This window comes from Pseudophryne corroboree, chromosome 8 (genome assembly GCF_028390025.1).
Source record: "Pseudophryne corroboree isolate aPseCor3 chromosome 8, aPseCor3.hap2, whole genome shotgun sequence".
Classification (NCBI taxonomy): Eukaryota; Metazoa; Chordata; class Amphibia; order Anura; family Myobatrachidae; genus Pseudophryne; species Pseudophryne corroboree.
In genome coordinates, this window is record NC_086451.1 from 486,776,945 (window position 1) to 486,847,931 (window position 70,987).

Sequence of the window (70,987 nt, forward strand, 5' to 3'; positions counted from 1 at the left end):
GATTAGTGCCACCCTGGGGGGACAGGGAGAGCCAGCTCCCTGGAACCCCAGAGGCAGAAAAGCAGGCTGGAGGATGGGGGAAGCCAGCCCCATACCTCCAGCACACAGAGAGCCCTCGCAGCCAGGCTGCAGGGCTAGGGAAGGCACTGCAGTGCCTGAGTATGTAGAGCCTGTGCAGGGCACAGGCTCAGTGTATATTTAACAAAGGGAAATGTACAGTGTGATTCAAAAATGTAATGTATTTCAAGATAAAATGCACTTACTTGATTGTGTGTCCCAGGAGGGGAGAATCCATAGCTGTGCAGGCTGATGGATTCTCCCAGACCTTTTCCCTAAAAACGGAATGCATTCCCATCCAGCCTCACAGTTCCAATAGGGACAGGGAGAAAGAGAAGCAGCTCAGCTATAGAACAAGCTGAGGGGTTTCTTGGAGCTCCATGGAGATCAGCCGTAGTGAACCAGAGACCTGGGCCGGGGAGCCAGGCTGCCCAGCTCTGGAGCCCAAATCCAGGCTGCAGGCAGTGAGAGGGGTCCCGGGCAGGTTTCTGGAAGTCAGTTTAGGAGGGAAAAACTTCCCCCCAGCCAGACTGAACGGCACCGTGGGAGTAGCCTGCTCTCCCAGATGGGAGAGACAAAGGAGACCGGCCACTCCCCACTGTCCATTGGGAACAATGTTGTGTGTGCATGAGACCAGAGCATGCACAGCTCATGGGTAAACATTGATTGGTTGTACACCACAGGGCGGGCTTACCCCCTGTGGTAAGGGGTCTTGGAGAGGGATAAAAGGAGGGCAGTTGGCCCATAGGATTGTGTATTGTAACATCTTCTTCTGCTGAAACATCTTATTTGTATGCTGTTGCCCCTAGCAATAGGGAGGAGCCTTTTTCAAGGTTTTTGAGCAATAAAACACCTTTGCCTCAAGAAGACTGCTTCATCTTGTGACCAACAGGGGTAGGCCAAACCTAGCCCCGTTCTCCGGCTGTCCAGGGAAGCACCTGACGTCTCCAAGCTCCGCCTTCCGCCAGCTACCGGTAGAGGCCTAGCAAGTGGCTAGTGGGGATTCGTCGACACCACACAGGTGTGGTAAAGCAGTGCGTCGGCACATACAGAGCAGAACCGTGGTTCCAAACGCCACGGCAGGTTAGGAGTTTGGTGGTGGCAGCAAGAACCCGCCCACAACGCAGTGGGTGGAGTCAGTAACAGGCGGTTACTGACGGTAAGCAGGGAATCCCCTATGTGGTCAGGCCTCGTGCGGCTTGACCTTCCATTCTGTGCGCAGTCAACGGGACGCGGAAGCTGCGAGTGCTTCCGTACGGTATCGTCCTGTCACAGAAATTGGTGGCATAGAGGTGGGATAATCCCAGGCGGCTTTTCATCACCTGATTGGAGAAGCCGAGTTACTCAGGAGAGGAGTAACTGCAGCGCAGGAGAACGCACAAGATGGCGGAATTCAGCGGAATGTCCAAGGAGGATCTGGAGATCGTATGCCAGGGGAAGGGTGTGGAAATCCCTTCCAACGCGTCCAGGAGCGTCATGCAGGCGGCGCTCAGGAGCTGGGAGGAGTCTCATCGGGCGGAGGTGGAAAGCACTGACGGCGTCAGCATCGCAGAGGACGGCCCAACAGTGGACCTTCGTAAGGAACCGGTGAGAACCACAAGCCCCGCCCTCTCTCACAGCAGCAATGTTTCCCAGCAATCCCTAGCAGGGCCAGGATCCCAACGTCCCAGGGGGGGCGGCCCGGATAGCCTAGCAGATCGGCTAGCGGAATTGGGGGAAAGGGCAACGGAGCAAGAGCGCTTGATCATCATCCAGATGTGGCGTGATGAGCGGGCACCACAGGCCGTGGTACCCCGGGAGCCGTTGTCAGCTGTTGTACACAGATCAGGACGTATACAGTTTGCCAAGTTTGCAGACAGTGATGGGGACATTGATGGACATTTGCAAGTTTTTGAAAGGACTTGTAAACTACACGATCTACCCAAGTCAGAGTGGGTGAGACACCTTGTGCCCACTCTGCATGGAGAGGCCTTGGAGGCCTATCGAGGAGTGGCGACGGAGGACTGTGGGAACTACGATGAAGTCGAGAAGGCCCTCCTCCAGCGATTCTTCATCACTCCCGAGTCTTACAGGAAGAAATTCAGAGACTTGCCTAAGAATCCTAGCAGCACCCATGAGCAGTTCGCCACCCAGCTGCGGCAGTACGTGGTGAAGTGGGTGAAGGATTCGGAAGCCACTACATGGGACGCACTGATCGACCTGATCTGCAGGGAGCAGTTCTACCGCAGGTGCGCCCAAGAAGTGAAGGAGTGGGTGCTAGATCGGGAGCCACCCAGCTTAAAAATGGCTGCCCAATTAGCCGACAAATATGTGGCAATTCGGCCACGGGGCCAGAAGCGCCCAGCGAGCAGCCAGCTCCAACAGACTGTACCACCAAGGGGACCACCCTCTTCAGCTCATCAACCCCAAAGACAAGCATCTTCCAACCCGGGTGCTCTTGGCCAGCAACCGCACCGCAGAGTCCCTGCAACTGATCAGAGATCATCGGTGCCACGACTGGAGAAGAAGTGCTACGGCTGTGGGAAAATCGGACATCTGAGGATGAACTGTCCTGCATCCCAAGCACCCCAGACTCGTGCCCCAAATCCGAGTGCTGGAGCCCGGATCGCTTGTTTGACGAGAGGAGATGAGCCTACAGAGACTGTTCCCCCTCCAGTCAGTCCGCTGGAGTGTGGCGAGAGACAGGTGCACTCTGCGGAGAGAGTCACCTGCATGGCCAAACAGCCCCTACACAACATGTGGAGGCACCTGCAGCCAGTCCACGTGGGACCCCTGCAGGGAGAAGGCCTAAGAGACTCTGGGGCCTCAATCACTGTGGTGAGCCCCCACCTTATAGATCCTGCTGCAGTATTGCAGGGTCGCACTGCCACGATCACCCTGGCAGAAGGAACAGAAAAAGCGGTTCCCATGGCAAGAGTCTACCTGGACTGGGGAGCTGGACCAGAGTTGCGAGAAGTTGCCGTCATGGATGGTCTCCCAACTGATGTGGTCCTAGGAAATGATCTGGGTGGTGGGATCGTCACTATGTTTGTTGGCGCCATTCCCCGGAGTCAAGTTCCAAAACCACCGTTGACATCAGCTACTCCAGCACAGCCCAGCCCAGAGGAAAAGACTACAGCTGCTAGACAACTGCCAGCACAGCCAACCACAGCATCAACCAGCCCAGAGGAAAAGATCACAGCGGCTAGATCAGTACATCGACCCCGCATGCCTTTTGCCTCTGGTATGCCTACGTCCCCTAGCTACGCAGAGGATGTCGGTTCCAGCTCGTGTGATCCTGTGGGGGTGCCCAATGATGCTCCTGACCCAAGTGGTTTGCCAACTCCGGCGGTGAGTATGAGAAACCACTCTGACTTTTCCATGACTGACCCCTACCAGACTGACCCCAGTAGTCCCCACCTAGATCCCCCTGTAGTGTGTCCCAATTTAGGAGAGATTGAGGGCCACAGGCAGGAGTTTAGGGAGGCTCAACTCTCTGACCCATCCCCGAAAGGCATGAGGCGCCACTCTGGCAGCGGCCTTGACAGGGTTGGGGCGGGGAGGTTGACCTGGCGGGAAGGGTTAAGGTACAGGGTAGCCAGGAAAGTGGGAGGGGATAGACCAGATAGGGAATGTGTCCAACTGGTCCCCTCAGGGAACGTTCCTGCGCAACCGATGTCGGTTGCCAGCGAAACCCCTTTGGACAGCAACCCGGAGACAGACCGTACCCTGAAGTGCCTGACACAGAGCTTACCCTGGTCTGGAATGTCGGATGACGCCCAGACCAAATGTAAGGCTGGTGCCATGCGTTGGCAGCCGGGGCACTCCAGCGGTTGTGTTGTCTCTGGGCCTCTGCCCATAGGAGAACCCTTGCAGCAAGTTGCTGTGGACATAGCAGGTCCCCTGCCTGTGCGCAGTAGATCGGGGAAGACACGCAGCCTCCCTGTAGTGGATGCCACACAGGATCCAGAGGCTGGTGGTCTGGCCGCCATCACTGTGGCACAGGTAGCGGACGAGGAGGGAAGAGTAGGCCTAGGTGACAGGGTAGGTTTCCCGAGTCATAGGTCGACGGAGGAGGATTGGAGGGCAGGTCTGACAGTAAGGGCAGACAGTTGCCAGATAGGTATGACGGAGGTGCAGTGCCTGGGGCACCATGTGGGAGGAGACAGGGGTAGGCCCAACCCAGAGGGGGTGGAGGCGACCAGAGGCTGTCCCCGACCCACATCACCCAGACCGGTACTGACCTTAGAACCTGTAAGGCCCTACGGACATGTTGTCATTGACTTTAGTCCTGTAGTGAACCCCTTGACAGAGATGGCTAGGAAGGGCATTCCCAAGTCAGTGGACTTTGCACCCGCTTGCGAGTTGGCATTCCAGTCATTGAAGGAGGCTCGGGTACCCGCTCCCGTGCTGATGGCGCACATTCTTGACCAGGACTGTGTGTTACGAACTATTGCGCCACTGCACGGACTGGGAGCTGTACCGAGCCAGAAAGAGCCATATGGGCAGGAGCACCCTGTGGCCTGTTTGAGCAGTATACTGCTATTGTGGGAGGTGGGGTATGCCACAGTTGGGACACCGTGGGTGGCACTTGTTTGTAACCGGCCCCCCACCGTGGTGACTTACCACCTACCTGTTAGGTGGCTGCAACCTACCTTGGGGGAATTGGACAGACTTTTGTGGTGGAGCCTTGAACTTGGACTTCAGGTGGACTATTTGAACATTGTGCACCCACGAAGAGAGGCCCACTACACTATGGATGAACTGTCTAGGCCAGAGCCTACACCCCCCAGGTAGCGTCCCCTTCACCCCAACGGACTGCGGGACCAGGACCCAAATCGTTGGGACATGGGTCCCTGGTTGACCCGCTTGAATGGGGGGGGGAGGAGTGTGGCCGGAGAGCCCCCAGCCACGAGGCAAATGGCCGCCCTGGCACTGAAGGGGTTAATCCCTAGTGCCCGGCGCCATTTGCCAAGAACAAAGGGCGCTTGGCGCCAAATTTAAAATGTGTTTCAAATGTATAAAAATGTATTTTGGTTTAAAACTGTGCCGTGGTCCCGGACCCCTCCGGAGACCACGGCAAGGAGGACAGCCCCTGGCGCGCTCAGCAGAGTGTGCGCGCCGGGGGAGAGGGCAGCCGCTGACCGCCGACGTCCGGGAGCTCCGCTCCCGGCAGCGGTCGGTGCACCCACGGGCGCACTGGAGTGTGCGCGCCGGGGGAGACGAGGACTGCTGCATGCGGGAGATCAGCTCCCGCTGCAGCCTTCAGATGGGCACCGCCGGAGTCCGGGAGCTCCGCTCCCGGCAGCGGTGAGCACAGCCCCCCGGCACACTGAGCTGTGTGTGCGCCGGGGGGGGGAGAAGGGTGAGCCGCTGCGGCTGGGAGCTCAGCTCCCGCTGCAGCGCGCTCTGGGTCTGCCTGTGCTGGGGACGGGAGCTCCGCTCCCGGCGCCTCAGCACACTGGAGGCGGCCAGCCGCGGCAGCCGGGACGAACGTCCCGGGCTGCCGGTCAGCAAGGGGGGTGCGCTGCAGCCCGGCTCCCCGCCGGACGCTGCAGCGAGGCCACAAATCAGCACCGCTGATGGGGGACCGGGCTAGCCGGCTCCCTAGCGGCGTGGGCACATTAGGCGGGCGAGCAGGCTGATGAGCACTGGGGTCCGGGAGCTACGCTCCCGGCGCCCCAGCGCCACAACAAAGCCAGGGTCACGGCGGCCGGGACAAGTGTCCCGGTCCGCCGGACTTCGGTACAGGGGGGTGCGCCGCTGCGTGCGGCGAGGCCACTGATTAGTGCCACCCTGGGGGGACAGGGAGAGCCAGCTCCCTGGAACCCCAGAGGCAGAAAAGCAGGCTGGAGGATGGGGGAAGCCAGCCCCATACCTCCAGCACACAGAGAGCCCTCGCAGCCAGGCTGCAGGGCTAGGGAAGGCACTGCAGTGCCTGAGTATGTAGAGCCTGTGCAGGGCACAGGCTCAGTGTATATTTAACAAAGGGAAATGTACAGTGTGATTCAAAAATGTAATGTATTTCAAGATAAAATGCACTTACTTGATTGTGTGTCCCAGGAGGGGGGAATCCATAGCTGTGCAGGCTGATGGATTCTCCCAGACCTTTTCCCTAAAAACGGAATGCATTCCCATCCAGCCTCACAGTTCCAATAGGGACAGGGAGAAAGAGAAGCAGCTCAGCTATAGAACAAGCTGAGGGGTTTCTTGGAGCTCCATGGAGATCAGCCGTAGTGAACCAGAGACCTGGGCCGGGGAGCCAGGCTGCCCAGCTCTGGAGCCCAAATCCAGGCTGCAGGCAGTGAGAGGGGTCCCGGGCAGGTTTCTGGAAGTCAGTTTAGGAGGGAAAAACTTCCCCCCAGCCAGACTGAACGGCACCGTGGGAGTAGCCTGCTCTCCCAGATGGGAGAGACAAAGGAGACCGGCCACTCCCCACTGTCCATTGGGAACAATGTTGTGTGTGCATGAGACCAGAGCATGCACAGCTCATGGGTAAACATTGATTGGTTGTACACCACAGGGCGGGCTTACCCCCTGTGGTAAGGGGTCTTGGAGAGGGATAAAAGGAGGGCAGTTGGCCCATAGGATTGTGTATTGTAACATCTTCTTCTGCTGAAACATCTTATTTGTATGCTGTTGCCCCTAGCAATAGGGAGGAGCCTTTTTCAAGGTTTTTGAGCAATAAAACACCTTTGCCTCAAGAAGACTGCTTCATCTTGTGACCAACAGGGGTAGGCCAAACCTAGCCCCGTTCTCCGGCTGTCCAGGGAAGCACCTGACGTCTCCAAGCTCCGCCTTCCGCCAGCTACCGGTAGAGGCCTAGCAAGTGGCTAGTGGGGATTCGTCGACACCACACAGGTGTGGTAAAGCAGTGCGTCGGCACATACAGAGCAGAACCGTGGTTCCAAACGCCACGGCAGGTTAGGAGTTTGGTGGTGGCAGCAAGAACCCGCCCACAACGCAGTGGGTGGAGTCAGTAACAGGCGGTTACTGACGGTAAGCAGGGAATCCCCTATGTGGTCAGGCCTCGTGCGGCTTGACCTTCCATTCTGTGCGCAGTCAACGGGACGCGGAAGCTGCGAGTGCTTCCGTACGGTATCGTCCTGTCACAGGGTGATTACAGGCACTGTGCTAGTTCCTGGCTCTGGGCAGTGGATGATTACAGGCACTGTGCTAGTTCCTGGCTCTGGGCAGTGGGTGATTACAGGCAGTGTGCTAGTTCCTGGCTCTGGGCAGTGGGTGATTACAGTCACTGTGCTAGTTCCTGGCTCTGGGCAGTGGGTGATTACAGGCTCTGTGCTAGTCCCTGGCTCTGGGCAGTGGGTGATTACAGGCGCTGTGCTAGTTCCTGGCTCTGGGCAGTGGGTGATTACAGGCGCTGTGCTAGTTCCTGGCTCTGGGCAGTGGGTGATTACAGGCACTGTGCTAGTTCCTGGCTCTGGGCAGTGGGTGATTACAGGCACTGTGCTAGTTCCTGGCTCTGGGCAGTGGGTGATTACAGGCAGTGTGCTAGTTCCTGGCTCTATGCAGTGGGTGATTACAGGCGCTGTGCTAGTTCCTAGCTCTGGGCAGTGGGTGATTACAGGTGCTGTGCTAGTTCCTGGCTCTGGGCAGTGGGTGATTACAGGCACTGTGCTAGTTCCTGGCTCTGGGCAGTGAGTGATTACAGGCACTGTGCTAGTTCCTGGCTCTGGGCAGTGGGTGATTACAGGCCCTGTGCTAGTTCCTGGCTCTGGGCAGTGGGTGATTACAGGCCCTGTGCTAGTTCCTGGCTCTGGGCAGTGGGTGAGAGGCACTGTGCTAGTTCCTGGCTCTGGGCAGTGGGTGATTACAGGCGCTGTGCTAGTTCCTGGCTCTGGGCAGGTGGTGATTACAGGCGCTGTGCTAGTTCCTGGCTCTGGGCAGTGGGTGATTACAGGCGCTGTGCTAGTTCCTGGCTCTGGGCAGTGGGTGATTACAGGCACTGTGCTAGTTCCTGGCTCTGGGCAGTGGGTGATTACAGGCACTGTGCTAGTTCCTGGCTCTGGGCAGTGGGTGATTACAGGCACTGTGCTAGTTCCTGGCTCTGGGCAGTGGGTGATTACAGGCACTGTGCTAGTTCCTGGCTCTGGGCAGTGGGTGATTACAGGCGCTGTGCTAGTTCCTGGCTCTGGGCAGTGGGTGAGAGGCACTGTGCTAGTTCCTGGCTCTGGGCAGTGGGTGATTACAGGCCCTGTGCTAGTTCCTGGCTCTGGGCAGTGGGTGAGAGGCACTGTGGTAGTTCCTGGCTCTGGGCAGTGGGTGATTACAGGCGCTGTGCTTGTTCCTGGCTCTGGGCAGGTGGTGATTACAGGCGCTGTGCTAGTTCCTGGCTCTGGGCAGTGGGTGATTACAGGTTCTGTGCTAGTTCCTGGCTCTGGGCAGTGGGTGATTACAGGCGCTGTGCTAGTTCCTGGCTCTGGGCAGTTGGTGATTACAGGCACTGTGCTAGTTCTTGGCTCTGGGCAGTGGGTGATTACAGGCGCTGTGCTAGTTCCTGGCTCTGGGCAGGGTGTGATTACAGGTGCTGTGCTAGTTCCTGGCTCTGGGCAGTGGGTGATTACAGACACTGTGCTAGTTCTTGGCTCTGGGCAGTGGGTGATTACAGGCAGTGTGCTAGTTCCTGGCTCTGGGCAGTGGGTGATTACAGGCAGTGTGCTAGTTCCTGGCTATGGGCAGTAGGTGATTACAGGCACTGTGCTAGTTCCTGGCTCTGGGCAGTTGGTGATTACAGGCGCTGTGCTAGTTCCTGGCTCTGGGCAGTGGGTGATTACAGGCACTGTGCTAGTTCTTGGCTCTGGGCAGTGGGTGATTACAGGCGCTGTGCTAGTTCCTGGCTCTGGGCAGGGTGTGATTACAGGTGCTGTGCTAGTTCCTGGCTCTGGGCAGTGGGTGATTACAGACACTGTGCTAGTTCTTGGCTCTGGGCAGTGGGTGATTACAGGCACTGTGCTAGTTTCTGGCTCTGGGCAGGGTGTGATTACAGGTGCTGTGCTAGTTCCTGGCTCTGGGCAGTGGGTGATTACAGGCAGTGTGCTAGTTCCTGGCTCTGGGCAGTGGGTGATTACAGGCACTGTGCTAGTTCCTGGCTCTGGGCAGTGGGTGATTACAGGCACTGTGCTAGTTCCTGGCTATGGGCGGTGGGTGATAACAGGCACTGTGCTAGTTCCTGGCTCTGGGCAGTGGGTGATTACTGGTGCTGTGCTAGTTCCTGGCTCTGGGCAGTGGGTGATTACAGGCGCTGTGCTAGTTCCTGGCTCTGGGCAGTGGGTGATTACAGGCAGTGTGCTAGTTCCTGGCTCTGTGCAGTGGGTGATTACAGGCGCTGTGCTAGTTCCTGTCTCTGGGCAGTGGGTGATTACAGGCACTGTGCTAGTTCCTGGCTCTGGGCAGTGGGTGATTACAGGCGCTGTGCTAGTTCCTGGCTCTGGGCAGTTGGTGATTACAGGCACTGTGCTAGTTCCTGGCTCTGGGCAGTGGGTGATTACAGGCACTGTGCTTGTTCCTGGCTCTGGGTAGTGGGTGATTACAGGCGCTGTGCTAGTTCCTGGCTCTGGGCACTGGGTGATTACAGGCCCTGTGCTAGTTCCTGGCTCTGGGCAGTGGGTGATTACAGGCTCTGTGCTAGTTCCTGGCTCTGGGCAGTGGGTGATTACAGGCGCTGTGCTAGTTCCTGGCTCTGGGCAGTGGGTGATTACAGGCAGTGTGCTAGTTCCTGGCTCTGGGCAGTGGGTGATTACAGGCTCTGTGCTAGTTCCTGGCTCTGGGCAGTGGGTGATTACAGGCGCTGTGCTAGTTCCTGGCTCTATGCAGTGGGTGATTACAGGCGCTGTGCTAGTTCCTAGCTCTGGGCAGTGGGTGATTACAGGCGCTGTGCTAGTTCCTGGCTCTGGGCAGTGGGTGATTACAGGCACTGTGCTAGTTCCTGGCTCTGGGCAGTGAGTGATTACAGGCACTGTGCTAGTTCCTGGCTCTGGGCAGTGGGTGATTACAGGCCCTGTGCTAGTTCCTGGCTCTGGGCAGTGGGTGATTACAGGCCCTGTGCTAGTTCCTGGCTCTGGGCAGTGGGTGATTACAGGCCCTGTGCTAGTTCCTGGCTCTGGGCAGTGGGTGAGAGGCACTGTGCTAGTTCCTGGCTCTGGGCAGTGGGTGATTACAGGCGCTGTGCTAGTTCCTGGCTCTGGGCAGGTGGTGATTACAGGCGCTGTGCTAGTTCCTGGCTCTGGGCAGTGGGTGATTACAGGCGCTGTGCTAGTTCCTGGCTCTGGGCAGTGGGTGATTACAGGCACTGTGCTAGTTCCTGGCTCTGGGCAGTGGGTGATTACAGGCACTGTGCTAGTTCCTGGCTCTGGGCAGTGGGTGATTACAGGCACTGTGCTAGTTCCTGGCTCTGGGCAGTGGGTGATTACAGGCACTGTGCTAGTTCCTGGCTCTGGGCAGTGGGTGATTACAGGCACTGTGCTAGTTCCTGGCTCTGGGCAGTGGGTGATTACAGGCACTGTGCTAGTTCCTGGCTCTGGGCAGTGGGTGATTACAGGCACTGTGCTAGTTCCTGGCTCTGGGCAGATGGTGATTACAGGCGCTGTGTTAGTTCCTGGCTCTGGGCAGTGGATGATTACAGGCACTGTGCTAGTTCCTGGCTCTGGGCAGTGGGTGATTACAGGTGCTGTGCTAGTACCTGGCTCTGGGCAGTGGGTGATTACAGGCAGTGTGCTAGTTCCTGGCTCTGGGCAGTGGGTGATTACAGGCGCTGTGCTAGTTCCTAGCTCTGGGCAGTGGGTGATTACAGGCGCTGTGCTAGTTCCTGGCTCTGGGCAGTGGGTGATTACAGGCACTGTGCTAGTTCCTGGCTCTGGGCAGTGAGTGATTACAGGCACTGTGCTAGTTCCTGGCTCTGGGCAGTGGGTGATTACAGGCCCTGTGCTAGTTCCTGGCTCTGGGCAGTGGGTGATTACAGGCCCTGTGCTAGTTCCTGGCTCTGGGCAGTGGGTGAGAGGCACTGTGCTAGTTCCTGGCTCTGGGCAGTGGGTGATTACAGGCGCTGTGCTAGTTCCTGGCTCTGGGCAGGTGGTGATTACAGGCGCTGTGCTAGTTCCTGGCTCTGGGCAGGTGGTGATTACAGGCGCTGTGCTAGTTCCTGGCTCTGGGCAGTGGGTGATTACAGGCGCTGTGCTAGTTCCTGGCTCTGGGCAGTGGGTGATTACAGGCACTGTGCTAGTTCCTGGCTCTGGGCAGTGGGTGATTACAGGCACTGTGCTAGTTCCTGGCTCTGGGCAGTGGGTGATTACAGTCACTGTGCTAGTTCCTGGCTCTGGGCAGTGGGTGATTACAGGCTCTGTGCTAGTCCCTGGCTCTGGGCAGTGGGTGATTACAGGCACTGTGCTAGTTCCTGGCTCTGGGCAGTGGGTGAGAGGCACTGTGCTAGTTCCTAGCTCTGGGCAGTGGGTGAGAGGCACTGTGCTAGTTCCTGACTCTGGGCAGTGGGTGAGAGGCACTGTGCTAGTTCCTAGCTCTGGGCAGTGGGTGAGAGGCACTGTGCTAGTTCATGGCTCTGGGCAGTGGGTGATTACAGGCACTGTGCTAGTTCCTGGCTCTGGGCAGTGGGTGAGAGGCACTGTGCTAGTTCCTGACTCTGGGCAGTGGGTGAGAGGCACTGTGCTAGTTCCTGGCTCTGGGCAGTGGGTGAGAGGCACTGTGCTAGTTCCTAGCTCTGGGCAGTGGGTGAGAGGCACTGTGCTAGTTCCTGACTCTGGGCAGTGGGTGAGAGGCACTGTGCTAGTTTCTAGCTCTGGGCAGTGGGTGATAGGCACTGTGCTAGTTCATGGCTCTGGGCAGTGGGTGAGAGGCACTGTGCTAGTTCCTAGCTCTGGGCAGTGGGTGAGAGGCACTGTGCTAGTTCCTGACTCTGGGCAGTGGGTGAGAGGCACTGTGCTAGTTCCTGGCTCTGGGCAGTGGGTGAGAGGCACTGTGCTAGTTCCTGGCTCTGGGCAGTGGGTGAGAGGCACTGTGCTAGTTCCTGGCTCTGGGCAGTGGGTGAGAGGCACTGTGCTAGTTCCTAGCTCTGGGCAGTGGGTGAGAGGCACTGTGCTAGTTCCTGACTCTGGGCAGTGGGTGAGAGGCACTGTGCTAGTTCCTAGCTCTGGGCAGTGGGTGAGAGGCACTGTGCTAGTTCATGGCTCTGGGCAGTGGGTGATTACAGGCACTGTGCTAGTTCCTGGCTCTGGGCAGTGGGTGATTACAGGCGCTGTGCTAGTTCCTGGCTCTGGGCAGTGGGTGATTACAGGCGCTGTGCTAGTTCCTGGCTCTGGGCAGTGGGTGATTACATGCGCTGTGCTAGTTCCTGGCTCTGGGCAGTGGGTGAGAGGCACTGTGCTAGTTCCTGGCTCTGGGCAGTGGGTGAGAGGCACTGTGCTAGTTCCTGGCTCTGGGCAGTGGGTGAGAGGCACTGTGCTAGTTCCTGGCTCTGGGCAGTGGGTGAGAGGCACTGTGCTAGTTCCTGGCTCTGGGCAGTGGGTGAGAGGCGTATGAAATGAGGCAGAGGTGGTGACGTGCAGTCTTCGTTTGGGCCCTCTCCTCTATAGCGGCCAGTGCAGGTAAGTAGACTCTGATACTGTGCATGGGCTTGCCCCCGGGAACATGGCGCCCTTACCTTGCTCCCAGTGATTTTTCTACGTGGCGCGTTTTCTGCAGCGCCGCTGATGCCGGTATACAGAGAGGTATTAGGTCTAGGTGCCGGGTGTGTGGTATGGTACCCCCGGTACCCATTATATATATCCACCACTGGCGACGTGCGTCGCTCAGGAGGTGTGGCTGAGCTGCAGTGTAGCGCTCTGTGCTGCGGCCGTGCCTATCCCATGACTACAGGGAAGGGGGGCATCTGAGCTAGGACCTGGGACTGGGCAGAGAGAAGGCCCCATACCACCCCAGTGTACCAGGGTGCAGGATGGGGGCGGCATGCTGCAGTAAGGCAACGTGGCTAAAGCGAGGTCTGAGGAAGCAGCGGAGAGAGATAAGGGGAAAGCTACGATGTAGGGCACAGCCCACATTAGGGTGTTGCAGGGGAGTGACCAGGCCAGAGGTAGTCCCGGTGGCTAAATGCCCGTGAGGTGTGTACACTGCCAATGCCTGGGAGGTAAGATTGGCAGACCTGGGGGAGAAGCATCTGCACGTTGCCCCTGGAGTAGGAGTGGCATCACAAACCGATGGCAGGCAGTGAGCGATTCTCTCCCTCCGATGGCAAAGCTTTTCCAGTCTGCGATGGTTGCTGCTATCTGATGCTTTCTTCCGATGTTCCGATGGCCAGTCTACAGTGACGCGTGGCTGCAGTGGCTCCCGGGGGCGGGAGTTACAGTATGGGACAGCTGTACAAATGTGACTTTCCGGTTAACCCCTTGTGAGCCTCCACATAGGCACTGGGACAGTCTCATCCACAATACAAAGGTACAGGTATGTCAGTTGTGGAACTACAAGTTCCAGCATGTCACCACCTCCATCTGCTGTGGAACTACAAGTTCCAGCATGTCACCGCCTCCATCTGCTGTGGAACTACAAATACCAGCATGTCATTCTATTTATAGTGGAACTACAAGTGCCAGCATGTCCTTCTCTCTATAGTGGCACTACAAGTGCCAGCATGTCATTCTCTTTATAGTGGCACTACAAGTACCAGCATGTCAGACTTTCTTTCTATTGTGAAACTACCAAGTATCAGCATGTCAACCTCTCCAGCAGTTGTGGAACTACAAGTATCAGCATGTCAGTCTCTAAAACAGTTGTGGAACTAGAAGTATCAGCATGTCAGTCTCTAAAACAGTTGTGGAACTAGAAGTGTCAGCATATCATCTCTTCCAGCTCATGGAATTACAAGTGCCAGCAGCGCCTCCAGCAGCTGTAAGAACAGGTGCCAGAGATCCCTAATAAGCGGCGCCTTTAAGAAAGGGGCGTGGCCCCTTGGTCACATGCCCAGACACACCCCCACAATGTGTGAGCCATGTGTTCCCCGGCCCCGCTCACTATTTCATCATCTTCCTCCCGGGCCCCGCCCCCTCCTGTGTGAGAGCTGAGCCCCGGCCCCGCCCCCCGGCATGTTACTGGCTGCCCGTAGAGCGCCCCTCCCCTGTGCATCAGAGCTCCGCCCCGGGTATAAGAAGCGCTGCGCCGGGCGGCCGCCGCTCAGTCAGTGCCGGTATCCGCAGAGTGAGGGTGTCGCTGGCCGGGAGAGCTCGGAGCCGCCGCCGCTGTATACACGCTGACCCCTATACCCCCGCACACACAGAGGATGAAGGAGTGTAACGGGACCACCGCCGGCCCCCCCGGGGAGCACCCCCAGCCGCCCCGCTCCCGCTGTGCCCGCTTCCTCCGGGGGAACCTGCTGGTGCTGCTCACCGTGCTCGGCGTGCTGCTGGGGGGCGCCCTGGGCATGGCCGTGCGGCCGCTCTCGCTGGACAGTGCGCAGATCTCCTGGTTCTCGTTCCCCGGGGAGCTGCTGCTGCGGCTGCTGAAGATGATCATCCTGCCGCTGGTGGTGTGCAGCCTGGTGTCCGGCGCCGCCTCCCTGCAGCCCTCCGCCCTGGGGCGCCTCGGCGGCTGGGCGCTGCTCTTCTTCCTCATCACCACGCTGCTGGCCTCCGGCCTGGGGGTCTGCCTGGCCCTGCTCATCCGCCCCGGGGACGGCGCACAGGGGGAGCTCGGCGGGGGAGAGGCCATCCCGGAGGGCAAGGAGGTGGTGGACTCCTTCCTGGACCTGGTGCGGTGAGTGCGGGGGCAGTTACAGGGGGAGAGGGGCTGGGGGGCAGTTACAGGGGGAGAGGGGCTGGGGGGCAGTTACAGGGGGAGAGGGGCTGGGGGGCAGATACAGGGGGAGAGGGGCAGCTAAAGGGGTAGAGGGGCTGGGGGGCAGCTATAGGGGGAGAGGGGCTGGGGGGCAGCTATAGGGGGAGAGGGGCTTGGGAGCAGATACAGGGGGAGAGGGGCAGCTAAAGGGGGAGAGGGGCTGGGGGGCAGATACAGGGGGAGAGGGGCTGGGGGGCAGCTATAGGGGGAGAGGGGCTTGGGAGCAGATACAGGGGGAGAGGGGCAGCTAAAGGGGGAGAGGGGCTGGGGGGCAGATACAGGGGGAGAGGGGCTGGGGGGCAGCTATAGGGGGAGAGGGGCTTGGGAGCAGATACAGGGGGAGAGGGGCTGGGGGGCAGCTATAGGGGGAGAGGGGCTGGGGGGCAGCTATAGGGGGAGAGGGGCTTGGGAGCAGATACAGGGGGAGAGGGGCAGCTAAAGGGGGAGAGGGGCTGGGGGGCAGATACAGGGGGAGAGGGGCTGGGGGGCAGCTATAGGGGGAGAGGGGCTTGGGAGCAGATACAGGGGGAGAGGGGCAGCTAAAGGGGGAGAGGGGCTGGGGGGCAGATACAGGGGGAGAGGGGCAGCTATAGGGCGAGAGGGTCTGGGGGGCAGCTATAGGGGGAGAGGGTCTGGGGGGCAGCTATAGGGGGAGAGGGGCTGGGGGGCAGAAAAGGGGGGGAGGTGGTGCCCAGGGGGGCAGTCATAGGGGGGAGGTGGTGCTAGGGGGTAGTCACAGGGGAGAGGCGATGGCACCAGGGGGGTAGCTACAGGGGAGGAGGCGGTGGTGCCAGGGGGGCAGCTACAGGGGAGAAGGTGGTGGTGCCAGGGGGTCAGCTATAGGGAGAGAGGTGGTGGTGCTGGGGGGCTAGCCATATTGGTAGAGGTGGTGGTGCCAGGGGGGCAGCTACAGGGGAGAAGGTGGTGTTGCCAGGGGGTCAGCCATAGGGGGAGAGGTGGTGGTGCTGGGGGGCTAGCCATATTGGTAGAGGTGGTGGTGCCAGGGGGGCAGCTACAGGGGAGAAGGTGGTGTTGCCAGGGGGTCAGCCATAGGGGGAGAGGTGGTGGTGCTGGGGGGCTAGCCATATTGGTAGAGGTGGTGGTGCCAGGGGGGCAGCTATAGGGGTGAGGTGCTGGGTGGCAGTCACAGGGGGAGAGGTGTTGGTGCCAGGGGGCAGTCACAGGGAAAGTGGCGGTGGTGTGGGGGGCAGCTACAGGGGGAGAGGTGGTAGCTGGCACTAGGTGGCAGGTGCTGCCCACTCTGTGTGGGTACCATATGGGTTCCTGTGGCTACAGTATATGGTGGCACTGTACACGTGGCTCCCATGTGCTGCCCTGTGCGGGGTACACTCGGGCGATGGGGGCTGGTAATACAGTAGCAGATACAGGTTGTGCTCTGTGTGCCCCAGGCTGAGGGATTAGAGGGGATGGATGCAGGATTTATACCGGTCAGACCTGTCCCTGTGATCCACAGCCCCCCCACCCGCCCCCCTCCAGTGTCTGTAGCTACTGCGCATGTGGATGAGGCTATGGAAGATCGGGGTCACATGCCCCTGTGTGCTGGCGTGTGGGGGTGCTGTGTGCTGGCGTGTGTGATGGAGGGAGCTGTATACTGGTGTGTGTGATGGAGGGAGCTGTATACTGGTGTGTGTGTGTGATGGAGGGAGCTGTATACTGGTGTGTGTGGTGGGGGTGCTGTGTACTGGCGTGTGTGATGGAGGGAGCTGTATACTGGCGTGTGTGATGGCGGGAGCTGTATACTGGCGTGTGTGATGGCGGGAGCTGTATACTGGCGTGTGTGATGGCGGGAGCTGTATACTGGCGTGTGTGATGGCGGGAGCTGTATACTGGCGTGTGTGATGGAGGGAGCAGTATACTGGCGTGTGTGATGGAGGGAGCTGTATACTGGTGTGTGTGATGGAGGGAGCTGTATACTGGTGTGTGTGTGTGTGATGGAGGGAGCTGTATACTGGTGTGTGTGGTGGGGGTGCTGTGTACTGGCGTGTGTGATGGCGGGAGCTGTATACTGGCGTGTGTGATGGCGGGAGCTGTATACTGGCGTGTGTGATGGCGGGAGCTGTATACTGGCGTGTGTGATGGCGGGAGCTGTATACTGGCGTGTGTGATGGCGGGAGCTGTATACTGGCGTGTGTGATGGAGGGAGCAGTATACTGGCGTGTGTGATGGAGGGAGCTGTATACTGGTGTGTGTGATGGAGGGAGCTGTATACTGGCGTGTGTGATGGAGGGAGCAGTATACTGGCGTGTGTGATGGAGGGAGCTGTATACTGGCGTGTGTGATGGAGGGAGCTGTATACTGGCGTGTGTGATGGAGGGAGCTGTATACTGGCGTGTGTGATGGCGGGAGCTGTATACTGGCGTGTGTGATGGCGGGAGCTGTATACTGGCGTGTGTGATGGAGGGAGCTGTATACTGGCGTGTGTGATGGCGGGAGCTGTATACTGGCGTGTGTGATGGAGGGAGCTGTATACTGGCGTGTGTGATGGAGGGAGCAGTATACTGGCGTGTGTGATGGAGGGTGCTGTATACTGGCGTGTGTGATGGCGGGAGCTGTATACTGGCGTGTGTGATGGCGGGAGCAGTATACTGGCGTGTGTGATGGCGGGAGCTGTATAATGGCGTGTGTGATGGAGGGAGCTGTATACTGGTGTGTGTGATGGAGGGATCTGTATACTGGCGTGTGTGATGGCGGGAGCTGTATACTGGCGTGTGTGATGGCGGGAGCTGTATACTGGCGTGTGTGATGGCGGGAGCTGTATACTGGCGTGTGTGATGGCGGGAGCTGTATACTGGCGTGTGTGATGGCGGGAGCTGTATACTGGCGTGTGTGATGGAGGGAGCAGTATACTGGCGTGTGTGATGGAGGGAGCTGTATACTGGCGTGTGTGATGGCGGGAGCTGTATACTGGTGTGTGTGATGGAGGGAGCTGTATACACTACGCCTGCTGCTGTGGTTACATGTGGACCTGTATACGTGTTCTATACATGATTTCTGTGTCCAGCAGCTGATGCAATGTTGACTGCTGGTTGAGTGTGATAACTGACACGTGGGGACAGCCGGCCTCCTGTGACGTCCCAAATCCCCCCCCCCCCCTCCTGCTGTGCGTGTATATAATGTGCTGTGACGTTATTATCCTCATCTCACCCCCTCCCTGCTGTGTGTATATAATGTGCTGTGACGTTATTATCCCCATCCCCTCCCTGCTGTGTGTATATAATGAGCTGTGATGTTATTATCCTTATCCCACCCCCTCCCTGCTGTGTGTGTATATTGTATATAATGAGCTGTGACATTATCCCCATCCCACCCCCTCCCTGCTGTGTGTGTATATTGTATATAATGAGCTGTGACATTATCCCCATCCCACCCCCTCTTTGCTGTGCGTGTATAATGTAATGTGACGTTGTTATCCTCATTCCCATCCCACCCCCTCCCTGCTGTGTATAACGTGCTGTGACGTTATTAAATTCACCCCTCCCTGCTGTGTGTGTATATTGTATATAATGAGCTGTGACATTATCCCCATCCCACCCCCTCTTTGCTGTGCGTGTATAATGTAATGTGACGTTGTTATCCTCATTCCCATCCCACCCCCTCCCTGCTGTGTATAACGTGCTGTGACGTTATTAAATTCACCCCTCCCTGCTGTGTATAACGTGCTGTGACGTTATTAAATTCACCCCTCCCTGCTGTGTATAACGTGCTGTGACGTTATTAAATTCACCCCTCCCTGCTGTGTATAATGTGCTGTGACGTTATTAAATTCACCCCTCCCTGCTGTGTATAACTTGCTGTGACGTTATTAAATTCACCCCTCCCTGCTGTGTATAACTTGCTGTGACGTTATTAAATTCACCCCTCCCTGCTGTGTATAATGTACTGTGACTTTATTATCCCCATCCGACCACCTCCCTGGTATGTGTATAATGTGATGGTAAATTCCCCCCCCCCCCCCCCTGCACCTGCTGTGTGTGTATATAATGTGCTGTGACGTTATTATCCTCATCCCACCCCTCCCTGCTGTGTGTGTATATAATGTGCTGTGACGTTATTATCCTCATCCCACCCCTCCCTGCTGTGTGTGTATATAATGTGCTGTGACGTTATTATCCTCATCCCACCCCTCCCTGCTGTGTGTGTATATAATGTGCTGTGACGTTATTATCCTCATCCCACCCCTCCCTGCTGTGTGTGTATATAATGTGCTGTGACGTTATTATCCTCATCCCACCCCTCCCTGCTGTGTGTGTATATAATGTGCTGTGACGTTATTATCCTCATCCCACCCCTCCCTGCTGTGTGTGTATATAATGTGCTGTGACGTTATTATCCTCATCCCACCCCTCCCTGCTGTGTGTGTATATAATGTGCTGTGACGTTATTATCCTCATCCCACCCCTCCCTGCTGTGTGTGTATATAATGTGCTGTGACGTTATTATCCTCATCCCACCCCTCCCTGCTGTGTGGGTATATAATGTGCTGTGACGTTAGCCTCATCTCCATCCCACCCTGCTGTGCGTGTATAATGTCCTGTGACATCAACCTCCCCCCAGCCCTGTGTGTTTTTCATATATTTTGTGCCATTATTACGGTTCCCTCATGTTCCTGCTACATAGTGTGTGTATATAGAATATACTGTGTGCCACTACTACTATTCCTCACTGCTGTGTGTAATGTGACGTTACTGCTGACACCGCTCTGTGTATAATTGTACGGTCACTGCTGTGCTGTATGCTGCTCCTGTGTCTGGTCACTGCTGTGCTGTGTCTGGTCACTGCTGCTGTGCTGTATGCTGCTCCTGTGTCTGGTCACTGCTGTGCTGTGTCTGGTCACTGCTGCTGTGCTGTATGCTGCTCCTGTGTCTGGTAACTGCTGCTGTGCTGTATGCTGCTCCTGTGATCTGGTCACTGCTGCTGTGCTGTATGCTGCGAGGATGCTGTTCCTGTGTCTAGTCACTGCTGTATGCTGCGAGGATGCTGTTCCTGTGTCTGGTCACTGCTGTGCTGTATGCTGCGAGGATGCTGTTCCTGTGTCTGGTCACTGCTGTGCTGTATGCTGCGAGGATGCTGTTCCTGTGTCTGGTCACTGCTGTATGCTGCGAGGATGCTGTTCCTGTGTCTGGTCACTGCTGTATGCTGCGAGGATGCTGTTCCTGTGTCTGGTCACTGCTGTGCTGTATGCTGCGAGGATGCTGTTCCTGTGTCTGGTCACTGCTGTATGCTGCGAGGATGCTGTTCCTGTGTCTGGTCACTGCTGTGCTGCGAGGATGCTGTTCCTGTGTCTGGTCACTGCTGTGCTGTATGCTGCGAGGATGCTGTTCCTGTGTCTGGTCACTGCTGTGCTGCGAGGATGCTGTTCCTGTGTCTGGTCACTGCTGTGCTGTATGCTGCGAGGATGCTGTTCCTGCTGTGTCTGGTCACTGCTGTATGCTGCGAGGATGCTGTTCCTGTGTCTGGTCACTGCTGTGCTGTATGCTGCGAGGATGCTGTTCCTGTGTCCGGTCACTGCTGTATGCTGCGAGGATGCTGTTCCTGTGTCTGGTCACTGCTGTATGCTGCGAGGGTGCTGTTCCTGTGTCCGGTCACTGCTGTATGCTGCGAGGATGCTGTTCCTGTGTCTGGTCACTGCTGTATGCTGCGAGGGTGCTGTTCCTGTGTCCGGTCACTGCAGTATGCTGCGAGGATGCTGTTCCTGTGTCTGGTCACTGCTGTGTTGTATGCTGCGAGGATACTGTTCCTGTGTCTGGTCACTGCTGTATGCTGCGAGGGTGCTGTTCCTGTGTCCGGTCACTGCAGTATGCTGCGAGGATGCTGTTCCTGTGTCCGGTCACTGCTGTATGCTGCGAGGATGCTGTTCCTGTGTCTGGTCACTGCTGTATGCTGCGAGGGTGCTGTTCCTGTGTCTGGTCACTGCTGTGCTGTATGCTGCGAGGATACTGTTCCTGTGTCTGGTCACTGCTGTATGCTGCGAGGGTGCTGTTCCTGTGTCCGGTCACTGCAGTATGCTGCGAGGATGCTGTTCCTGTGTCCGGTCACTGCTGTATGCTGCGAGGATGCTGTTCCTGTGTCTGGTCACTGCAGTATGCTGCGAGGGTGCTGTTCCTGTGTCCGGTCACTGCTGTATGCTGCGAGGATGCTGTTCCTGTGTCCGGTCACTGCAGTATGCTGCGAGGATACTGTTCCTGTGTCCGGTCACTGCTGTATGCTGCGAGGATGCTGTTCCTGTGTCCGGTCACTGCAGTATGCTGCGAGGATGCTGTTCCTGTGTCGGTCACTGCTGTATGCTGCGAGGATGCTGTTCCTGTGTCTGGTCACTGCTGTATGCTGCTGATGCTGTCCTGTGTCTGGTCACTGCTGCTGCTGCAGTATGCTGCTCCTGTGTCTGGTCACTGCTGCTGTGCTGTATGCTGCTCCTGTGTCTGGTCACTGCTGCTGTGCTGTATGCTGCTCCTGTGTCTGGTCACTGCTGCTGTGCTGTATGCTGCTCCTGTGTCTGGTCACTGCTGCTGTGCTGTATGCTGCTCCTGTGTCTGGTCACTGCTGCTGTGCTGTATGCTGCTCCTGTGTCTGGTCACTGCTGCTGTGCTGTATGCTGCTCCTGTGTCCGGTCACTGCTGCTGTGCTGTATGCTGCTCCTGTGTCTGGTCACTGCTGCTGTGCTGTATGCTCCTCCTGTGTCTGGTCACTGCTGCTGTGCTGTATGCTGCTCCTGTGTCTGGTCACTGCTGCTGTGCTGTATGCTGCTCCTGTGTCTGGTCACTGCTGCTGTGCTGTATGCTGCTCCTGTGTCTGGTCACTGCTGCTGTGCTGTATGCTGCTCCTGTGTCTGGTCACTGCTGCTGTGCTGTATGCTGCTCCTGTGTCTGGTCACTGCTGCTGTGCTGTATGCTGCTCCTGTGTCTGGTCACTGCTGCTGTGCTGTATGCTGCTCCTGTGTCTGGTCACTGCTGCTGTGCTGTATGCTGCTCCTGTGTCTGGTCACTGCTGCTGTGCTGTATGCTGCTCCTGTGTCTGGTCACTGCTGCTGTGCTGTATGCTGCTCCTGTGTCTGGTCACTGCTGCTGTGCTGTATGCTGCTCCTGTGTCTGGTCACTGCTGCTGTGCTGTATGCTGCTCCTGTGTCTGGTCACTGCTGCTGTGCTGTATGCTGCTCCTGTGTCTGGTCACTGCTGCTGTGCTGTATGCTGCTCCTGTGTCCGGTCACTGCTGCTGTGCTGTATGCTGCTCCTGTGTCTGGTAACTGCTGCTGTGCTGTATGCTGCTCCTGTGTCTGGTCACTGCTGCTGTGCTGTATGCTGCTCCTGTGTCTGGTCACTGCTGCTGTGCTGTATGCTGCTCCTGTGTCTGGTCACTGCTGCTGTGCTGTATGCTGCTCCTGTGTCTGGTCACTGCTGCTGTGCTGTATGCTGCTCCTGTGTCTGGTCACTGCTGCTGTGCTGTATGCTGCTCCTGTGTCTGGTCACTGCTGCTGTGCTGTATGCTGCTCCTGTGTCTGGTCACTGCTGTGCTGTATGCTGCGAGGGTGCTGTTCCTGTGTCTGGTCACTGCTGTGCTGTATGCTGCGAGGATGCTGTTCCTGTGTCTGGTCACTGCTGTATGCTGCGAGGATGCTGTTCCTGTGTCTGGTCACTGCTGTATGCTGCGAGGATGCTGTTCCTGTGTCTGGTCACTGCTGTGCTGTATGCTGCGAGGATGCTGTTCCTGTGTCTGGTCACTGCTGTATGCTGCGAGGATGCTGTTCCTGTGTCTGGTCACTGCTGTATGCTGCGAGGATGCTGTTCCTGTGTCTGGTCACTGCTGTGCTGTATGCTGCGAGGATGCTGTTCCTGTGTCTGGTCACTGCTGTGCTGTATGCTGCGAGGATGCTGTTCCTGTGTCTGGTCACTGCTGTATGCTGCGAGGATGCTGTTCCTGTGTCTGGTCACTGCTGTGCTGCGAGGATGCTGTTCCTGTGTCTGGTCACTGCTGTGCTGTATGCTGCGAGGATGCTGTTCCTGTGTCTGGTCACTGCTGTATGCTGCGAGGATGCTGTTCCTGTGTCTGGTCACTGCTGTGCTGCGAGGATGCTGTTCCTGTGTCTGGTCACTGCTGTGCTGTATGCTGCGAGGATGCTGTTCCTGTGTCTGGTCACTGCTGTGCTGCGAGGATGCTGTTCCTGTGTCTGGTCACTGCTGTGCTGTATGCTGCGAGGATGCTGTTCCTGTGTCTGGTCACTGCTGTATGCTGCGAGGATGCTGTTCCTGTGTCTGGTCACTGCTGTATGCTGCGAGGATGCTGTTCCTGTGTCTGGTCACTGCTGTGCTGTATGCTGCGAGGATGCTGTTCCTGTGTCTGGTCACTGCTGTATGCTGCGAGGATGCTGTTCCTGTGTCCGGTCACTGCTGTATGCTGCGAGGATGCTGTTCCTGTGTCTGGTCACTGCTGTATGCTGCGAGGATGCTGTTCCTGTGTCCGGTCACTGCTGTATGCTGCGAGGATGCTGTTCCTGTGTCCGGTCACTGCTGTATGCTGCGAGGATGCTGTTCCTGTGTCTGGTCACTGCTGTATGCTGCGAGGGTGCTGTTCCTGTGTCCGGTCACTGCAGTATGCTGCGAGGATGCTGTTCCTGTGTCCGGTCACTGCTGTATGCTGCGAGGATGCCGTTCCTGTGTCTGGTCACTGCTGTATGCTGCGAGGGTGCTGTTCCTGTGTCCGGTCACTGCAGTATGCTGCGAGGATGCTGTTCCTGTGTCTGGTCACTGCTGTATGCTGCGAGGATGCCGTTCCTGTGTCTGGTCACTGCTGTATGCTGCGAGGATGCTGTTCCTGTGTCTGGTCACTGCTGTATGCTGCGAGGATGCTGTTCCTGTGTCTGGTCACTGCTGTATGCTGCGAGGGTGCTGTTCCTGTGTCTGGTCACTGCTGTGCTGTATGCTGCGAGGATGCTGTTCCTGTGTCCGGTCACTGCTGTATGCTGCGAGGATGCTGTTCCTGTGTCTGGTCACTGCTGTATGCTGCGAGGGTACTGTTCCTGTGTCTGGTCACTGCTGTGCTGTATGCTGCGAGGATGCTGTTCCTGTGTCCGGTCACTGCTGTATGCTGCGAGGATGCTGTTCCTGTGTCCGGTCACTGCAGTATGCTGCGAGGATGCTGTTCCTGTGTCCGGTCACTGCTGTATGCTGCGAGGATGCTGTTCCTGTGTCCGGTCACTGCAGTATGCTGCGAGGATGCTGTTCCTGTGTCCGGTCACTGCTGTATGCTGCGAGGATGCTGTTCCTGTGTCTGGTCACTGCTGTGCTGTATGCTGCGAGGATGCTGTTCCTGTGTCCGGTCACTACAGTATGCTGCGAGGATGCTGTTCCTGTGTCTGGTCACTGCTGTATGCTGCGAGGATGCTGTTCCTGTGTCTGGTCACTGCTGTATGCTGCGAGGGTGCTGTTCCTGTGTCCGGTCACTGCTGTATGCTGCGAGGATGCTGTTCCTGTGTCTGGTCACTGCTGTATGCTGCGAGGATGCTGTTCCTGTGTCCGGTCACTGCTGTATGCTGCGAGGATGCTGTTCCTGTGTCCGGTCACTGCTGTATGCTGCGAGGATGCTGTTCCTGTGTCTGGTCACTGCTGTGCTGTATGCTGCGAGGATGCTGTTCCTGTGTCCGGTCACTGCAGTATGCTGCGAGGATGCTGTTCCTGTGTCTGGTCACTGCTGTATGCTGCGAGGATGCTGTTCCTGTGTCTGGTCACTGCTGTATGCTGCGAGGGTGCTGTTCCTGTGTCCGGTCACTGCTGTATGCTGCGAGGATGCTGTTCCTGTGTCTGGTCACTGCTGTATGCTGCGAGGGTGCTGTTCCTGTGTCCGGTCACTGCTGTATGCTGCGAGGATGCTGCTCCTGTGTCCGGTCACTGCTGTATGCTGCGAGGATGCTGCTCCTGTGTCTGGTCACTGCTGTATGCTGCGAGGATGCTGTTCCTGTGTCTGGTCACTGCTGTGCTGTATGCTGCGAGGATGCTGCTCCTGTGTCTGGTCACTGCTGTATGCTGCGAGGATGCTGTTCCTGTGTCTGGTCACTGCTGTATGCTGCGAGGATGCTGTTCCTGTGTCTGGTCACTGCTGTATGCTGCGAGGATGCTGTTCCTGTGTCTGGTCACTGCTGTATGCTGCGAGGATGCTGTTCCTGTGTCTGGTCACTGCAGTATGCTGCGAGGATGCTGTTCCTGTGTCCGGTCACTGCAGTATGCTGCGAGGATGCTGTTCCTGTGTCCGGTCACTGCTGTATGCTGCGAGGATGCTGTTCCTGTGTCCGGTCACTGCTGTATGCTGCGAGGGTGCTGTTCCTGTGTCCGGTCACTGCTGTATGCTGCGAGGATGCTGTTCCTGTGTCCGGTCACTGCTGTATGCTGCGAGGATGCTGTTCCTGTGTCTGGTCACTGCTGTATGCTGCGAGGATGCTGTTCCTGTGTCCGGTCACTGCTGTATGCTGAGAGGATGCTGTTCCTGTGTCTGGTCACTGCTGTATGCTGCGAGGATGCTGTTCCTGTGTCCGGTCACTGCAGTATGCTGCGAGGATGCTGGTCCTGTGTCCGGTCACTGCTGTATGCTGCGAGGATGCTGCTCCTGTGTCCGGTCACTGCTGTATGCTGCGAGGATGCTGTTCCTGTGTCCGGTCACTGCTGTATGCTGCGAGGATGCTGTTCCTGTGTCTGGTCACTGCTGTATGCTGCGAGGATGCTGTTCCTGTGTCCGGTCACTGCTGTATGCTGAGAGGATGCTGTTCCTGTGTCTGGTCACTGCTGTATGCTGCGAGGATGCTGTTCCTGTGTCCGGTCACTGCAGTATGCTGCGAGGATGCTGGTCCTGTGTCCGGTCACTGCTGTATGCTGCGAGGATGCTGCTCCTGTGTCCGGTCACTGCTGTATGCTGCGAGGATGCTGTTCCTGTGTCCGGTCACTGCAGTATGCTGCGAGGATGCTGTTCCTGTGTCTGGTCACTGCTGTATGCTGCGAGGATGCTGTTCCTGTGTCTGGTCACTGCTGTATGCTGCGAGGATGCTGTTCCTGTGTCTGGTCACTGCTGTGCTGTATGCTGCGAGGATGCTGTTCCTGTGTCTGGTCACTGCTGTATGCTGCGAGGATGCTGTTCCTGTGTCCGGTCACTGCTGTATGCTGCGAGGATGCTGTTCCTGTGTCTGGTCACTGCTGTATGCTGCGAGGATGCTGTTCCTGTGTCCGGTCACTGCTGTATGCTGCGAGGATGCTGTTCCTGTGTCCGGTCACTGCTGTATGCTGCGAGGATGCTGTTCCTGTGTCTGGTCACTGCTGTATGCTGCGAGGGTGCTGTTCCTGTGTCCGGTCACTGCAGTATGCTGCGAGGATGCTGTTCCTGTGTCCGGTCACTGCTGTATGCTGCGAGGATGCCGTTCCTGTGTCTGGTCACTGCTGTATGCTGCGAGGGTGCTGTTCCTGTGTCCGGTCACTGCAGTATGCTGCGAGGATGCTGTTCCTGTGTCTGGTCACTGCTGTATGCTGCGAGGATGCCGTTCCTGTGTCTGGTCACTGCTGTATGCTGCGAGGATGCTGTTCCTGTGTCTGGTCACTGCTGTATGCTGCGAGGATGCTGTTCCTGTGTCTGGTCACTGCTGTATGCTGCGAGGGTGCTGTTCCTGTGTCTGGTCACTGCTGTGCTGTATGCTGCGAGGATGCTGTTCCTGTGTCCGGTCACTGCTGTATGCTGCGAGGATGCTGTTCCTGTGTCTGGTCACTGCTGTATGCTGCGAGGGTACTGTTCCTGTGTCTGGTCACTGCTGTGCTGTATGCTGCGAGGATGCTGTTCCTGTGTCCGGTCACTGCTGTATGCTGCGAGGATGCTGTTCCTGTGTCCGGTCACTGCAGTATGCTGCGAGGATGCTGTTCCTGTGTCCGGTCACTGCTGTATGCTGCGAGGATGCTGTTCCTGTGTCCGGTCACTGCAGTATGCTGCGAGGATGCTGTTCCTGTGTCCGGTCACTGCTGTATGCTGCGAGGATGCTGTTCCTGTGTCCGGTCACTGCAGTATGCTGCGAGGATGCTGTTCCTGTGTCCGGTCACTGCTGTATGCTGCGAGGATGCTGTTCCTGTGTCTGGTCACTGCTGTGCTGTATGCTGCGAGGATGCTGTTCCTGTGTCCGGTCACTGCAGTATGCTGCGAGGATGCTGTTCCTGTGTCTGGTCACTGCTGTATGCTGCGAGGATGCTGTTCCTGTGTCTGGTCACTGCTGTATGCTGCGAGGGTGCTGTTCCTGTGTCCGGTCACTGCTGTATGCTGCGAGGATGCTGTTCCTGTGTCTGGTCACTGCTGTATGCTGCGAGGATGCTGTTCCTGTGTCCGGTCACTGCTGTATGCTGCGAGGATGCTGCTCCTGTCTGGTCACTGCTGTATGCTGCGAGGATGCTGTTCCTGTGTCTGGTCACTGCTGTATGCTGCGAGGGTGCTGTTCCTGTGTCCGGTCACTGCTGTATGCTGCGAGGATGCTGTTCCTGTGTCCGGTCACTGCTGTATGCTGCGAGGATGCTGTTCCTGTGTCTGGTCACTGCTGTGCTGTATGCTGCGAGGATGCTGTTCCTGTGTCCGGTCACTGCAGTATGCTGCGAGGATGCTGTTCCTGTGTCTGGTCACTGCTGTATGCTGCGAGGATGCTGTTCCTGTGTCTGGTCACTGCTGTATGCTGCGAGGGTGCTGTTCCTGTGTCCGGTCACTGCTGTATGCTGCGAGGATGCTGTTCCTGTGTCTGGTCACTGCTGTATGCTGCGAGGGTGCTGTTCCTGTGTCCGGTCACTGCTGTATGCTGCGAGGATGCTGCTCCTGTGTCCGGTCACTGCTGTATGCTGCGAGGATGCTGCTCCTGTGTCTGGTCACTGCTGTATGCTGCGAGGATGCTGTTCCTGTGTCTGGTCACTGCTGTGCTGTATGCTGCGAGGATGCTGCTCCTGTGTCTGGTCACTGCTGTATGCTGCGAGGATGCTGTTCCTGTGTCTGGTCACTGCTGTGCTGTATGCTGCGAGGATGCTGTTCCTGTGTCTGGTCACTGCTGTATGCTGCGAGGATGCTGTTCCTGTGTCTGGTCACTGCTGTATGCTGCGAGGATGCTGTTCCTGTGTCTGGTCACTGCAGTATGCTGCGAGGATGCTGTTCCTGTGTCCGGTCACTGCAGTATGCTGCGAGGATGCTGTTCCTGTGTCCGGTCACTGCTGTATGCTGCGAGGATGCTGTTCCTGTGTCCGGTCACTGCTGTATGCTGCGAGGGTGCTGTTCCTGTGTCCGGTCACTGCTGTATGCTGCGAGGATGCTGTTCCTGTGTCCGGTCACTGCTGTATGCTGCGAGGATGCTGTTCCTGTGTCTGGTCACTGCTGTATGCTGCGAGGATGCTGTTCCTGTGTCCGGTCACTGCTGTATGCTGCGAGGATGCTGTTCCTGTGTCCGGTCACTGCTGTATGCTGCGAGGGTGCTGTTCCTGTGTCCGGTCACTGCTGTATGCTGCGAGGGTGCTGTTCCTGTGTCCGGTCACTGCTGTATGCTGCGAGGATGCTGTTCCTGTGTCTGGTCACTGCTGTGCTGTATGCTGCGAGGATGCTGTTCCTGTGTCCGGTCACTGCAGTATGCTGCGAGGATGCTGTTCCTGTGTCTGGTCACTGCTGTATGCTGCGAGGATGCTGTTCCTGTGTCTGGTCACTGCTGTATGCTGCGAGGGTGCTGTTCCTGTGTCCGGTCACTGCTGTATGCTGCGAGGATGCTGTTCCTGTGTCTGGTCACTGCTGTATGCTGCGAGGGTGCTGTTCCTGTGTCCGGTCACTGCTGTATGCTGCGAGGATGCTGTTCCTGTGTCCGGTCACTGCTGTATGCTGCGAGGGTGCTGTTCCTGTGTCCGGTCACTGCTGTATGCTGCGAGGATGCTGTTCCTGTGTCCGGTCACTGCTGTATGCTGCGAGGATGCTGTTCCTGTGTCTGGTCACTGCTGTATGCTGCGAGGATGCTGTTCCTGTGTCCGGTCACTGCTGTATGCTGCGAGGATGCTGTTCCTGTGTCCGGTCACTGCTGTATGCTGCGAGGGTGCTGTTCCTGTGTCCGGTCACTGCTGTATGCTGCGAGGATGCTGTTCCTGTGTCCGGTCACTGCTGTATGCTGCGAGGATGCTGTTCCTGTGTCTGGTCACTGCTGTGCTGTATGCTGCGAGGATGCTGTTCCTGTGTCCGGTCACTGCAGTATGCTGCGAGGATGCTGTTCCTGTGTCTGGTCACTGCTGTATGCTGCGAGGATGCTGTTCCTGTGTCTGGTCACTGCTGTATGCTGCGAGGGTGCTGTTCCTGTGTCCGGTCACTGCTGTATGCTGCGAGGATGCTGTTCCTGTGTCTGGTCACTGCTGTATGCTGCGAGGGTGCTGTTCCTGTGTCCGGTCACTGCTGTATGCTGCGAGGATGCTGTTCCTGTGTCCGGTCACTGCTGTATGCTGCGAGGGTGCTGTTCCTGTGTCCGGTCACTGCTGTATGCTGCGAGGATGCTGTTCCTGTGTCCGGTCACTGCTGTATGCTGCGAGGGTGCTGTTCCTGTGTCCGGTCACTGCTGTATGCTGCGAGGATGCTGTTCCTGTGTCCGGTCACTGCTGTATGCTGCGAGGATGCTGTTCCTGTGTCTGGTCACTGCTGTATGCTGCGAGGATGCTGTTCCTGTGTCCGGTCACTGCTGTATGCTGAGAGGATGCTGTTCCTGTGTCTGGTCACTGCTGTATGCTGCGAGGATGCTGTTCCTGTGTCCGGTCACTGCAGTATGCTGCGAGGATGCTGGTCCTGTGTCCGGTCACTGCTGTATGCTGCGAGGATGCTGCTCCTGTGTCCGGTCACTGCTGTATGCTGCGAGGATGCTGTTCCTGTGTCCGGTCACTGCTGTATGCTGCGAGGATGCTGTTCCTGTGTCTGGTCACTGCTGTATGCTGCGAGGATGCTGTTCCTGTGTCCGGTCACTGCTGTATGCTGAGAGGATGCTGTTCCTGTGTCTGGTCACTGCTGTATGCTGCGAGGATGCTGGTCCTGTGTCCGGTCACTGCTGTATGCTGCGAGGATGCTGCTCCTGTGTCCGGTCACTGCTGTATGCTGCGAGGATGCTGTTCCTGTGTCTGGTCACTGCAGTATGCTGCGAGGATGCTGTTCCTGTGTCTGGTCACTGCAGTATGCTGCGAGGATGCCGTTCCTGCGTTTGTGTACAAAAGAGGCTGAACCGAGCCAGTGTTCGCAGCAGCGCCTGTTCCAGATAACCCTCTGCTTGTTAATTATTCTGTGATGGGTAACTCGCCCCGCCCCGCCCCGCACACCCCCTTGTTTGGTTATGTATGTTAGGTCACATTCTTAGTGACCCATTAATTCAAACACACTAAATATAGCTTAGAGGTGGCCGGGAGACGACCTTGGTCATACGTGAGATGTAGATCACATCTGGGTTCCCGGTACTCGTGTGCCGCCGCTCAGATTGGAGACCCCGGGACTGTGTATATAGCGCTGGTAACTGCTGATCCTCCATGATGCTTCACCGAACGCGCCTGTCCCCCTCCTGGCCCACACCGTGTAGCCAGACGCCCTCTAATCCTAGGTCAGAGGTGTGTCCGCTCCGGGTCTGAGTGGTGGAATTATCCGTCACGCTGGAGAAAGTGCGGGATGACAGGTGTTATGCTGTGTGTATGGGCCCTTCCCCGTGTGTACTACAAGTTCCGTGTCCGCCCCACGGGTGTTACATGGCTACAGTGATGTCAGGGGAGGTCACGGTTCCGTCTGCCGTAATGTATCCGACGCCTTCACTGTACAGATCAGTAATTATCGTCTCTTTACAGGAACATCTTCCCCTCTAACCTGGTGTCGGCAGCTTTCCAGTCGGTAAGTTCTGTGTGCGCGGTCTGCGCTGCATGGTAACACTGGTGGTTGGACCAGGAGAAATGTAGAACTATATAATGTTCCTGTAGATAATTGATGGCGAGGTTTGTGTCTGCGCTGGGTTACAGGTAATAACCTAAAGCCTCAGGTTCCGCCAGTGGGATGCGGATTATTTGCCGGCTGTCAGGATCCCAGCGCCACAGGACTATTCCCACTCCCGGGTGTCTACGACAGCCATAGAGTGGGAATAGATTATATGGCGAGCGCAGCGAACATGCAAGGGGGACTCTGCGCTCACCCCGCGGGCCAGATGCCGCTGACGGAATATCGACAGCTGCCGGTAAATCATACTGATCCCTGCCAACCGGTCATATTTTTAGGATATCTGCCTGTGGAAGCGTATCCGGATTCTAGGTCAACACCTATTAAGTTGACATCCATTGGTCGACACCAGAAATAGGACGACATGAAAAAGTCGACATGAGATTTACACAATTTTTTTGGGTTGTTTCGTACTTTACGACCCGCGTGGACTACGATTCGGAACTACGAGCGAAGCGAGCCATGCGAGGGGACACGGTGCAATAATTGGGGTTCCCGGTCACTTGATTGAGAAAACGACACCAAAATGCAAACTCATGTCGACCTTTTTTTCATGTCAACCTTCATGTCGCCCTAATGGCCGTGTCGACCAATGGTTGTTGACCCTGGGTCCGATACCCATGTGGAAGCAGGAGGGCTAATTACTCACCTGTGCATGGCATCAGAAAACATGGCCTGTTGGAGGTACTTAAGGACTGGAGTGGAGAACTCTTGCTCTAGATGACTGCTCAGTGACTAGTGACATCCCCCGCACACTATTACATTACACAACCATGGGCCACAGGATGTCCTGTACCCTACATCTAGCGATGGCATCTGTTCCATCCATAATACCCCTGCACTGCCCTCTTACCCCTCTTCTCTACCCCTGCACTGCCCTCTTACCCCTCTTCTCCACCCCTGCACTGCCCTCTTACCCCTCTTCTCTACCCCTGCACTGCCCTCTTACCCCTCTTCTCCACCCCTGCACTGCCCTCTTACCCCTCTTCTCCACCCCTGCACTGCCCTCTTACCCCTCTTCTCCACCCCTGCACTGCCCTCTTACCCCTCTTCTCCACCCCTGCACTGCCCTCTTACCCCTCTTCTCCACCCCTGCACTGCCCTCTTACCCCTCTTCTCTACCCCTGCACTGCCCTCTTACCCCTCTTCTCCACCCCTGCACTGCCCTCTTACCCCTCTTCTCCACCCCTGCACTGCCCTCTTACCCCTCTTCTCCACCCCTGCACTGCCCTCTTACCCCTCTTCTCCACCCCTGCACTGCCCTCTTACCCCTCTTCTCCACCCCTGCACTGCCCTCTTACCCCTCTTCTCCACCCCTGCACTGCCCTCTTACCCCTCTTCTCCACCCCTGCACTGCCCTCTTACCCCTCTTCTCCACCCCTGCACTGCCCTCTTACCCCTCTTCTCCACCCCTGCACTGCCCTCTTACCCCTCTTCTCCACCCCTGCACTGCCCTCTTACCCCTCTTCTCTACCCCTGCACTGCCCTCTTACCTCTCTTCTCTACCCCTGCACTGCCCTCTTACCCTTCTCTACCCCTGCACTGCCCTCTTACCCCTCTTCCCTACCCCTGCACTGCCCTCTTACCCCTCTTCCCTACCCCTGCACTGCCCTCTTACCCCTCTTCCCTACCCCTGCACTGCCCTCTTACCCCTCTTCCCTACCCCTGCACTGCCCTCTTACCCCTCTTCCCTACCCCTGCACTGCCCTCTTACCCCTCTTCCCTACCCCTGCACTGCCCTCTTACCCCTCTTCCCTACCCCTGCACTGCCCTCTTACCCCTCTTCCCTACCCCTGCACTGCCCTCTTACCCCTCTTCCCTACCCCTGCACTGCCCTCTTACCCCTCTTCCCTACCCCTGCACTGCCCTCTTACCCCTCTTCCCTACCCCTGCACTGCCCTCTTACCCCTCTTCCCTACCCCTGCACTGCCCTCTTACCCCTCTTCCCTACCCCTGCACTGCCCTCTTACCCCTCTTCCCTACCCCTGCACTGCCCTCTTACCCCTCTTCCCTACCCCTGCACTGCCCTCTTACCCCTCTTCCCTACCCCTGCACTGCCCTCTTACCCCTCTTCTCTACCCCTGCACTGCCCCTCTTACCCCTCTTCTCAGACTTTTATATATTTATCTTTCAGTACGCTACAAGTTACAAGCTGGTCAATGTAAGCAGGAATGTATCTGGTATGGTGGAACTGAATCAGACCGTGGTCAAGGTGAGAACCCTCCAGTTGTCTCTCTGTGGCCCCTTCTTTCCCTCAGTTCTCTCTGTAGCCCCCTCTTCTCCCTCAGCTGTGTCTCTGTAAGGCCCCTCCCCCGCCCCTTTCCTTCCCCCTTGGCTGTGTCTCTGTAGCCCCCCCCCCCCTCCCCATCGGCTGTCTCTCTGTGCCCCCTTCCCCCTCGGCTGTCTCTCTGTGCCCCCCCCCCCCCCCGCCTCTTCCCCACTCCTCCTGGTTTTTCTCCGTTCCCTAATAGTAAATGGCTGTGGTGTCTGTCAGGTGCCGTATGGCCAGGAAGTGGAAGGCATGAATATCTTGGGCTTGGTGGTCTTTGCCATAGTCTTCGGAGTGGCCCTTCGGAAGTTGGGCGCCGAGGGAGAGATCCTCATAAAGTTCTTCAACTCCTTCAACGAGGCCACGATGGTGCTGGTGACCTGGATCATGTGGTGAGTCCCTGGTTTCCGGTTCCGTGATGCGTGGAAAGAATACCGCTACGTCCTGGTGACTTACCCCTTCCCTCCCAGGTATGCGCCGATTGGTATCATGTTCCTGGTGGCTGGTAAGATCGTGGAGATGAAAGATGTGATCCTGCTCTTCACCAGTCTGGGGAAGTACATCTGCTGCTGCATTGTGGGGCACGCCATCCACGGGCTCATCGTCTTACCGCTCATCTACTTCGCCTTCACCAGAAAAAACCCGTACCGCTTCCTGTGGGGCATTGTCAGCGCGTTGGCCACCGCCTTTGGGACCTCCTCCAGGTGGGTACATGCTGCAGGGGTTGTATTTGGGGTAGAGTTGTGAGAAGACTGAGGCCGCAGGGTAGAGCGGTCTTTGTGCGGGGTGCGGTGCGTATAACCTCCTGACTCCTCTTCCAGCTCCGCCACACTCCCACTCATGATGAAATGCGTGGAGGAACGGAACGGGGTGTCCAAGCAGATCAGCAGATTCATCCTCCCCATCGGGGCCACCGTGAACATGGATGGCGCAGCCTTATTCCAGTGCGTGGCCGCCGTCTTCATTGCGCAGCTCAACAGTTACCCGCTGGATTTTATTCAGATCATCACTATCCTGTGAGTGGGACACCTGGGGGGGATTTATCCTTCTGTATCAGGTCTGCATTCTGGGATCTGACTCTTCCCTCCTTCTCCAGGGTGACGGCCACAGCGTCCAGTGTGGGGGCCGCAGGGATCCCGGCCGGAGGAGTCCTGACTCTCGCTATCATCCTAGAAGCAGTTGGGCTTCCGACCAATGACATCTCCCTGATCCTGGCGGTGGATTGGCTGGTGTAAGTATCGCCTCTCCCATGATGCACCGCGCTGCTGCAGGTTAGACAGGAATGATACCACCCAGCGGGTGATGGCAGAATGATCCGGTGTGTAGCCGCACTGCGGGATATCAGGAACTGCAGCTTAACCCATTGGTGACCAGCTCTGGTGTAGCGTCAGGACAAGGTCACCACACATGTACCAAGTAAACACTGCTGGGAAGGGACCCCCCCTCACATTCTGATACCAGCTGTCCTGCTCTCTATGTATGGGCTGCAGCCTTGCAGTGACTTATTAGACTGCTAGCAGTCAGACTGTATCTCCTTTCCAGCAACCGATCGCTCCTGCATGTGTCCTGTAACAAGGCGTCCTGGCTATTAAAGCGTTAACCATGGTTAGACATGGGGGAGGGGTCTGTGAGATTCCTGTAGCAGCTGCTGTAATGTGAGAGTCAAAATTGACTGTCAGCGGTTTCTTTGTAACGTCACCAGCAGGTCATGTGTTCAGGATGTCCTTATAGTAGGTGTGAAACCTGAACAAGTGACCTGTGGGACATTTGTGCCTGAACACCCCCCAACACCCCCCCCCCCCCGCCCCCCCCCCCCCTTCATATCCCCAACCCACTGAGAGTCTGCCAGTGATTCTGCTCTGTGACAGGTGTAGAGGGTGCAGGGGCTGTCGTTGCCTGCAGGGGGCAATGTGGAGCTTCTGAGGGGAAGAGTATGAGTACAAAAATCCCCCTTCAGGATTATTAAAGTGCTATAGAAGAAGCTGTAAATAACGCTTCTCCCTCTGGGGTAGGGGTTCGGGTTTAGTGTCCCTGATGTGAAAGATATGGGGCGTTTCTGAGCGGATTGGGGTATGATGCCAGCGGGTGTAGTCACTGATTTGGGGGGGGGGGGGGTTGGTTTATTACCTATGAAGGGATAGGTGTAGTGTCGCTGGGGTTCGGAGGTTTCTGATGGGTGTAGGTTTTTTTTGGGGGGGGAAGGGGGCGGTGCCTCTGCTGGGACGGAGGGGAGTTTTTTTAGGGGATGATTATAATATCACTGGTGGGGGTTAGTACTTCTGATTGGGGGGGGGGAGTAGTAGAGCGTGGCCCTCCAGCTGCTGTGGAACTATACATCCCAGCATGCCCTTTTTCTATTAAGGCAGGACATGCTGGGATGTGTAGTACCACGGCATCTGGAGGGCCGCAGGTTGAAGACCCTTGGTGCAGTCACTGGGGGGTATGGGTGTACTGGGTAAGAGCGCACAGATAAGTGTAGGGCGGTTTCTGTGGCTTTCCCATCACTGCTGGGTGATTAACTCTTCCGCTTCCATCCCCAGGGACCGCACGTGCACGGTGCTGAACGTAGAGGGTGACGCATTTGGCGCTGGACTCCTCCAGGTGTATAGTGACCGGACTGCAGAGCCCAGCAACGATCCCGTGGATTTAACGGGGGTCAGAGTAATAAACGCAGAAGAGCAGCCGGAGGGAGACCCCTTATTGAAGAAGGATTTGCGTGTCATGGTGGATGGCGCCAGCCCCCTGGAGAAGGAATCTACGATGTGAGGAAGTGACTGTCTACCTGTGCGGATGATGTTACACTGCCCCGGTCAAGGGCAATTTTATTTTTTTTATATTAATATTATTTTTTATATGGATTTAAATTATCGGCGGTGTTGTCAGCGCAACAAGGTGCGTTCTCCTCCAATCAGGGCCCCTGATCACCGTTCTGTAAATGTCTTACCGCAGGCCCCTCCCCTGCCTGCACAATGCTGCGAGGAGCTGTCGCTCTATTTTCTACGTCTGTGTGGGTTACGTGTTGTGTGTCTGTAATATTATTGCGGAAGAGTTGTGATATTGTTATGAACTATGCCGTGAAAGGACCAAATTGAAGCTGCGGTTAAGCGATTTGTGTGTTTGTCCCATATCCAGATCCGTGGACACTAGACGTGGTCTGTCAGTGTCTGTGACCATGGTGATCAGACTTCATATGGGCTGTGATATCACTATGGGGGCGTTCTCTGTCCTGGTGCCCTGATAACTGGGTGCGTGAGGCTTCGGACTGGATCACGGCCGCTTAGCGTGGCTCTTATACTATAAGGCAGAGGTTCTCAAATGTAGTCCTCAAGGCAACACAACAGTCCAGGTTTTAAGTATATCCATGGCTCGGCACACATGGTTAAATCAAATTGAGGCGCTAACTAAATCATCTGTGGCCAAACATGGATATACTTAAAACCTGGCCTGTTGGGGTGCCTTGAGGACCGCGTTTGAGAACCTCTGCTGTAAGAATTACTACTGACGTGGTACGTATAGTGTGGCTGCTGTGTGGAGACACGCACAGAACAGAAGGATCAGAGTGACTGAGTAATGTTGTATCGAATGAAGTAAAACTCTAAAACCGACATAAAGGTCTCTGTTGTTGGCTCTCATGGTGCATGTATAAGGTCTGTGCGGAGTATTGTATCGTACGGAGGGGGTGTGACGCGCTCTGGTGGGAGATGTGGGGTTTATCTTTCTGCTTCCTGGAATAGTACATTACAGCCCGAGTCACAGGTTACGTTTACTGACCATAGAGTCAGAACCTCTCCTTACAGAGCGTCTACCCCAAATGACATATTCACCAATAATGTAATGTTCTCTTTCCGTCAGCTGGGGGACACGTCATAACCATGCTTTGGTGAGGGATGGAGGGGGGAGCACTTACTGGGATAACTTTTATAGTACATAAGCTCATCTGCTCCAACCCCTCTTCCATACATAGATCTATCTCTGAGGTTCTCATGGTACACCAATGGTGCAGGTTTTAGGTATATCTCTGGCTCAGCATCAAATTGTCTGAGGTGCTAATTAAGTCCCCTATGGCAGAGGTTCCCAAACGCGGACCTCAAGGCACTCCAACGGTCCAGGTTTTAAATGTTTCCATGCTTGGCCACAGGTGATTTAATTAGCACCTTGGTCAATTTGATTTAACCATCCTTGCTGAGCTGTGGCTATACCTAAATCCTGGACTGCTGGGGTGCCTTGAGGACTCCGTTTGGGAATCTCTGCCCTATGGATAAATCTAAAACCTGGACTGTTGGTGTTCCATGAGAACGTCTGATGAATATGTAAATGCTCTCTGGGTTCCTCAGCTTCACTCCTATGGCTCAGGGCCCTGTAAGATACAGCCGAGAAACCTCTCCTATGTACAGACAGCATCTGGCTCCGGGAAATGCAGCAGGGGTTGGAATCTGGTCAGGGATGAGCAGTGGGGACTGGGTGGGGGAGGCTGGCAGTGGCATGCGGAGTGCTGGTTTCGGTGCAGGATGCTGGTTAGAGACGGGCGCTCTCTCAGGATGGGGCTGGCGGTTCCAGGTGCCACAATAAGCAGCTTATCAGGTAGTAGAAATGGACCAGACCACCTAGGATGTAGCTGGATTGAAGGCTCCTGTTTCACCCTAGTGAATGGGGTGAACAGTAGGGGCAGATGCGCTCAGTTCCTACCCTCTTATAAGCGTCACATGCTGAGGTACGGCGTCTGGCTGAGCAGAAACGCAGATTCAGCCGGGGAGGAGCCGCGTTGACCAGGCTCAGTCCAGCAGCTGAAGAGCGGATCTGGCGCTAGCAAAGCTCCTCCCTTCCCTCTCCTCAGGGCTCCATGTGTAATTACTGTAAGATAGCGGTCTGTATATGTGCCGTGTGCTACATCCGGATCAATACGGTTACTGTGTGTTTTCCTGGGGACGTGTATTCGCTGAGGGCAAGTCTGGTGGAGGGAAGTCCAGCACTTCGAACTTTTGTTCATGTTGTCAGACTAAGGGGGGAATTCAGACCTGATCGTTGCTGTGAGTTTTTGCACAGCAGCCAATCGGGTCTGTACTGTGTATGCACTAATGCGCCGGCGTGCCGGTCAACTGCATTGGTGCATAGCGATGGGATGGTGCGAAAAAAGCGATCACGAGGTGACTGACAGAAAGAGGCTGTTTGTGGGTGGAAACTGATTGTTTTAGAGGAGTATCTGTAAAAACGCAGGAGGGCCCTGGCGTTTGGAGGGAGGGTTTCTGATGTCTGCTCCGATCATCGCAGCGGCTGAGTAAGTCCTGTTCAAAGACTGCACACACTCCTGTTTGTGCAGCTCTCCTGCTCAGCGAATTCCCCTTCCCCCTGCCGGCGTTCCAGCGCTCTGTATGCTGATGTTGGTGTACTGACATTTGGCATTCCGAGCGGCGGTATAGCGTACCAATCCCCCTTAGAATGTATTTTTCTCTGAACAATACTGGCCACTGCAGGGCCTAAACCTGGGTACACACTGCAGCAATACCGGCCCAATACGTTGTTTCCGGCCCAATCAGAATGATGCATCAGCTGGATCATTCAATGTGTACGGCCAATCATCACACTCCCACGGTCCTTAGCGATATTATCTGCACTGCGCGGCCAACTGGACAGTATCGCATTGCTGCACTGTGTACCCAGCATAAGTATTGCAAGAGACGACGTGTTGAGAGTTCGAGGTTCCTCTGAAGGTCAGGTGGATGATTCTGATGTAGATAAATCTGTCTCATTCATGGAAGATAGCGTTGGTGTACACGGTGTAGATGATTTAGTTACAGCGGTTTGTCAGGTCCTTGATCTAAGTGATAATGTCAATCAAGAAAATGTTTCTACTGATTTATCCAGGACCAAAGAGTTAAAGAGAGAACTTTTCCTACATCAGAGTAACTGCATTGATCACAGAGCCGTGTGAAAATCCTGAGGAAAACATTCCAGGTGTTACGGCGGTTTCCATCCATGTTAGCAATATTGCCATAGAGAACAGTCACCAATGGGGGTAATTCTGAGTTGATCGCAGCAGGATCTTTGTTAGTAGTTGGGCAAAACCATGTGCAGTGCAGGGGAGGCATAAGTAACATGTGCAGAGAGTGTTAGATTTGGGTGGGGTGCGTTCAATCTGCAATCTAAATTGCAGTGTAAAAATAAAGCAGCCAGTATTTACCTTGCACAGAAACACTATAACCCACCCAAATCTAACACACTCTGCACATGTTACATCTGCCTCCCCTGCAGTGCACATGGTTTTGCCCAACTGCTAACAAAAATCCTGCTGCGATCAACTCAGAATTACCCCCATTGTCTCCCTCCTCTAGACTGTGCCGCCCTTAGAGACCACTCATCGTAATTCAGGAAGTACTCGTAGCCATTTATATTGTGGTAGGTGCTACACTTAGACCTAGTATGGTGAAGAGGATTGATCTAATGGGGGGGGCCTACCCATGGTGCAATATTTCTACTGATATACTCCTACTATATAGTCCATTGGGATACGGTCATTAGATTGACAGCACTTTGGTCGACAGTTTCACTTTTTTTTTTTGCACATTTCTTGAACCTTTTCATACTTTACGATCCACATGGACTACAATTGGGACCGGTAACCTGTGCTGAGCGCAGCGGTTCGCTCGCCATGTGAGGGGACACGGTGCACTAATTGGGGTTTTTTGTCACTTTACGAAGAAAAAAGCCAAAAAAGTTAAAAAAAACAACTCATGTCGACCGAATGACCCATACCCAGTCCATCTCGGTAGAAAACACAGTGCATATCGCACCATGGGGGTCATTCCGAATTGTTCGCTCGCATTGCACACGCTAAGCTGCCGCCTACTGGGAGTGAGTCTTAGCTTATCAAAATTGCGAACGAAAGATTTGCAATATTGCGAAAAGACTTCTCTGTGCAGTTTCTGAGTAGCTCGAGACTTACTCTGCCAGTGCGATCAGTTCAGTACTTGTCGTTCCTGGTTTGACGTCACAAACACACCCAGCGTTCGCCCAGACACTCCCCCGTTTCTCCAGCCACTCCCGCGTTTTTTCCAGAAACTGTAGTGTTTTTTCGCACACACCCATAAAACGGCCAGTTTCCGCCCAGAAACACCCACTTCCTGTCAATCACACTCCGATCACCAGAACGAAGAAAAAACCTCGTAATGCCGTGAGTAAAAAACCTAACTGCATAGCAAATTTACTTGGCGCAGTCGCACTACGGACATTGCGCATGCGCATTAGCGACTAATCGCTCCGTTGCGAAAAAAATAACGAGCGAACAACTCTGAGTGACCCCCCATGTGTAAACACCTTGCAATGCCGATGCGTGGTCCTGCAGGATCGGCATTGCAAAGACAAATAGCGTGAGCAAGTAGATAAGATATTGACTATATCTGAGGTCCATGCTTCCAGACAAAATCTAGTCCATGTCGGCTATGGCACCGCATGTATGTGGCATTAGTCTCAGTTGATATAGTCCATGTCGGCCGTGGCACCGCGTGTATGTGGCATTAGTCTCAGTTGATATAGTCCATGTCGGCCGTGGCACCGCGTGTATGTGGCATTAGTCTCAGTTGATATAGTCCATGTCGGCCGTGGCACCGCGTGTATGTGGCATTAGTCTCAGTTGATATAGTCCATGTCGGCCGTGGCACCGCGTGTATGTGGCATTAGTCTCAGTTGATATAGTCCATGTCGGCCGTGGCACCGCGTGTATGTGGCATTAGTCTCAGTTGATATAGTCCATGTCGGCCGTGGCACCGCGTGTATGTGGCATTAGTCTCAGTTACCTACAGCAGAGGCAAGAGTACTTAAGGGCCCCATACACTAGAACAATAATGCCCAATTTCATCCAATTTCGGACCGATATATTGGGTGAAATTGGGCATTTCGGATCGGCTCCCCTAGATAGTTAGTGCTGCACTCGTGATATGTCTGTTCCCGCAGGCATGGCTGGGATTGCATATGATATATTGCATGCAAAATGTACCAAATCGTATGGAACCACTCCCGGGAGAGTTCAAGGGAAATCACCTCCGACATCAGCCTCAGACGTATCGTTGTAGTGTATGGGGCCCTTAAGAATCCTGTACAAGGCAAAACCGTGCCTGGTAAATGATTGCCTCTTTATAAAAACATCCAAGTTCGGCCGGGAACCCGACTTCATTACATCCTGCTGTAGAAAGTGATGGCAGATAAGAAGCACTTCGCACATTCAGTATGGCCTCTTTTTCTTTTCTTTTTTTTTTACCTTTTGTTAACGTCAACCCTATTTGATCCTTAGTTCCTTGTAAATATATTCTTATGTCTAACCAAGCGTGTTTATATTGCTCTATTGTATTAGCCTCTACCACCTCTGATGGGAAGCTATTCCACCTATCCACTACCATTTCTGTAATTTTTCATCACGTTTCTTTGGAATCTATCTCCATCTAGTTTCACCATTTGCCCTCTGTGGCCGGAGAGACCCCCAGCCCACGTGGACAATGGCTGCTGCGGCACTGAAGGGGTTAACCCCTAGTGCCTGGCGCCATTATAAGGACAATGGGCGCTAGGCGCTTCAAATGCTTTTAAAACTATTTTAAAGGTGTGCCACGGTCCCGGACCTCTCCGGCGACCGCGGCAGTGAGGGCAGCCCCCGGCGTGCTGAGCAGTGTGTGCGCGCCGGGGGAGAGGGGAACCGCTGCAGCCGGGAGATCAGCTCCCGCTGCAGCCATCAGGTGTGCGCCGCCGGAGTCCGGGAGCTCCGCTCCCGGCAGCGGTGAGCACAGCCCCCGGCGCACTAAGCTGTGTGTGCGCCGGGGGAGAAGGATGAGCCGCTGCGGGTGGGAGCTCAGCTCCCGCTGCAGCGCGCTCTGTGGTTGCCTCTGCTGGGGGGGCCGGGAGCTCTGCTCCCGGCGCCTCAACCCATCGGAGGTGGCCAGCCGCGGCAGCCGGTACGAACGTCCCGGGCGGCAAGGGGGGTGCGCCGCAGCGTCCGGGAGTTGAGCTCCCACCCGGCACCTCAGTGCTACAAAGGACACAGCCACGGCGGCCGGGACAAGTGTCCCGGGCCGCCGGGCTTCGGATCCGGGGGGTGCGCCGAGGCCACTGGGTGAGTGCCACACTAGGGAGACAGGGAGAGCCAGCTCCCTGGACCCCAGTGGCGGCCATTACAGGCAGGCTCGAGGATGGGGGAAGCCAGCCCCATACCTCCAGCACTGAGAGAGAGCCCCAGCAGCCAGGCTGCAGGGCTAGGGAAGCTGAGCGCTGGGCACAGTAGTTAAAAACAGAATAAAACATTGTTTTAAATGCAATATATAAATATATTGTGTTATGAGGCCAGTGCCTGGGAATGTGGAGCCTGTGCAGGGCACAGGCTCAGTGTAGATTTAAAGGGAAACACGTGTCTAAAGGAAATGTATTTAAAGGTAAAATGCACTTACTTGGTTGTGTGTCCCAGGAGGGGGGAATCTCTGGCTGTGCAGGCTGATGGATTCTCCCAGACCTTTTCCCCCAAAAACGGAATGCTTTCCCATCCAGCCTCACACTTGAAAGGGGCATTGGGAGAGAGAGAAGAAGATCAGCTTTGAAACAAGCTGAGTGGTTTTCTGGAGCTCCATGGAGATCACCCATAGTGGCCAGGAAACCTTGACCGAGGATCTAGGCTGCCCAGCTCTGGAGCCCAAATCCAGACTGCAGGCAGTGGGCTAGGTCCCGGGCAGGTTTCTGGAAGTCAGTTTAGGCGGGAAAACTTCCCCCAGCCAGACTGAACGGCACCGGGGCGTATCTTGATCCTCCAGGATGGGACAGGCAAAGGAGAACGACCACTCCCCACTGTCCATAGGGAACAATGTAGCTGTGCATGTGACCAAGGCATGCACAGCCCATGGGTAAACATTGATTGGTTGTACACCACAGGGCGGGCTTACCCCCTGTGGTAATGTGTATTGGAGTAGGATAAAAGGAGGGCTGCTGCCCCATTGTATTGTATTGTACCATCTTCATTCTGCTGGAACATCTTGCTGTATGCTGTTGCCCCTAGCAATAGGGATGAGTCTTTTTTAAGGCTATTATTGAGCAAATAAACATCTGCCTCAAGACGATTGCTTCATCTTGTGACCTACAGGGTTATGCCAAACATAGCCCCGTCCTCCGGCTGTCCAGGAAAGCACCTAGCGTCTCCAAGTTCTGCCTTCCGCCAGCTACAGGTAGAGGCCTAGCAAGTGACTAGTGGGGATTCGTCAACACCACACAGGTGTGGTAAGGCAGTGCGTCAGCACATACAGAGCAGAACCGTGGTTCCAAACGCCACGGCAGGTTAGGAGTTTGGTGGTGGCAGCATAAACCCGCCCCCAGCGCAGTGGGTGGAGTCAGTAACTGACGGTAAGCGGGAATCCCCTATGTGGCCAGGTCCCATGTGACCTGACCTTCCATTCTGTGCACAGGAGACGGGACGCGAAAGTGGTGAGTGCTTTCGTACGGAACCGTCCTGTCACAGAAATTGGTGGCAGCGGTGGGATATGCCACAATTGGGACACCTTGGGTGGCACTTGTTTGTAACCGGCCCCCCACCGTGGTGACTTACCACCCACCTGTTGGGTGGCTGCAACCAACCTTGGGGAAATTGGACAGACTTTTGTGGTGGAGCCTTGAACTTCGACTTCAGGTGGACTATTTGAACATTGTGCACCCATAAAGAGAGGCCCACTACACTATGGATGAACTGTCTAGGCCGGAGCCTACACCCCCTAGGTAGCGTCCCCTTCAACACAAGGGACTGCGGGACCAGGAGCAATATCGTTGGGACATGACACCCTGGTTTCCTGCTTGGGGGGGGGGGGGGGGGGGGAGTGTGGCCGGAGAGACCCCCAGCCCACGTGGACAATGGCCGCCGCGGCACTGAAGGGGTTAACACCTAGTGCCCGGCGCCATTATAAGGACAATGGGCACACTTGGCGCCATATTTAAAATGTATAGGGCGCTAGGCGCCAGGTGTTTAAAATGCTTTTAAAACTGTATTTTAAAGGTGTGCCACGGTTCCGGACCTCTCCGGCGGCAGTGAGGGCAGCCCCCCGGCGCGCTGAGCAGTGTGTGCGCGCCGGGGGAGAGGGGAACCGCTGCAGCCGGGAGATCAGCTCCCGCTGCAGCCATCAGGTGTGCGCCGCCGGAGTCCGGGAGCTCCGCTCCCGGCAGCGGTGAGCACAGCCCCCGGCGCACTGAGCTGTGTGTGCGCCGGGGGAGCCGCTGCGCGTGGGAGCTCAGCTCCCGCTGCAGCGCGCTCTGTGGTTGCCTCTGCTGGGGGGCCGGGAGCTCTGCTCCCGGCGCCTCAGCCCATCGGAGGTGGCCAGCCACGGCAGCCGGGACGAACGTCCCGGGCTTCTGGGCGGCAAGGGGGGTGCGCCGCAGCCCGGCTCCCCGCCGGACGCTGCGGCGAGGGCACCGGATTCAGCGCCGCACACAGGGGTCCGGGCTAGCCGGCTCCCTGCGCGGCGAGGCCACCAGTGTGCGCCGCTCATGGGGGACCGGGCTAGCTGGCTCCCTAGCGGCAGGGGGGATGAATAGGCAGTGAGTGCTGGGGTCCGGGAGCTACGCTCCCGGCACCTCAGCGCTACAAAGGACACAGAGCCACGGCGGCCGGGACAAGTGTCCCGGGCCGCCGGGCTTCGGATCAGGGGGGTGCGCCGAGGCCACTGGGTGAGTGCCACACTGGGGAGACAGGGAGAGCCAGCTCCCTGGACCCCAGTGGCGGCCATTACAGTCAGGCTGGAGGATGGGGGAAGCCAGCCCCATACCTCCAGCACTGAGAGAGAACCCCAGCAGCCAGGCAGGTTAGGAGTTTGGTGGTGGCAACATAAACCCGCCCACAGCGCAGTGGGTGGAGTCAGTAACAGGCGGTTACTGACGGTAAGCGGGAATCCCCTATGTGGCCAGGTCCCGTGTGACCTGACCTTCCATTCTGTGCACAGGAGACGGGACGCGAAAGCGGTGAGTGCTTTCGTACGGAACCGTCCTGTCACACCCTCAGGTTCTAATACTACTTTCCTTTGAGACCTAAGTACATGATTTGCATTTTTTTTGGCATTACATTGTAGTTGTCACACTCTTCACCATTCCTCTAGTCTACATCGAACCTCAATCATTTGTTTCACCCCTCCCAGAGTGTCTACCGTTATATACTTTCCCTTCTATACCATTTGCAATGTCTCTAACAAAAATATTAAAAAGCACTGGTCCAAGTACAGATCCCTGGGGTACTCCACCGGTAGCTTTTCCATCGATAAACTGCACACCATTTACTACAACTGTTTTCTATCCAGTGACCAAGATCTTATCCATTCAACCATCTTAGTATCTAATGCCAAGCTTTCAAGTTTTATTAACAGTCTGTGATATGGGACAGTGTTAACAGCCTTACTAAAGACTAGATAAGCTACATTGATCTTCGTTTATTATTTTAGTCACCCAGTCAAAAAAAAGTCAATAACATTTGCTTGGCATGACCTTCCCCCAGTAAACCCATTCTGTTTGGATCCTAGCTGCATTTGAGATATTCTACAACTCTCACCTTTAAGAGTGTTTCCATCAATTTTCCTACTACTGATGTAAGACTCACTGGTCTAGTTGTTTGCCTCTTCCTCACTTCCACTTTTGTGCAGTGGGACTACGTTCGCTCTTTTCCAGTCCTCTGGAATTACTCCTGCAGCTAATGACTGGTTCAATAATTCTGTTAATGGCGCTACCAGCACCTCTTTAAGATCTTTTAGTATCCTTGAATGTATCCCATCTGGCCCCATTGATTTATCCCACTTTCAGCTTTGAGAGTTCTGTTAGATATAAGTAGATTTACAGAGGAGAAGGTCCTATCTCATTTTTATGAATGTTGTTAGAACTTAACTGTGGCTCCTTCCCCTCTCTTTCAGCAGTGAATTCTGAGCAAAAATAATTACACTGCTCAAAAAATTAAAGGGAACACTAAAATAACACATCCTAGATCTGAATGAATGAAATATTCTTATTAAATACTTTGTTCTTTACATAGTTGAATGTGCTGACAACAAAATCACACAAAAAATATCAATGGAAATCAAATTCATTAACCCATGGAGGTCTGGATTTGGAGTCACACTCAAAATTAAAGTGGAAAAACACACTACAGGCTGATCCAACTTTGATGTAATGTCCTTAAAACAAGTCAAAATGAGGCTCAGTAGTGTGTGTGTGGCCTCCACGTGCCTGTATGACCTCCCTACAACGCCTGGGCATGCTCCTGATGAGGTGGCGGATGGTCTCCTGAGGGATCTCCTCCCAGACCTGGACTAAAGCATCCGCCAACTCCTTGAAAGTCTGTGGTGCAACGTGGCATTGGTGGATAGAGCGAGACATGATGTCCCAGATGTGCTCAATTGGATTCAGGTCTGGGGAACGGGCGGGCAAGTCCATAACATCAATGCCTTCGTCTTGCAGGAACTGCTGACACACTCCAGCCACATGAGGTCTAGCATTGTCTTGCATTAGGAGGAACCCAGGGCCAACCGCACCAGCATATGGTCTCACAAGGGGTCTGAGGATCTCATCTCGGTACCTAATGGCAGTCATGCTAACTCTGACGAGCACATGGAGGGCTGTGCGGCCCCCCAAAGAAATGCCACCCCACACCATTACTGACCCACTGCCAAACCAGTCATGCTGGAGGATGTTGCAGGCAGCAGAACGTTCTCCTTGGCGTCTCCAGACTCTGTCACGTCTGTCACATGTGCTCGGTGAGAACCTGCTTTCATCTGTGAAGAGCACAGGGTGCCAGTGGTGAATTTGCCAATCTTGGTGTTCTCTGGCAAATGCCAAACGTCCTGCACGGTGTTGGGCTGTAAGCACAACCCCCACCTGTGGACGTCGGGCCCTCGTACCACCCTCATAGAGTCTGTTTCTGATCGTTTGAGTAGACACATGCACATTTGTGGCTTGCTGGAGGTCATTTTGCAGGGCTCTGGCAGTGCTCCTCCTGTTCCTCCTTGCACAAAGGCGGAGGTAGCGGTCCTGCTGCTGGGTTGTTGCCCTACTACGGCCTCTTCCATGTCTCCTGATGTACTGGCCTGTCTCCTGGTAGCGCTTCCATGCTCTGGACACTACACTGACAGACACAGCAAACCTTCTTGCCACAGCTCGCATTGATGTGCCATCCTGGATGAGCTGCACTACCTGAGCCACTTGTGTGGGTTGTAGACTCCGTCTCATGCGACAACTAGAGTGAAAGCACCGCCAGCTTTCAAAAGTGACCAAAACATCAGCCAGAAAGCATAGGAGCTGAGAAGTGGTCTGTGGTCACCACCTGCAGAACAACTCCTTTATTGTGGGTGTCTTGCTAATTGCCTATAATTTCCACCTGTTGTCTATTCCATTTGCACAACAGCGTAGACAGTTTGATTTCACAGAAGTGTGTAGTTTGTGTTCCCTTTATTTTTTTGAGCAGTGTATTAAGATGATCTGCTATTGCCTTGTCTCATTTTACCACACTCTTTTAAGTCTTATCCCTGTGTCTCCTTTCACTTATACCCCTTTCACATAGCACAAATAACCCGGTATCGACTCTGCATATTGCCGTGTCGACACGGGTCAGTGTGCGATGTGAAAGCACTTTCGGCGAAATAGCGGGTCGCCTGACACGGTAATTCAACCCGGTATAAAAGAAGGATTATACCCGGGTTGAATACCGGGTCAGGTGCAGTGTGAATGGGAGCCGCGTCGATGCGACACGGTTCCCATTCACAGCATAGGGAGAGGCGGCGCAGGAGATGAGCTCATCTCCCAGTGCCGCCTCCACTGCTGCTGCGCCCCTCCCCCCGCTGCTATGGCAACCGACCCGGTATATTGCCGGGTCGGAAAGCCAGCAGAGGGGCGCAAATGCCGGATCCCACCCGGTAAGGACACGTTTCTTTTACCGGGTGGGATCCGGCATTTGCGATCTGAATGCAGTATTATACACATAAATGTTTTGCCCCCTTTACCTACTGATTTGAGCCATTTTCTCCTCAGCTTCTGCTCTTACACGTCTGATCACCTTCTTAGCCTCCTTCCTCCTACAATACTCCTCTTTCTCCTGTGTGTGGGTTTTTTTTTTTTTACAGTCTGCTTATATTTCCTAAAGACCATCTTTTGCTTCCACACTAGTTGATTTCTGTTCTGTAGACCACACTGGCTTCCTTTTCCTGGTGCTTTTCCTAACCCTTTTAATACAAAGGTCTGTTGTTTTAGTGTTGCATCTAATTTTTCCCACATCTCCTGCACTGCTAAGTACCTCCAATCTGCTAAAGAATCGCTCACACATCTCCCCATCTCTGCAAAGTCAGCCTTCCTAAAATCCAACACCTTATGAGGGGTTTTTTTGTGTCTTGATCCCTGCCTTTATAGTAAACCAAACTGCTTGATGGTCATAGTTAGCTGCTCAAGAAGAGCAATTTGTAGCGTATTTGTGTGAACACCAGGCGGTGTGCAATAGTGAACTATTTCACTGAACAACATCCCCCACACAGGTAGGAACTCAGATGAGTCTGTATGTGGGTGAAAGACTGTTCTGATTTGCTGGTAGTTCCATAGTTGCAGAGATGATTGGTTGAATGTTTCATCCTGTTTAAGTCTTGGATCAGTTTGTTTTTTTAATTTAAGAACACTCTAAAAAAAATAAAACACTGTAGTATAATAATAATAATAATAATAATAATAATAAAAAACCACTACTCAGTCCTAGCGGTTTTCCTTAAGAATGGTTACCACTTGTATGTGTCCAATAATTACAACCAAGGCTAATAAACCCACACTCAACTACACAACCTTCAATAAAACAACACAAAAATAAACATGGAGGGAGCAGTTTACCAACACTTTAGGAAGTAAAATAAGTCCCGTCTTAGTACAAACCAATAACTGCTGATATAAATATTGGAAATTTTACCCAAATATTCTGAATTCTACCTGCAGCAATTTTTAATATTCGGAACTTAGAAAATGCAATGTAAATTACCTGGCACAGACAGACTTAGGTCAGGTTGCCTTAGACACTTCTTTAATGCAGTCTAAAATATCAGGTTAAGCAGTGGTTGTAATAGTACGAGGCAGATACTGAAACAGATATTTTGGGAGAATTTGCCAACTGATGGTACATTTTTATTTGGTCCTGAATTAGATAACATGATTTCTCACAGGAGGAAATAATCAATTTTTTTTTTTTTTTACCATTGAAAAAAAATACATTTTAAAGCCAATGGGGGGTCATTTCGAGTTGTTCGCTCGCAAGCTGCTTTTAGCAGCATTGCACACGCTAAGCCGCCGCCTACTGGGAGTGAATCTTAGCTTATCAAAATTGCGAACGAAAGATTAGCAGAATTGCGAATAGACACTTCTTAGCAGTTTCTGAGTAGCTCCAGACTTTCTCGGCATCTGCGATCAGTTCAGTGCTTGTCTGGTTTGACGTCACAAACACACCCAGCGTTCGCCCAGACACTCCTCCGTTTCTCCAGCCACTCCCGCGTTTTTCCCAGAAACGGTAGCGTTTTTTCACACACACCCATAGAACGGCCAGTTTCCGCCCAGAAACACCCACTTCCTGTCAATCACATTACGATCACCAGAACGAAGAAAAAACCTCGTAATGCCGTGAGTAAAATGCCTAACTGCATAGCAAATTTACTTGGCGCAGTCGCACTGTGGACATTGCGCATGCGCATTAGCGACTAATCGCTCCGTTGCGAGAAAAAAATAACGAGCGAACAACTCGGAATGACCCCCAATAACAGGACTTTTTGCTCATCCTTTAAACCGCTAATAACGCAGTTCTCTCGGGGCAGGGGGTAGCTTCCCTCTGCCAGAGGTTTTGGTTACAGAAGTAGCCCTAAGTCTGTTGGAAGGGATCAAGGGAAGCAAACTTCAAAGGTCCAGGATACATCTGTGTGATGGGGCAGATACCCAGGGATTTCTCAGGTGCCTGTTTACTATCACTCAGAGACCAGTGGAGGATGTCTTCCGCAAGTGGGTAACAGACATAATAGAAAGAGGCTATGTTATCAGCATCTCGGGTCCAACTTGGAGAAGATTTTTTTGCAACAAACCAGATCCTGAAACGTATGACGTTAAATCAGCCATAAAAGGCCTGCAGGATTACGTGGTAATTGTACCTGTACCTCACTGCCAACGATAGATGGGGTATTATTCCAATCTATTATTAATCCAAAAACAAGACAGGATTCACAGACCCATCTTACATTAAAAGTTAAGGCTTGACAAATTCAGAATGGAGTCTGTAAGGTCAGTCCTAAATGGTGTGGGAGACATCAGGTATGCCTATCTTTAGGTACACATATGGGAGGCCCATCAGCGTAAGATGTGCAATCAGGGAAAGGCATCTTCTGGTCCACTCTCTGCCTTTTGGGCTGGCAACAACAACTCGTGTACGTAGAAAAGTCACGTCAGTTACATAGAATTTGACGGCAGATAAACTCTTGGCCGATCGAGTCTGCTCTTTCGTTGTGTCACATATTCTATGGAAGAAGGGAATAAAAATGATCGCTAACTTAGACAATTTACTGTTCAAAGCGGAGTCAGAAGAGGCACCATAGACAGATCTAAGGGCACTGGAATTGTTGCTATGCCATTCTCTGGTCATCTGTTGGGGAAAATCCAGATTGATTACAAGTTGGCAAATGGAATTTTTAAGTCTAAAATTCAACACCGAATTGCCCAGAGTTTTTCTGATGGAAGAAAAGATCGGAGATATTCAGAAGCTATGCAAAAGGATTTTAGGACCCATCAGTTCTCTGTTGCATGAAACGGTTAGGGAAAATTGTATTTTCACTCAAATCCGTTCAATATGTGAGATTTTATTCCAGAATGTTCCAATTAACCATCCTAAACAGTTGGTCGGGATCCAACCATCGCTGTCAAAGCAGTTCATTATTTTGTCTCCAGATACAACGCAGTCTCTCAGGCGGTCGACTCATGCGGAAAACTTAAACAAAGGCAGGAGCTTCCTTTCCCTGGGCTGGATGGTGATTAGTACAGATGCCAGTCTTCAGGAATGGGGTGAGAGCAGACATGGAGAACCACCATTTTTAGGGGTTGAGGTCCAGAAAGGAAACAAGGCTTTCCATAAATGTGTTGAAGCCTAGAGCAGTTCTGAATACATTAAACATGGTGGAAGATCTTCTGGGTAAACCAATAAGAATTCAGTCTTGACAATGCTACAGTAGTAGCATGTATAAATTACCAGGAACAGACAAGGAGTCCTTTGACCGTGAAGGAAACCTCTGATCCTGTCTCTGGTAGAGCGCAGGGTCTCGGCTATATCAACAATTTTTATTCCAGGAATAGAAATTTGGAAGGCAGACGTTTTAAGTGGCCAGAATATTCTAGGGGAATGATCTCTGCACCTGTAAGTTTTCCACAGTCTGGTAGTGAAGTGGGGACAACCAGAGATAGGTTTGATGGCCTCTCGGTCAACAAGACATATTGGTCTTGATGCAGAACCAGGGGTCCATTAGTGTTCATAATAGATGCAATGGTGGTGCCATGAATATTTCACCTGGCTTACATAAATCACACGTGGACTGCTGTTCGCTCCCTTCCAGAGCACACCTCCCTGCTGCCAGCGCCGTACAAGAGCTGTGCACTAGGAGCTGGAAATAGTGGTGGCTGGTCACTGGGGTGGAGTGCTGCTGATAAGGGAGTCTGATTCCTACCTTGTGGAACTGTCAGCTGTGGATTCACTACCAAGAGCGGTGGGGGAGGAGCAGCGCCCCTGAAGGGTTTGAAGCTCCCGAGGTAGAGATGTGAGTGACCAGTAGTAGCTCCGCCCACCCTGGGCTCCTATGCTGACCACCAATGTTGGAGCCAGTCTGAAGAGCTGGGGGAATGGCTTCTTCAGGAGTGGTGGGAGCTGTAATCCCCAGGATATTACTGCACATCTCACAGGGATAATAATCCAGGCTCCTATTAACCCCTATATGAGGAATAACCGCTCAGGAACTTAAGGAACGGTGTAAGGCAGCGGTTGTCAAATGGTCTGTGGTGGCTCTTTGGGGTGCCTCGGGCTATTTGTATGAGTGCCCTGGGTTGGTGGTCCAGGACCAATTCAAATTATTTACAGTCAATGTAATAGATAAAACCAGATGGCTGCCCAATCATAAACTATATATGGACACAGACAAGAAAATCCTGTCCTTCATCACATAACGGACCCTCAGGAAGACGTGCAGACACAATTTACTTCATGTCGTTTTTTTCCTCCTGAATTTCTCAATAAGACGTTTGGCCTCAGGGAGCTCTGAAAAAAACGTATAATACTCTAGGGCGCTGTGACTCAAAAAAGTATAGGAACCACTGGTGTAAGAAACTGATTTACGTCTGAGGATCACACCCCCATCTAGTGGCTGCAGTGAGAATCTGCCTGTCATTTATAGGGGTGAGCGGAGTTATTATACCATGACACAGAAAGGATACTATATCCAGGTATTGCTCCCGAGTGTGAAACGCTGCCACTGCACATACCAACCCCACGTCATAGACAAAGGCAGCAGCTGCATGTGCATTATAGGATAGTGTGTAATACACAGAGCAGGGAGACTCTAAGGTGGAGCAGCCAGCGGGGGAACATCTTCAGGTGTAAGGTGGCAGCTGTGTGCGCAGTATAGGATAGTGTGTAATACACAGAGCAGGAGACTATAGGGTGGAGCAGCCAGCGAGGGAACATCTTCAGGTGTATGGCGGCAGCTGTGTGCGCAGTATAGGATAGTGTGTAATACACAGAGCAGGGAGACTATAGGGTGGAGCAGCCAGCGAGGGAACATCTTCAGGTGTAAGGCGGCAGCTGCGTGCGCAGTATAGGATAGTGTGTAATACACAGAGCAGGGAGACTATAGGGTGGAGCAGCCAGCGAGGGAACATCTTCAGGTGTAAGGCAGCAGCTGCGTGTGCAGTATAGGATAGAGTGTAATACACAGAGCAGGGAGACTATAGGGTGGAGCAGCCAGCGAGGGAACATCTTCAGGTGTAAGGCGGCAGCTGCGTGTGCAGTATAGGATAGTGTGTAATACACAGAGCAGGGAGACTATAGGGTGGAGCAGCCAGCGAGGGAACATCTTCAGGTGTAAGGCAGCTGCGTGTGCAGTATAGGATAGTGTGTAATACACAGAGCAGGGAGACTATAGGGTGGAGCAGCCAGCGAGGGAACATCTTCAGGTGTAAGGCGGCAGCTGCGTGTGCAGTATAGGATAGTGTGTAATACACAGAGCAGGGAGACTATAGGGTGGAGCAGCCAGCGAGGGAACATCTTCAGGTGTAAGGCGGCAGCTGCGTGTGCAGTATAGGATAGTGTAATACACAGAGCAGGGAGACTATAGGGTGGAGCAGCCAGCGAGGGAACATCTTCAGGTGTAAGGCGGCAGCTGCGTGTGCAGTATAGGATAGTGTGTAATACACAGAGCAGGGAGACTATAGGGTGGAGCAGCCAGCGAGGGAACATCTTCAGGTATAAGGCGGCAGCTGCGTGCGCAGTATAGGATAGTGTGTAATACACAGAGCAGGGAGACTATAGGGTGGAGCAGCCAGCGAGGGAACATCTTCAGGTGTAAGGCGGCAGCTGCGTGTGCAGTATAGGATAGTGTGTAATACACAGAGCAGGGAGACTATAGGGTGGAGCAGCCAGCGAGGGAACATCTTCAGGTGTAAGGCGGCAGCTGCGTGTGCAGTATAGGATAGTGTGTAATACACAGAGCAGGGAGACTATAGGGTGGAGTAGCCAGCGAGGGAACATCTTCAGGTGTAAGGCAGCAGCTGTGTGTGCAGTATAGGATAGTGTGTAATACACAGAGCAGGGAGACTATAGGGTGGAGCAGCCAGCGAGGGAACATCTTCAGGTGTAAGGCGGCAGCTGTGTGCGCAGTATAGGATAGTGTGTAATACACAGAGCAGGGAGAGTATAGGGTGGAGCAGCCAGCGAGGGAACATCTTCAGGTGTAAGGCGGCAGCTGTGTGCGCAGTATAGGATAGTGTGTAATACACAGAGCAGGGAGACTATAGGGCGGAGCAGCCAGCGAGGGAACATCTTCAGGTGTAAGGCGGCAGCTGCGTGTGCAGTATAGGATAGTGTGTAATACACAGAGCAGGGAGACTATAGGGTGGAGCAGCCAGCGAGGGAACATCTTCAGGTGTAAGGCGGCAGCTGCGTGTGCAGTATAGGATAGTGTGTAATACACAGAGCAGGGAGACTATAGGGTGGAGCAGCCAGCGAGGGAACATCTTCAGGTGTAAGGTGGCAGCTGCGTGCGCAGTATAGGATAGTGTGTAATACACAGAGCAGGGAGACTATAGGGTGGAGCAGCCAGCGAGGGAACATCTTCAGGTGTAAGGCAGCAGCTGTGTGCGCAGTATAGGATAGTGTGTAATACACAGAGCAGGGAGACTATAGGGTGGAGCAGCCAGCGAGGGAACATCTTCAGGTGTAAGGCAGCAGCTGCGTGTGCAGTATAGGATAGTGTGTAATACACAGAGCAGGGAGACTATAGGGTGGAGCAGCCAGCGAGGGAACATCTTCAGGTGTAAGGCAGCAGCTGTGTGCGCAGTATAGGATAGTGTGTAATACACAGAGCAGGGAGACTATAGGGTGGAGCAGCCAGCGAGGGAACATCTTCAGGTGTAAGGCGGCAGCTGTGTGCGCAGTATAGGATAGTGTGTAATACACAGAGCAGGGAGACTATAGGGTGGAGCAGCCAGCGAGGGAACATCTTCAGGTGTAAGGCAGCAGCTGCGTGTGCAGTATAGGATAGTGTGTAATACACAGAGCAGGGAGACTATAGGGTGGAGCAGCCAGCGAGGGAACATCTTCAGGTGTAAGGCAGCAGCTGTGTGCGCAGTATAGGATAGTGTGTAATACACAGAGCAGGGAGACTATAGGGTGGAGCAGCCAGCGAGGGAACATCTTCAGGTGTAAGGCGGCAGCTGCATGCGCAGTATAGGATAGTGTAATGCACAGAGCAGGGAGACTATAGGGTGGAGCAGCCAGCGAGGGAACATCTTCAGGTGTAAGGCAGCGTGTGCAGTATAGGATAGTGTGTAATACACAGAGCAGGGAGACTATAGGGTGGAGCAGCCAGCGAGGGAACATCTTCAGGTGTAAGGCGGCAGCTGCATGCGCAGTATAGGATAGTGTAATACACAGAGCAGGGAGACTATAGGGTGGAGCAGCCAGCGAGGGAACATCTTCAGGTGTAAGGCAGCTGCGTGTGCAGTATAGGATAGTGTGTAATACACAGAGCAGGGAGACTATAGGGTGGAGCAGCCAGCGAGGGAACATCCTGAGCGCACATGATTTGGTTGCAGATGGATTTGAATGATTCTGAACTGCTTCTCCCTAATAACAATTTACAGTGTTTATATCTCAGTACATATGGGTAAAGGCTTTAAAAGGGTTAAAATGTGATATTGGATAAAGTAAGGGGGGGGGGGGGTCATTTATTGGATGAGGTCATCTGATTTTTTTGTACAAATTGATCATTTATTGGGTTTTAACAGATAATTGTTGGTTGTTCTTAAGAATCAAGGTTTAGGTTAATTTATATGAATTGGAATATAAACCCCATAGTGCTCACTTGCTGGCTACACTCAATTCTGTTTCTCATTGTGTCCTACGCCTGGCTGATATCTGTTACCGGCGAGTATTTCTCAGGCCCAATCCTTTCTTATAAACAGAATTTGGGGACTAACATTTGGGAAAGTCTCCACGCGGTTTAGGTGCGGTGAAGACGCCGCGTCTGCTGCTGCAGAACCTATTACAAGGGCCGCTCTACAGCTGGGCACACACTGAGGTGACGGTCGTTCCAATGTCACTGACATCCGCAGGATAGAGAGCGTACACGCGATGCAGTCTTCCACATGACGGCTCCATTTATCATTCATAGGAGTGTATCCCATGAATCACTGCTCCTGGAAACGATGAGCCTCGATGTGGATGGAGGCGTTGTCGCTGCTGCTAACATGGAAACACGAGCAAGAACATGTGAACGCAACATGAGGCGTCCGATATAAGTAGATGCCTCCTGCGTGCTTAAGTGATCACCTGTGACATCATCGGTCGGCCTCTGACCTATATTGTCACGCAAGCCGTCCGCAGCAGATACAACAGAGGCCAGGAAATCTCAGTCTCCCAACGGCCTCGTCACTCCCCCGCAATAGAGGCGACGTGCAGCCTCCGCCACAAACGGCAGTGACGGTCTGCAGCCATAGTGCAACCACATGTGCCGTACGGGTGTGGTGCATGCGCAGAAAACAGAACACTGGTACCTCTGCGCACATCGGAATCAGGCCTCGTGTGTACATACTACGGCACAGCTTCTCAAACGCGCTCATCGGGGCCCCACGCAGTTCACGTTTTCCAGGCCTCCTGTGGATTTTTAAAATAGGACAGTTGTCAACACACAGCGCACCTGCCGGGTGACCTGGAAACCGCAACCTGTGCGGGGTCCAGAGGACAGAGTTTGAGAACCTATGTACTGGACATTACTGTGTAATATTCTTACTGGTCCGTGGTGGAAGACGTGCACTAGTAAATAATATTTCTTCTGACGAGCAGTATCCGGAGATAAGCAGTGATTATAATAAGATTTTACTTACCGGTAAATCTATTTCTCGTAGTCCGTAGAGGATGCTGGGGACTCTGTAAGGACCATGGGGAGAGACGGGCTCCGCAGGAGACTGGGCACTTTAAGAAAGTATTTAGTTCCTGGTGTGCACTGGCTCCTCCCTCTCTACCCCTCCTCCAGACCTCAGTTAGAGAACTGTGCCCAGAGGAGATGGACAGTACGAGGAAAGGATTTTTGTTAATCTAAGGGCGAGATTCATACCAGCCACACCAATCACACCGTATAACTTGTGATAACAATCCAGTAAACAGTATGACAATAACAGAGCATCAGTTCACGCCCGATGCAACAATAACGTAACCCTTATTGAAGCAATAACTATATACAAGTCTTGCAAGAAGTCCGCACTTGGGACGGGCGCCCAGCATCCTCTACGGACTACGAGAAATAGATTTACCGTTAAGTAAAATCTTATTTTCTCTAACGTCCTAGAGGATGCTGGGGACTCCGTAAGGACCATGGGGATTATACCAAAGCTCCCAAACGGGCGGGAGAGTGCGGATGACTCTGCAGCACCGATTGAGGAAACATGAGGTCCTCCTCAGCCAGGGTATCAAACTTGTAGAATTTTGCAAAGGTGTTTGTACCCGACCAAGTAGCAGCTCGACACAGCTGTAGTGCAGAGACCCCTCAGGCAGCCGCCCAAGAAGAGCCCACTTTCCTCGTGGAATGGGCCTTGACCGATTTTGGTAACGGCAAACCAGCCGTAGAATGCGCTTGCTGAATCGTGTTACAGAACCAGCGAGCAAGAGTCTGCTTTGAAGCAGGAGCACCCAGCTTGTTGGCTGCATACAGAACAAACAGTGCTTCTGTTTTTCGGACTCTAGCCGTCCTGGCTACATAAATCTTCAAAGCCCTGACCACATCAAGGGACTCGGAATCCTCTAAGTCCCGTGTAGCCACAGGCACCACAATAGGTTGGTTCATATGAAAGGATGAAACCACTTTTGGCAGGAACTAAGGACGTGTCCGCAATTCCGCTCTTTCTATATGGAAACCCAGATAGGGGCTTTTATGTGATAAAGCCGCTAATTCCGACACTCACCTAGCCGAAGCCAAGGCTAATAGCATGACCACCTTCCACGTGAGATATTTCAACTCCACCGTTTTCAGTTGTTCAAACCAGTGTGACTTTAGGAAGTCCAAGACCACATTAAGGTCCCAAGGCGCCACCGGAGGCACAAACGGAGGCTGAATATGCAGCACTCCCTTAACAAAAGTCTGAACTCCTGGGAGAGAAGCCAATTCTTTTTGAAAGAAAATGGATAGGGCCGAAATCTGGACCTTAATGGAGCCTAATTTAAGGCCCAAATCCACTCCAGTTTGTAGGAAGTGAAGGAAACGGCCCAGATGGAATTCTTCCGTAGGAGCATCCCTGGCCTCACACCAAGAAACATATCTTCGCCATATACGGTGATAATGTTTTGCTGTTACTTCCTTCCTAACCTTTATCAGCGTAGGGATAACCTCAACCGGAATACCTTTTTCCGCTAGGATCCGGCGTTCAACTGCCATGCCGTCAAACGCAGCCGCGGTAAGTCTTGGAACAGACAGGGTCCCTGTTGCAACAGGTCCTGCCTTAGAGGAATAGGCCACGGATCTTCCGTGAGCATTTCCTGCAGATCTGGATACCAGATCCTTCGTGGCCAATCTGGAACAACGAGGATTGTTCTCACTCCTTTTCTTCTTACTATTCTCAACACCTTGGGTATGAGAGGAAGAGGAGGAAATACATAGACTGACCGAAACACCCACGGTGTCATGAGGGCGTCTACCACTACTGCCTGAGGGTCTCTGGACCTGGCGCAATACCTCTGTAGCTTTTTGTTGAGGCGGGACGCCATCATGTCTATCTGTGGCAGTTCCCACCGACTCACAATCTGTGCGAAGACTTCTGGATGAAGTCCCCACTCTCCCGGGTGTAGGTCGTGTCTGCTGAGGAAGTCTGCTTCCTAGTTGTCCACTCCCGGAATGAACACTGCTGACAGTGTGCTTACATGATTCTCCGCCCAGCGAAGAATCCTGGTAGCTTCCGCCATTGCCGCTCTGCTCCTTGTGCCGCCTTGGCGGTTTACATGAGCTACTGCGGTGATGTTGTCTGACTGGATCAGAAATGGTTGGTCGCGAAGTAAGGCCTCCGCTTGACGTAGGGCGTTGTATATGGCCCTTAGTTCCAGGATGTTGATGTGCAGACAAGTCTCTTGACTTGACCAAAGACCCTGGAAATTTCTTCCCTGTGTGACTGCTCCCCAACCTCGGAGGCTTGCGTCCGTGGTCACCAGGATCCAATCCTGAATGCCGAATCTGCGTCCCTCGAGAAGGTGAGCACTCTGCAGCCACCACAGGAGCGACACCCTGGCCCTGGGGGATAGGGTGATCAGCCGATGCATCTGAAGATGTGGTCCGGACCACTTGTCCAACAGATCCCATTGGAAAGTCCTCGCATGGAACCTGCCAAAGGGAATGGCCTCGTATGAGGCCACCATCTTTCCCAGGACTCAAGTGCAATGATGCACGGACACCTGTCTTGATTTCAAAAGGTTCCTGACCAGAGTCATAAGTTCCTGGGCTTTTTCTATCGGAAGATAAACCCTTTTCTGGGTCGTGTCCAGAATCATGCCCAAGAAAGGCAGACGAGTCGTAGGAACCAACTGCGACTTTGGGATATTGAGAATCCAGCCGTATTGTTTTAACACTTTCAGTGAAAGAGATACGCTGTTCAGCAACTGCTCTCTTGATCTCGCTTTTATGAGGAGATCGTCCAAGTACGGGATAATTGTGACACCCTGCTTGCGCAGCAGCACCATCATTTCTGCCATTACCTTGGTGAAAATCCTCGGAGCCGTTGAGAGACCAAACGGCAACGTCTGAAATTGGTAATGACAGTCCTGTACCGCAAATCTTAGGTACGCCTGATGAGGTGGATAAATGGGGACATGCAGGTAAGCATCCTTTATGTCCAGTGACACCATAAAATCCCCCCCTTCCAGGCTGGCGATGACCGCTCTTAGCGGTTCCATCTTGAACTTGAACCTCTTCAAGTATAGGTTCAGAAATTTTAAATTCAATATGGGTCTGACCGAACCGTCCGGTTTCGGAACCACAAACATGGTCGAATAATAACCCCTTCCCTGTTGAAGGAGGGGAACCTCGACCACCACCTGTTGAAGATACAATTTTTGTATTGCATTTAACACTATCTCCCTCTCTAGGGGGGAAGACGGCAGGGCCGATTTGAGGCATCGGTGAGGGGGCATCTATTCGAATTCCAGCTTGTAACCCTGAGACACAATTTCTATTGCCCAGGGATCCACCTGGGAGTGAACCCACATGTGGCTGAAATTCCGAAGACGCGCCCCCACTGGCCCCGACTCAGCCAGTAGAGCCCCAGCGTCATGCGGTGGATTTTTGTTCCTGGGAACTAGCTGTATTGTGCAGCTTCTTTCCTCTGCCCCTCCCTCTGGCAAGAAAGGACGCACCTCGGACTTTCTTGTTTCTTTGTGAACGAAAGGACTGCATTTGATAATGCGGTGCACTCTTAGGCTGTGAGGGAACATAAGGCAAAAAATTTGATTTTCCAGCCGTAGCTGTGGAAACCAGGTCCGAGAGACCTTCACCTAACAATTTCTCACCCCTGTAAGGTAAAACCTTCATATGTTGTTTAGAGTCGGCATCACCTGTCCATTGCCGAGTCCACAGGACCCTTCTGGCAGAAATCGACATAGCGTTTATTCTAGAACCCAGCAGACTAATGTCTCTTTGAGCATCTCATATAAAGGACAGCGTCTTTAATATGCCCCAGGGTCAATAAAACAGTATCCCTATCTAGGGTATCAAACTCCTCTGATAAGGTATCAGTCCATGCCGCTACTGCACTACAGACCCAGGCCGACGCGATTGCCGGTCTGAGCAAGGTACCTGAATGTGTATAAATGGACTTCAGGGTTACCCTCCTGTTTGCGATCAGCAGCATCCTTTAGGGTGGCCGTATCCTGTGACGGCAGGGCTACCTTTTTGGATAAGCGTGTTAAAGCTTTGTCCACCCTAGGGGAGGATTCCCATCGTAACCTGTCCGTTGGCGGGAAAGGATACGCCATAAGAATCCGTTTGGAAATCTGCAGTTTTTTATCTGGAGATTCCCAAGCCTTTTCACATAACTCATTCAGTTCGTGTGAGGGGGGGAAAGTTACCTGCGGTTTCTTTCCCTTATGCATATAAACCCTCATGTCAGGGACAGGGGTTTCCTCTGTGATGTGCAAAACTTCCTTAATTGCTATAATCATATATCGGAGTGATTTAGCCAACTTTGGCTGTAACTTTGCATCATTGTAATCGACACTGGAGTCAGAATCCATGTCGGTATCTGTGTTAACAATTTGGGATAGTGGGCGCTTATGAGATCCCGACGGTCCCTGCGACATAGGATCAGGCACGGGTTGAGACCCTGGCTGTCCCAATGCATCAGCCTTGTCTAATCTTTTATGCAAGGAATTTACATTATCATTTAAAACCTTCCACATATCCATCCAATCAGGTGTCGGCGCCGTTGGCGGAGACACCACATTCATTTGCTCCCGCTCCTCTCCCACATAGTGTCCACATCAGACATGTCGACACAAGCGTACAGACACCACACACACAGGGAATGTCCTTTCTGAAGACAGTTCCCCCACGAGGCCCTTTAGTGAGACAGAGAGAGAGTATGCCAGCATACACCCCAGCGCTATATAACCCAGGAATAACACAGTAACTTAATGTTAACCCAGTAGCTGCTGTTTATATACTTTTTTGCGCCTAATTTATGTGCCCCCCCTCTCTTTTCAACCCTCTGCTACCGTGTATCAGCAGGGGAGAGCCTGGGGAGCTTCCTCGCAGCGTGCTGTGGAGAAAAAATGGCGCTAGTGAGTGCCGAGGGAGAAGCCCCGCCCCCTCAGCGGCTGGCTTCTGTCCCGCTTAAATTTTATTTCTTTGGCGGGGGCTCCTACATATATACAGTGCCCAGCTGTATATATGTGTTCATTTGCCAGAATGAGGTCCCAAATGCTGCCCAGGGCGCCCCCCCCCCTGCACCCTAACAGTGACTGGAGTATGTGTAGGTGTGTGGAGCAATGGCGCACAGCTGCAGTGCTGTGCGTTACCTCCAGTGAAGATCACGAAGTCTTCTGCCGCCTGTGAAGTCTTGCTTCTCATACTCACCCGGCTTCTGTCTTCCGGCACTGCGAGGGGGACGGCGGCGCGGCTCTGGGACGGACGGTGAGGGCGAGACCCTGCGTACCGATCCCTCTGGAGCTAATGGTGTCCAGTAGCCTAAGAAGCAGGACCTATCTTCAGAGAGTAGGGCTGCTTCTCTCCCCTCTGTCCCACGTAGCAGAGAGTCTGTTGCCAGCAGAGCTCCCTGAAAATAAAAAACCTAACAAAATACTTTCTCTCAGCAAACTCAGGAGAGCTCACTGAACAGCACCCAGCTCGTCCGGGCACAGATTCAAACTGAGGTCTGGAGGAGGGGCAGAGAGGGAGGAGCCAGTGCACCCCAGGAACTAAATTCTTTCTTAAAGTGCCCATGTCTCCTGCGGAGCCCGTCTATCCCCATGGTCCTTACGGAGTCCCCAGCATCCTCTACGATGTTAGAGAACTTATATTAGTCACTCCCATTACATAGAGTTACTGCGTTCACATATACTGCTATTGGGGCTTTCGCTAGTGGCTCCCTATTTTGCTTGAGGTTTCTACACTTGGGTGAAGGCACTTAGGGGAGAACCTACTTCCCTGGTACTGAGGGGTGGGTGACACCAGCTTCAGACACTCAGACTAGTACAGCCAGGAAGGTTTCTGCAGATAATTACCTGTAAATGATATATTCATCGCTGTTATTACTTAGAGTCCTTTCTTTCCTACAGGCCGGTTTGTCGCTAGGGCTCGGGCTAGGAGGCTTGAAGGTGCAGGTGTCAGCTCTACCTACCTTCAGAAGTGTGTTTTACACATACAACTGACTGATTGCATGGTGGTGCTGCAGCCAGCAAAGCAGAGACCCCACCCTGGCCACTTCCACAGGGGCCCGATTCTAGCCATAGTGCTAACTACTGCAGCACCTGATCCCAATATTACAGCCGACGGGGGCCAGCAGTGAGAGTGAGCCGCAGGACATTTGAGGTCCAGGATGGATCCAATACAGACAGCTGCCGCAGAGCGCTAAAACAACGCAGGATCATTAACAAATCTTTTGGTGTTGGAAGAATTGATTAAAGCGGCCGGAGCTTGTGATGTGAAACGGAGAGGAAGGTAACTCTTGTATGATATATACGGACACCATGCAGTCTATCGGTGCTTCACATGATCCTCCCTCACCTCTTACCCGGTCTATACCTGCCTCATGTATCTATATCCAGCTGAACTTTTATACATTGCCTTGTACCTGCTGTATATTTTATGCGGATATGTATGTTCTACACTGAACACAGATACATTTTTGCAGTGACTAGTCAGTTGGTTTAATTGTTTAGTGAAATATCCTTACAATATGCTGCTGTCCTACCCCTATGGGTGCTAGGGGTGTCTAACCCCCACAGTGTTTGTTCCCAGATTGTAAGTCATATGTGTACCAAGTGTGGTGTAAATTGCTCCAGGCATTCCGGAGTTATGCTGTCTCCTGAAATACTCTGTGCTGCTATCCCACCCCTACAGGTGCTAGGGGTGTCTTCCCCCCACAGTGTTTGTTCCTAGATTGTACAGATGGAGCCTTCTTTATCTTTGCCTGCCTGAGCGCAGACATGCACCCTCGGCGTGACTAGGTGATCCGTCCGCCTAGTCACGGAGAGAGTGCGCAGAGCCACTTCCCCATTGTAAGCATCTCTGTCTGGTCGCACGCGCTCGACCGGACAGACGCTCTCCATTCAAGTGAATGAGGTGTGTCTCTGCCCGGGTTTGTACGCCCATCCAGACGGAGACGCTGGATGGGCGTACGAGTCGTGGCTCGTCACAGACAGAGCCACGACTAGCGTGGCTCCATCTGTATAGCATAGGTGCACTAAGTTTAGTGTAAATTGGTACGGGCTTTCTGGAGTGATGCGGTCTCCTGCTATACTCTGTGCTGCTGCTGTGTCCCCCCCCCACCCCCCCCTTCTTTCCAGGGATGCTAGGGGTGTGTTAATTGGTGTAAACTGCTGCAGGCATTCCAGAGTTATGCCGTAACATACATATACACATACATATACATATACACATACACATATCCATTACTGGCGATTTCCGTGGATGAGAAGTGACATTTGTAAAACCGGATCTTAGTAAGTACCTGGACCGAAGGGGAAGCTACCTGCCAAGTTTCAAGATTGTAGGCCTTGTTGTTTAAGAGACTTTGTAATGAACCAATCCCCTTTTTTTTTTACCACACACTAACTATATATATATATATATATATATACAGAAGTCATACCGGCACTCCCAGAGACGACAACGAGTTCCTTTGCTGCGGTGCCCTCCAAGTCAGCAATGTGACTAGCATAGGTAGTGAATGAACGGCGGCACTCAAGCAGACTTAGTCGTTATGAAGATAAAATTTCCTTTAATCGCCTACATGTTTCGGGGAAAATCACCCCGTCCTCAGGGCTCAAACAACAATAAAAACATCTACATATGACATTTATATACACCACAGACAAAACAACATTAGTACAAAGATTGTACTCACCTGTCCTCACGGCGCCGCCGCCCGCCCGCACATGCTGCACGCTTCCGTGTCGCAGAGTGATGACGTCACGGTGCGCCGCGGGACAGGGAGATCGTCATAGTAACCAACACTAAACAATTGCAGGCATCCGAAGGGCCTGTACAAAGAACATAATACATTTAAAAAGACAACACAATTAAAATACACATAAAGCATCGCTAATGAGGAGGACAGCAATACCTAGTCAAAATAGTATAGCTATCTCAATGGTAATATATTAAATACCTCTGTTAATAATCCAACAGAGTATTAACCATTAATATTTAGCAATAAACAATTTAACCAATAGCAGAATCCCACAACAGAGTTAGATGTATATTATGTGGCCCTAAAGAAAACAAAGGAGGCCCAAATTCTCATTGAGGCCACCAGGGGATAATGTTCCCAACCTAAAAATCCAACGGGACTCCTTCTGTAGGAGTAATCTATCCCTATTGCCACCCCTCAAAGAAGTAGGGGTATGGTCAATAAGGATAGCCCGAATGCTAGCCACCCCATGTTTGGCTGTCAGACAATGACGTGCAAAGGGCTGGTCACTTGTGCCCTTCTCAAACGCTTTTTTGATGGCACTCCTATGTAGTGCCATCCTTTCCCTAAACTGTCGTATAGTTTTGCCTATATAGGCTAGACCACAGGGACATGTAAGCAAATAAATTACATGGGTTGTAGTGCACGTTAGACGATGTCTAATAGGGATCTTCTGACCCGTTTGGGGATGATTAAAAGTAGTGCCGGTTTGTAAAGTGTTACATGTGGCACATCCCAGGCATTTGTAGCACCCCATCTTAGGTCTAAGGAAATGGGACTGATTACTTTTGGCCAAATTTGTGACATCAAGGCGAACAATGTGATCTCCTATGTTGCTACCCCTAGTGTGACTGGGAAGTAGTCTAGTATTAGATAGACTACTTAAAGCAGAATCGGTTTGTATGATGGGCCACAATTGTTTGGCCTTGCTCACTATTCGTTTAGTGCTCGTAGTGAATCTGCTTACCCATGGTAGTCTATCGCCCCCCAAGTTCTGATCAGGTCTGGGGTTCAATAATTGTTGCCTAGGAATACGGAGGACCGCCTCCTTAGATTTCTCAAGTTCCCTGATGGGGTACCCCCTTTGTGCAAATCTCAGTAACATTGCATTAAGGGCCACAATGGTCTCCTGAGGGTCCGATGTAATACGCCGCACCCGCAAAAATTGTGAGTACGGCAACCCTTTCTTAAGGGCCAATGGATGAAAACTTTGATGATTCAAAAATGTATTCCTGTCGGTATCTTTAACAAAAATGGAAGTACTAAGCTGACCAGAGCTAAGAGTAATGGAAACATCTAAGTAATTAACATGCTTCTCATCAATCACATATGTAAATTTTACTACATGCTCTGAGGCATTATGTTGTTCCCACAAACTGGTAAGCTCCTCCCTAGAACCACCCCAACAGACCAGAAGATCGTCAATATAACGCCTGTAATAGACGACTTTGGACTTAACTGAAGGGTTAAGGTAAAACATGATATTTTCAAGTTGGTACATGAAGGCATTAGCGTACGATGGAGCCACAGCGGACCCCATCGCACAACCAGAAGACTGTAAGAAAAACTCCCCATTAAAGACAAAATAATTTCTTGTAAGGACCAGATTCAATAAACGTAAAAAGAAAGACACATCTGGACCCTGGTATAAAACATTGCCCTCAATAAGCACTCTGACAGCCTCCACACCTGCATCATGTGGGATGCAGGTGTAGAGGCTGGTCACATCAGCACTACATAAAAGGGTATCAGTGGGTATCGACTCCACTTGCTGTAATTGCAGCAAAAGAGACGATGTGTCCTTTAAGTAAGAAGGCAAAGCTTGAACACAGGGGTTAAGGAAGGCATCCAGGTAGACCGCTATGGGCTGATATAACGAGCCCCTTGCTGACACAATAGGTCGACCTGGGGGATTCTCTAAGGTCTTGTGTACCTTAGGCAAGGTGTAAAAAAGCGGTACTACCGGGAAGTCTACCGTAAGGGCAGTACGAACATCTTGTGATATTATACCCAAATCACTGGATTCCTTTAAATAGATGTCCAGCTCTTTCTTAAAGTCCTTAGTAGGATCTTTCATGAGACGGGAATAAACAGATAAGTCCCTTAATTGGCGCTCACACTCAGCAATATAAGCCCCAATGTCTTGAACAACTATTGACCCACCTTTATCCGCCTTACGAATTATGATGTCGTTTCTGGTAGATAAATTCTTTAATGTAGTGCGTTCTGCAAGAGTAAGATTTAGGTATACTGGCTCATTCATAGCCTGTACACCTTCTTGCTCCACCATGCGGATAAATGTCCTAATTGACGAATTCTGACTGGGGGGGTCAAATTGAGACTTGGGGACTATTTTTGAAAGCTGTCTCGGTATTGCTGAAGAGGCCACCTCCCATGGTGTCTGACATGGGACTTTATTATTGAAATATTCCTTACGTTTCAACGTCCTATTGAGACGATAGACCTCCGTCTTCCATTCCAGTGGGTCTGGGATCGTTGTGGGGACAAAGGAAAGTCCTTTAGCCAAAAGGCCATACTCTTGGTCGGAAAGAGGGGTTGATGAAAGATTGAAGACAAGCTCTTTTAGTGACGAGGCGGTCTTAGCTCGTACGATCCTTTGATTTTGCTTGGACCTCCTCGTCCTCTGCCGCGGCCGCTTGTAGGATTGCGATTGGGGCGTCCTTGGACCCCCTTCTGAGTCTGTCCTAAAGGGACCGCTCTCTCAGTAGAGGTTGAAGGTGCTGAGGTCATATCCGAGTCACTCGCCGAGGATGACATGCCAGGTTGTTCCCTGCGTCGCCAATTCTGCTGTCGACGTCTAGAGAAGGTTTGTTGCTGATTAGACCTGGAGCTGCCCAGCCAGGGATAAACTTGCCTTTGTGAATAGTCTCTTTGGACTTTTGCAAGCTTATCTTTTTTAAACCGTATAAGGTCTTGACGGTATTTATCCATCTGGGTGTTCAATTTATTCATCCAGTCGGTCTGTGTATCCGCACAGATAGTGGTTTTATGTTGTAACTCAAAAGACTGGATCTGCTCTTTAACCAGGTTTAGCTCCCGGGTAGATTCCTCCACCACTAATAGAATAAGGTCCATCGAGCACTTATTTAAAATTGCCACCCACCGGCGACAAAAAAGTGCATTGTAGCGGCCTATCGTCGGTGAATTGGATATTCTGAAGCCACGAGGGATTAAATTACTCCGATAATAGTCGGATAATGTAATACCATGGTACATGAAATCACATTCCCTTTGCTTCAGTTTACTCCATTGTCGGTACAACTCCTCATTAGTGTTAGGCACAGTCTCATCAACCAATCTCCTTGCAACCAGGATGGCATTAGCTTCTGCATCAGAGAAACTTAAACGTTCACGTGCGTCCTGATGTACCAGGTCAAGGGTAGCATCCATATCAGGATTAATCTCCATCTTGCCACACAGACCTCAATAATGTTGGAGACTATTAACATAAAACAGGGATTGCATATACCACGCTCCACCAGCGATGAATGGATTTTAAAAGGCTGCCAGTGAGTACAGCCAAAGCAAATGTCGATGTCCTGGGAAGATTTTATAAAGTGCTGGGTGCCATGCAAGGAGAGACCACACAGTGGAAGTCAAACCATAAATATACAGAAGTCATACCGGCACTCCCAGAGACGACAACGAGTTCCTTTGCTGCGGTGCCCTCCAAGTCAGCAATGTGACTAGCATAGGTAGTGAATGAACGGCGGCACTCAAGCAGACTTAGTCGTTATGAAGATAAAATTTCCTTTAATCGCCTACATGTTTCGGGGAAAATCACCCCGTCCTCAGGGCTCAAACAACAATAAAAACATCTACATATGACATTTATATACACCACAGACAAAACAACATTAGTACAAAGATTGTACTCACCTGTCCTCACGGCGCCGCCGCCCGCCCGCACATGCTGCACGCTTCCGTGTCGCAGAGTGATGACGTCACGGTGCGCCGCGGGACAGGGAGATCGTCATAGTAACCAACACTAAACAATTGCAGGCATCCGAAGGGCCTGTACAAAGAACATAATACATTTAAAAAGACAACACAATTAAAATACACATAAAGCATCGCTAATGAGGAGGACAGCAATACCTAGTCTGCAATTGTTTAGTGTTGGTTACTATGACGATCTCCCTGTCCCGCGGCGCACCGTGACGTCATCACTCTGCGACACGGAAGCGTGCAGCATGTGCGGGCGGGCGGCGGCGCCGTGAGGACAGGTGAGTACAATCTTTGTACTAATGTTGTTTTGTCTGTGGTGTATATAAATGTCATATGTAGATGTTTTTATTGTTGTTTGAGCCCTGAGGACGGGGTGATTTTCCCCGAAACATGTAGGCGATTAAAGGAAATTTTATCTTCATAACGACTAAGTCTGCTTGAGTGCCGCCGTTCATTCACTACCTATGCTAGTCACATTGCTGACTTGGAGGGCACCGCAGCAAAGGAACTCGTTGTCGTCTCTGGGAGTGCCGGTATGACTTCTGTATATTTATGGTTTGACTTCCACTGTGTGGTCTCTCCTTGCATGGCACCCAGCACTTTATAAAATCTTCCCAGGACATCGACATTTGCTTTGGCTGTACTCACTGGCAGCCTTTTAAAATCCATTCATCGCTGGTGGAGCGTGGTATATGCAATCCCTGTTTTATGTTAATAGTCTCCAACATTATTGAGGTCTGTGTGGCAAGATGGAGATTAATCCTGATATGGATGCTACCCTTGACCTGGTACATCAGGACGCACGTGAACGTTTAAGTTTCTCTGATGCAGAAGCTAATGCCATCCTGGTTGCAAGGAGATTGGTTGATGAGACTGTGCCTAACACTAATGAGGAGTTGTACCGACAATGGAGTAAACTGAAGCAAAGGGAATGTGATTTCATGTACCATGGTATTACATTATCCGACTATTATCGGAGTAATTTAATCCCTCGTGGCTTCAGAATATCCAATTCACCGACGATAGGCCGCTACAATGCACTTTTTTGTCGCCGGTGGGTGGCAATTTTAAATAAGTGCTCGATGGACCTTATTCTATTAGTGGTGGAGGAATCTACCCGGGAGCTAAACCTGGTTAAAGAGCAGATCCAGTCTTTTGAGTTACAACATAAAACCACTATCTGTGCGGATACACAGACCGACTGGATGAATAAATTGAACACCCAGATGGATAAATACCGTCAAGACCTTATACGGTTTAAAAAAGATAAGCTTGCAAAAGTCCAAAGAGACTATTCACAAAGGCAAGTTTATCCCTGGCTGGGCAGCTCCAGGTCTAATCAGCAACAAACCTTCTCTAGACGTCGACAGCAGAATTGGCGACGCAGGGAACAACCTGGCATGTCATCCTCGGCGAGTGACTCGGATATGACCTCAGCACCTTCAACCTCTACTGAGAGAGCGGTCCCTTTAGGACAGACTCAGAAGGGGGTCCAAGGACGCCCCAATCGCAATCCTACAAGCGGCCGCGGCAGAGGACGAGGAGGTCCAAGCAAAATCAAAGGATCGTACGAGCTAAGACCGCCTCGTCACTAAAAGAGCTTGTCTTCAATCTTTCATCAACCCCTCTTTCCGACCAAGAGTATGGCCTTTTGGCTAAAGGACTTTCCTTTGTCCCCACAACGATCCCAGACCCACTGGAATGGAAGACGGAGGTCTATCGTCTCAATAGGACGTTGAAACGTAAGGAATATTTCAATAATAAAGTCCCATGTCAGACACCATGGGAGGTGGCCTCTTCAGCAATACCGAGACAGCTTTCAAAAATAGTCCCCAAGTCTCAATTTGACCCCCCCAGTCAGAATTCGTCAATTAGGACATTTATCCGCATGGTGGAGCAAGAAGGTGTACAGGCTATGAATGAGCCAGTATACCTAAATCTTACTCTTGCAGAACGCACTACATTAAAGAATTTATCTACCAGAAACGACATCATAATTCGTAAGGCGGATAAAGGTGGGTCAATAGTTGTTCAAGACATTGGGGCTTATATTGCTGAGTGTGAGCGCCAATTAAGGGACTTATCTGTTTATTCCCGTCTCATGAAAGATCCTACTAAGGACTTTAAGAAAGAGCTGGACATCTATTTAAAGGAATCCAGTGATTTGGGTATAATATCACAAGATGTTCGTACTGCCCTTGCGGTAGACTTCCCGGTAGTACCGCTTTTTTACACCTTGCCTAAGGTACACAAGACCTTAGAGAATCCCCCAGGTCGACCTATTGTGTCAGCAAGGGGCTCGTTATATCAGCCCATAGCGGTCTACCTGGATGCCTTCCTTAACCCCTGTGTTCAAGCTTTGCCTTCTTACTTAAAGGACACATCGTCTCTTTTGCTGCAATTACAGCAAGTGGAGTCGATACCCACTGATACCCTTTTATGTAGTGCTGATGT

General features: G+C 53.0%; 1 protein-coding gene across 1 annotated transcript; it reads left to right on the plus strand.

The window, feature by feature from the left end:
- Positions 1-14,212: 14,212 nt before the first annotated feature.
- On the plus strand, positions 14,213-43,230 carry SLC1A5 (solute carrier family 1 member 5). The gene is made up of 8 exons (XM_063938421.1): positions 14,213-14,808; positions 30,738-30,780; positions 33,014-33,091; positions 33,374-33,540; positions 33,619-33,852; positions 33,970-34,164; positions 34,245-34,379; positions 35,689-43,230. The coding sequence occupies exons 1-8, from the start codon at positions 14,336-14,338 to the stop codon at positions 35,912-35,914; spliced, it is 1,551 nt and encodes a 516-aa protein (XP_063794491.1). The 5' UTR covers positions 14,213-14,335; the 3' UTR covers positions 35,915-43,230.
- The last annotated feature ends 27,757 nt before the right edge of the window (positions 43,231-70,987 follow it).

What these genes read in the sequence shown, in the direction of transcription:
- SLC1A5 (XM_063938421.1), top strand. Translation starts at nt 14,336, where the DNA reads ATGAAGGAGTGTAACGGGACCACCGCCGGCCCCCCCGGGGAGCACCCC. An exon ending in TGAATCAGACCGTGGTCAAG is followed by an intron (nt 33,092 to 33,373) that starts GTGAGAACCCTC and finishes GGTGTCTGTCAG; the next exon opens with GTGCCGTATGGCCAGGAAGT. An exon ending in GCCTTTGGGACCTCCTCCAG is followed by an intron (nt 33,853 to 33,969) that starts GTGGGTACATGC and finishes CTCCTCTTCCAG; the next exon opens with CTCCGCCACACTCCCACTCA.